This window comes from Arvicola amphibius, chromosome 9, assembly GCF_903992535.2.
Source record: "Arvicola amphibius chromosome 9, mArvAmp1.2, whole genome shotgun sequence".
Taxonomy (NCBI): Eukaryota; Metazoa; Chordata; class Mammalia; order Rodentia; family Cricetidae; genus Arvicola; species Arvicola amphibius.
In genome coordinates, this window is record NC_052055.2 from 19,147,180 (window position 1) to 19,217,979 (window position 70,800).

Here is a 70,800-nt window from a genome sequence, read left to right on the forward strand (position 1 = left end):
AAAAAAAAAAAATCACTAAGCAAATTTTGGCTAGGGATTGAGTCAGAATTTCCAACAGTTTCTGAAATGGCCCAGAACATACTTTGGCCACTGTGTTCTACATATTTATGCAAAGCAGGGTTCTCAACATTAGCAATTATAAAATAGAAATATCAACTTTGTGAGGTGGACTTCGTGCTCCTGCTTTCTTGAGGCAGAACTTGGTAGCCCAGGCTTGCCTCACACTTGCTGGGTAGCCGAGAATGACTTTGAGCTAACCTTCGTGCCCCCACCTGCCAAGCGCTGCGGCGACAGGCTGGCACTACCATACCCAACAAAACACCAGTCAGCTCTGAAGAAGGCTGAAGGTTATCCGCACATTACAGTATCGCGTTCTCAGCCGAGATTTAATACGCTGTATAAAATTAAGTAAGTGCTTCCATCTTATCCGCATGCCAGTTTGCTTTTATTTTTAATAAATGGTTAAGTTATATGTATACACAGAATTGCTGTTTAAAACTAGTCGTAAAATGAAAATTGCTCCCTAGGACTACTGGGAAGATGGCGGACAATCAGAGCTTCTTACACTGGTCTTTCAACAACCCCCCCATGCCCAAAACACAATCAAGTTATTTTTCAACACACACACACACACACACACACAAAAAAAAAATTTGTGGCTTCTCAGTAAATTTTATTCATGTATTTATTAATATGCTTATAAACCCGGGGTCATGTAAAATTTTCTCAGGCCTAAAGGGGAAATAAGTGGAAAATCTTAGAAATCCCCAGTGTAAACAATGCTCTTCAAAGCTTAGGAAGCTAGGAACGGAATCGTGGGTTTATGACATAACCCCACACACCTCCCAACTAACTCCAGGCTCTGAGCCAAAAAGGAGGCCTTCAGTCAGGCATCCAATGTGAAATTATCCACCAACCTGAGAAACTCCGTGGTGACTCTGCTGGCCAAGAGCGAAGGTAAGAAACGCCACCACCTGTAATGGTAGTCTGTGGTAGCAGGGACCCAATGGGCTTTGCGGTTCCCCAAGTCAGCAATGGGCAGCAAGGTGCAGCAAGACAGTCTTAGTCAGGGCTCTTTGGCTGCTGACTGTGTCAGACTGCTAAAACGTAGCTCGGTGTATGCAGAAGAAAGACTCCAGATCCAAAGGCCCAGACCCCAACCGGAGTCACACCGTGGACCTGAGACTCAGTTTCCACTTACCGTAATTCCCTTATCCCAGCTCCGCAACCTCTTGGCTGAAGGGGAGGGAGGCTGTAGGCCCGTGTTCGTTCGCTAAGTGTTCTCTAAGCCTTCCCCAAGGACTCTTTATTGAATGAAAAAGGAGGAAAAGAAAACCCCACACCTGGCAGGGATTACTAGACTACGACCCGACTAACTGCGGACCACGAGAGATGGGGCTCGGGCAATCCAGGGGAGTCTTCCGGGGAAGTTTGAATCCCAGGGAGTGGAGGAGGCCAGGAAACTAAACCGTGCCTATCCTCGGAGTACCCGAATTGGCCACTGAGCTAAACACACCCCAGAAAATGACAGACTCCCCACGCTGCCCCCCGACTCACTGAAGAAGGGCTGTCACTCTGGGAAGAGTCCTCCCCGCCGCAGTTATCCCGCGCAGGGGTGCAGCTTGGAAAGTGGAGCGGGTTATAGTTGACACACCGCCACCTAACTTGCTATTTGACCCGTGGTGGCCCGGCAGCCGCCTGCAGGAGTGGCCGAGGCCCCTGCGGTCCTCGAGCCTGGGCGGGTCCCCACCGCTCTCCGCCCGGCTCCGGGCCCCTCGCACCGCACGGCTCACAGCACCCAGCAAAACTGTACAGCCTCCCAACCCGGGGCTGTCCTCGTCCCCAGCGATTAAAACTATTGCCAGCCCAAGGGCAGGGTAAGGATCAACAGGGCCAGGGCCGCCTAGGGCGTGCCAGCCAAGGAAAGACAGTCTCCGCGCTGCGGCCGCTTCGCGTAACTTTCAAACCTGGACAATACAATTCATTTCTGGCAAAGGTATTTTAGGTCTGAAACGATCAAAATTACTGTGCCCCGTGTGAGGATCGAACTCACGACCTTCAGATTATGAGACTGACGCGCTACCTACTGCGCTAACGAGGCACCTAGTGACTGCTTCCGGCCTGATTATGAAGACTCTGATGGAAAAGCGCAGCGCGCATGCTCAGAGGTTTGCGTTTCCTTTAGTTCTGTTCCCATTCCAGAATTTCAAAGGTCCCTGCCCTTTTAGGACCTGTAGACCTTCGCTCGCCTCGTCTTTATTGTCGCCCGCCCGTCCCTCAGTCGATCAACAAACACAGTGGGTTGCTAGCTAACGTTGTCCTGGTAAGAGGGAGCATGGAAGAGAGAGGCCGTTATGAGCTCAGTTTTGTGCAGAGTTTACACACTCGTCATTTTATAAAACATTTATTAGGCACTTACTGTGTTCCTGGCCTCATTCCGGCTGCTGGGTTCTCAGGGACACTCTTAGCCTGGAGCAACCGAGCGGAAGGAGCCAGCGGTAATAATTCGCAAGCCTGCGCGTGCAAGTGCACACTATTCTGCGCCCCACTCCTACCCCCACCCCCCAACCTCCCAGTGCAGCTTCCACGTGTCTTTCTCCCGAGATCGCCAGGAGCTCTGGGTGACCCAGCTCCGGAAAAGCCCCAGCCCTGGCACCTGTCACTCTCCAAACCCCCCTCCACCTCTACCCTACCTAACCCCTCCCCCGGCTCTTTCCAGACGCTCTTTTAAATTCTCAATGAAAAGAAACTTCACGTTAATGAGAAACGGTTGGGCTTCTTGTTCACACTGCCATTATCACCAACACACAACTACTAAAGGAAAAAGAAAATCAGCCAGACGAAGGCCGGAGATTTGCAAATTTCGCCATTATTCTGTTGGTGTTTGGTTGGTGAGTGGGCTGGCTGCCTGAGTGTGTGTGGTTATTTGAGACAGGGTTTTCTATATCCCAGGTTGGCCCGGAACAGGCTAAGTGGCTGTGGATGGCCTTGAATTTCTGGGTTTCTGCCTCCACCTTTCAAGTACTGGGAGATGTGCCATGTGCCTGGCTAAAATTTAAATGGGAGTAGGAAGTGATCCTTCGTCCTGGACGAGCTGAATAAGTTCAGAGAATGACGGGACAGGACTAAGGTGGAGGGATGGATCCCAGCCCCAGTGAGTGGCAGAGGCCTTCATGGGACCTCTGAGGAGTTTGAGGATGTTCACTGCCAGTTCTGTTATGGGCACCCAGATTAGGAGAATGCAGGCCCGGATGTGAGGGGACACCTGACTATAAAGAGGTGCTGGCTTTCCATGGGACTGCAGGTACTAGAACTTGTGGGAAGTGGAATCTCACCAATGTATGGGGGAGCCCCCATGTAGCGTGGGGCGGGGAGGTGGATGGTCAGGTACTCACTACACCTAAGGGAGTGAACCAGGAACAGCACGGAAGAGAGTTAGTTGTCCAGACTTAACCCCGAATGCCCCAGGCCTAGGAAACCTCACGCCCACAGATCATTGTGGGAAGCCCTCACACTAGCCCAACCTTGAGAATCCCCTTAGGATTCTGCTCAGGTTAGGTCTCTGTTTGTAAACCTTGCTGGCTGTGGACTCCAGATCCCAGGCAAGAGGAAATGTGCATTGCATGCCAGCAAAGTGACCTGCTCACGGGCCTGGTAGTCCGGGGACAAAAAAAAACATCGCTGGTTCTGTGATCTGTGGAATAGCAGAGAACTGGAAGCAGCCCGAGTGTCCTCCAAAGGGTCAAGACATCAGCGGGCAACAGGAACAAGTATTCGTCAGTCTAGGCTGTGAGGGACAGCCATGGAAGATGGCAAACACAGAGCTGAGTATGCGCCACCTCCTTTGTAAAAGAAGAAAAGAAAAGAAAAGAGGAGGAAAAAAGGAGGGGGAGTGGCTATTTACATGAGTTAATGTTTGCTCACTAAATTTCAAAACCAAACCCTAAAATACTAAACTCAGTGATGGATCACGGAGGGGTGAAAATGCATAATTCAGAGCAGTTTGAATGAGAACGGCCCCCATATTTTGAATGTTTGGTCCCCATTAAACTGTTTAGGAAAAACTGGGTGTGGGATTGTTGGAGGAGGTGTCCATACACGGCCCAATCTTGAAATCTACATCTTGCGGGTAAGATGTAAGCTCTCAGCTCCAGCAACCATGCCTGCCTCTACCATGCTCCCTACCATGATGGTCATGGATTAGTCTTCTGAAACTGTGACCCCCACCGTCCACACCTGGCTGGATCTGAGAAGCATTTCTCACCAGGCAATCACAGCCACCACAGTCTCCTAAGAACCAGAGAAGGCAACAGAAACCAGTGAACAGAACACCCACCCAACAAAGATGGGACCTGATATGAGTACCGAGAATTACAATAATCTGAAACCCAGATGCCCAGATGCCCAGATGCCAGTGTAAAGACACAATCGGTAACAGCCAGGACAATATGTCTCCACTAGAGTCCAACAACACCACCACAGCAGGCCCTGAGAAATGCAAAATAGCAGAAGCACAAGACAAGGACTTTATTAATATATTAGAGGTCCTTAAAGAAAAATAGTCTTCTGTCTGCATGATTGCCTGCAGGCCAGAAGAGGGAACCAGATCTCATTATATGATGGCTGTGAGCCACAATATGGTTGTTGGAAATTGGACTCCAGACCTTTAGAAAAACAGCCAATGCTCTTACCACTGAGCCATCTCTCCAGTCCTTAAAAAGGCCCTTAAAGAGGAACTTCATACATCTGTTACGAAAAAAAGAAACAAGCAGTGAAATAAAATGAACAAAACAGCTCAGGACTGAGAGGGAGGAAACAAAGAGAACCCACACTAAGGGGAAAGTAGAGATGAAGAATTGAAGAACACAGACCGGAAGGCCCGAGGCAAGCCTCACCAACAGACTGCAAGATGGGGGAGAAAGAATATCAGTTACTGGCTGAGTGGGGGTGGCACACACCTTTAATGCCAGCACTCAGAGGGCAGAGGCAGGCAGATCTCTGTGAGTTCCAGGCCAGCCTGGTCTACAAGAGCTAGTTCCAGGAAAGCTAGGGCTACACAGAGAAACCCTGCCTCGAAAAACAAAAACAAAGAATAACAGTCATTGAAGACAAGATAGAAGAAATGGATACCTTGGTCGAAGAAATTGTTAAATTAAAAAAAAAATCCAGACATAAAGCATCCAGGAAATATGGGACACCATGAAAATATAAAATCTGTGAATAATAAAAATAGAGGAAGGAGAAGAAACCCAGGTTAAAGGCACAAAAAATATTTTCAGCAAAATTACAGAAGATTTTTGTAACTTAAAAAAGGAGGTGCCTATCAAGGTAAAGGAAGCATACAAAACAGCAAATAGACTGAACCAGAAAAGAAATTCCCCATGGCACATAATAATCAAAGCACTAAAGATGCAGAACAAAGAAAGAATATTTAAAGTTGCAAGGGAAAAAGACCAAATAACATGTAAAGAAAGACCTATCAGAATAACACCTGACTTTTTAATGGAGACTCTGAAAGCCAGAAGGGCCCAGACAAATGTTCTACAAACTCAAAGAGACCGCAGATGCCAGCCCAGACTACTATACCCAGAGAAGCATGCAATAACAACAGGTGGAGAAAGAAAACATCCCATGACAAAACCAAATATAGGCAGTGTCTATTTATAAATCCAATCCTGCAGAAGGCACTAGAAGGAAAACTTCAACCTGAAGAGGTCAACCACACCCAAGAAAACATAAGGAATAAATAATATCAGGCCAGCAAATCAAAAGAAGAAGCGGGGGGAAACCACACCACAGCAGCAAAATAATGGGAATCATCATCATAATAAACACTGCTTATTGACAACTCTCAACATCAGTGGTATCAATTCAATAAAATGACACAAACTCCCAGAATAGAATCCATCCTTTTGTTGCTTCCGAGAAACACACCTTAACATCCAGGATAGACATCAGGGTAAAACAATGCAGAAAGACATTCCAAGCAAATGGACCTAAGAAGCAAGCTGCTGTAAGCCTGACAAAGCAGACTGCAAACCAAAACTAATCAGAACAGGTAGGGAAGGATGCAGATTCATCCAAGGAAAGTTCACCAAGGGGATGTTGTAAATCTTAACATATATAACATAGCCGAATAAAAGGACATCCAAGTTCATAAAAGAAACCCTGTGTACCCCACTCTCACCTATATCCAGGTCATCCAGACAAAAACTCAACATGGAAATTCTGGAGCTCACTGACACCATAAACCAATGGCCCTAACAGATATTTACAGAGCATTTCACCCAAACACGAAAGAATGTGCCTTCTTCTCAGCAGCTTATGGAACTTTCTCCAAAATTGGCCAAATTCTTGGACACAAACAAGTCTCAACAAATATAGGAAGATTGAAATAACACTCCGAGCACCACAGAATAAAGATGTATATCAACAACAGCAGAAAGCTTACAAACTCATGGAAACTGAGAAACTCACTACCGAATGAAAAATGGGTCAAGACAGAAATAAAGAAATTAAAAACTTTCTAGAATTGAATGAAAATAAAAACACAATATACCCAAACTTATGGGGCACAATGAAGGTGGCTCTAGGGGCACGTTCATAGCACGAAGTGCCTACATAAAAAAAAATTAGAGAAATTAACAGCACACCTGAAATCTCTGAAGCAAAACGAAATCAAACCCCAAAGGAGTAGACGTCAAACCATAATCAAACTCAGTGCTGAAATAAAGACCTAAAAACAAGCAAAAACAACACAAAGAATCAGTGAAACAAAGTCAGCTCTTTGAGAAAATAAATAATATTAACAGATCCTTAGTCAAATTAGCTAAAAGATGGAGTGAGAAGATCAAAATTAACAAAATTAGAGATGAAAAGAGGCACATAAAAAACAGCTACCAGGGAAATCCAGAGACTCATAATTACAAACTTAAAAAAAAAAAAAAACCTGTGCTCCACCATATTGGAAAATCTAGAAGACTGATTCATTTTACAAGGCCACATTTACCCTAATATGCAAACCACACAAAGACCAAGCAAAGAAAGAATTGCAGATCAGTTTCCCTAATAAACAGAGATGAAAACTATTCAATAAAATGCTTGCAAACTGAATCCAAGAGCACATCAAAAAATCATCCACCATGCTCAAATGGGTTTCATCCCAGAGATGCAGGGATGGTTCAACATATATAAATCGATAAATGTAATCTGCCATGTAAACAGACTGAAAGACAGAAACCACATGATCATCTCATTAGATGCAGAAAAGACTTTTAACAAAATCCAACACCCCTTCATAATAAGTCCTGGAGAGAGTATGAGCACAAGGGACATACATAAACGTAATATAGGCGATTCACATCAAGGCCATAGCCAACATTAACTTAAATGGAGAGAAACTCAAAAGGATTTCCTCCAAAATTGGGAACAAGACAAGGCTGCCGACTCCCTCCATAGCTATTCAATACAATTCTTGAAGTCTTAGCAATAAGGAGATCAAGGGAACACAATTGGAAAGGAGGAAATATCTTTATTTGTCAATGATGTGATAGTATACATAAGTGACCCTAAAAAATCCAGTGGATAACCTCTGCAGCTGATAAGCACTTCAGCAAAGTAGCTGGATACAAAATCAACTCACAAAAATACGTACAATGACAAATGGACTGAGAAAGGAACCAGGGAAACAACACCTTCACAATATCCTCAAAAAATATAAAATATATTGGAGCCGGGCGGTGGTGGCACACGCCTTTAATCCCAGCACTCGGGAGGCAGAGGCAGGCGGATCTCTGAGTTCGAGGCCAGCCTTGTCTACAAGAGCTAGTTCCAGGACAGGCTCTAGAAACTACAGGGAAACCCTGTCTCGAAAAAAAAAAAAAAAAAAAAAAAAAAAAAAAAACTGCTGGAGGTACATCATCAGTACATCATCACTGGCCTCAAATTGTACTACAGAGCTATAGTAATAAAAACTACATGGTATTGGGACAAAACCCATAAATGTTTTCGGGGCTGGAATTGTGCTGCTGTCCTCTGGGATACATAAAGGTCTCTGGGTCTCCTACAACTGGGGTTTGCAACCTGCCAGGCTGGCCTTGGGTAGATGCCCAGGAACCTCATCTTATTGTTATGGTGATAACAAAACTGAGGGAAAGGGCGGGCATGCAAGTATGTATGCATGCAAGTATGTATGCATGTAAGTATGTATGCATGCAAGTATGTATGCATGTATGCAAGTAGAAGGAGCAGAGGCATGGATACAAGGCGTGAAAAAGCTCAGATATGCCCTGTGGGAAACAGCCAGCAGTTCCTCTGCCAGGTGTCCTGGGCTTCAGAAGGTCACAGTCCTCCCAGTCTGGGTTCAACTTGATGAATGAACAGCCAGGCAGGAGGCAGCAAGCTATTACTGGCGGTGTCTAACAGTCATCACCCCGACAGCAGAAGAGGCAGCCTCACCCCTGCTGTTGGCCAGATGTCCCCAAGGAGCTCCACAGGCTCCATGGGACGAGACTAGCCATTACTAATGTTATATTGACGTTGACTTGTGTCCTGCCAACACCTCAGGGCTTCACCGCCCATGGGAGGAGCCGTATCCTCACATACCTTCAGGTCTGACCTGTATGGCTCATCTCACCTCACCCTCACCCCACAGCCAGACATCCTCCCTTGTCCCCACTGGCCACTCCTGAGGCTTCTGCCCTGGAGCTAGGTGGAGTTCCTCTGTGCTGTGCGCTCATAATTCCTGAGTCATTCACCATAGTTCAGGGCCGTGTTTGCTTTGTTTTCAAGACCCATATTTGGTTTCATGGTTTCTTTTCTTTCCTTCTATATATTCTCTCTCTCTCTCTCTCTCTCTCTCTCTCTCTCTCTCTCTCTCTCTCTCTCTCTCTCTCTCTCTCTCTCTCTCTCTCTCTCTCTCTCTCTCTCTGTGTGTGTGTGTGTGTGTGTGTGTGTGTGTGTGTGTACACAGTTGGGGAGTCATAGCTCTCTTTCCACCTTGAGAATCCAGGGGATGAACTAAGATCCAGCTTTTACCATCTGGCTGATCCATCTTGCTGCCTGACTTCATGGTTTCTTTTGTTTGTTTGATTGGTTTTGTTGATTTGTTTTCCTCAAGACAGGGTTTCTCTGTGTAGCCCTGGCTGTCCTGGAACTTGCTTTGTAGACCAGGCTGACCTTGAACCACCTCAATCCGCCTGCCTCTGCCTCCAGAGTGCTGGGATTAAAGGCGTGCGCCATCACTGCCCCGCACTTCACGGTTTCTAAACTGCTGCCTTTGCTGGCGGTGGGGCGTATTGTGCCTCTGCGGGGACTGGGAGCCCTTGAGCACTTGAGGGTTGATTGCAAGAGAAGTTTCTCTGCTTCAGAGATGGATCTTCCCTTGAAGAGAAGATAGGTTCACTTCTGCGCCTCCAGTTTGACGCGACTGAAGATACACAGGGTTGCACACTGGGACTCTTTTTTCCAAATGGACTTTCCCACTATTTAACTATCTAGTCTCCATGTACAGATGGGCAGAACATCAAGAACCCCTAGCCAGAGAAGAAAGGGTTACAAGCTCACCCAACAGGACCCTCCCACTCCACACCTACTGCCAGGTGGGACAGGTGGCTGTGGGTGTGGGCTGTGGGTGCAGCAGCCCTGGGGCCTAAAGCTGAGCCTGCTCCTTCCAAATTCAGACCCAGAACAGGGCAGCAGTCCTGTTCCAGTTCCAACCCGTATAGCAGCAGTTGCAGGGGGCAGTGTCTCCTGTCACTACGGGCAGTGCTGGCGCACAGAGCCATGGGGCCCCCGGTTCACAGAGCTAATGGGGGTGTGGCTTTGACATGCCAGCTCACAGGGTTGGGCTGCCCAAGCACCGTTCCTTTCCATTTCTATCAGTGGAATGGGCTCCCAGACCTTCCCTCAAACACGGTGCTGTGCCTGAGTTGCACAACTCTCTTGACAGAGTTGCCTCATCTGCCTTAGCGGCCTTCCATTAACTTACTCAACAGTCAGAAAGGCTAATTATGAAGTGCCTCTTATTAGAAGGTCAGGGGCCCAGTAGGCATTCATTCTTGCTCAGCTTTCCCAGGACCATAGCACGTCAGCCTCTCCACGTCTACAGCAGGCGTTCGTGGAGTGGCTGAGATAACGCTTACAACCCTGTAAGTCCTACTCGGTGTCTAGATCTTCATCTCTGCTCAGCACACACAGGTAAACACACCACACAACACATGAAACATCAAAGAGCACGTTTAAGAAGCAAAATAAACAACCCATGAGAGGCCAAGAGAAAGTCCCCAGAAGAATGACAAAGGCCTCTAGCTCGATAGCATCTATGGGGTTTCTTTCCTTCTGTTTTGCACAAGGGAATCCATGTTTGTATTTTGGTATTGTATCTGCAAATTGTGTGACCGTGGTCACCAGCAACACGTGAATTTATTCCTTAAAATGTACACACTGGAGCAGGGGAGATGACTCACCGGGTAAAATGCTCCCTGTGCAAGCATGAGGAGCTGAGTTCAGACCCCCAGAAGTCACATAAAGTCAAGCGTGGTGGCATGCATCTATAGCCCCTGCCCTGGGAATGGAGAGGTGAGCAGATCCCAGGGGCCCCATGGCCAACCAGGATGGCTGAATCCGAGAATCCAAGCTCAAAGAGACCTTGAAGAAAAGATGGAGAAGAAATTGAGGAAAATATCCTGCCATTAACTTCGGGCCTCCACACACTACTCAGCAGGTGTGCACACACACACACACACACACGTTTATGCATGAGCAATGTGGAACAACCAAAGTCTCATTCATTGCTAATGGGCATACAGATTAGTTCAGACTTTACAGCAGTTTCTTACAAAGCTATAAGAACATCTACCAGGACACTTAGAAGTATTGTCCTAGACAATTACCTGATTTATATAAAATTTTGTTTACATTAAATTCTGCATATCATTATTTATAGCGGTTTTATTCATAAACACTTCACGTGATAAATAACCCAATGTCCTTTTTCTGGGAAGTGGATAAACAAACTTTAGTATAATTCAACAATTAAATACTATACAAGAATAAAAATTAGCTGGCTACCGATGCCCAGGATGGGTGAATCACAGTGCATAGCTAATCAAAAGAAGATAGAAGCCAGATTCAAAAGTCTAACCCTGTGTGCCTCTATTAATGAGACATTCAAGAAGAAGCAAAATGTTTTGGGGACAGATACCTGAGGGAGGAGAATCTAAGATGTTGGAAGGACACAGAGGTTTTAGCGGTGATGGGAGTGTTGTTTGGGTACGGTGGTGGCTACACAGCCCTGGGTCTTAGAGCTCAGAGTAGCACATTCAGAAGGATGAATTTTAGTGCATGTTAGTAATAACAATTTTTTTAAAAAGCTCCTTGGTGTTTACTAAGGAAACTAGGAACTTCTGTGGCCTTTGTCTATGTCAGAAACCTCAAGGAACTGATCTGGAGTCAAAGGTGGGAAACAAAAGACCCACTGAGTCACAGTGGGGAATTCTGGGACTGGCTCTGTGATTTTTGTCAGGTGCTAAAGATGGGCCCAGTGAGACCAAACTAGAAGGTGGCCTCCCTGAAAATCAAATAGAGAAGGTTCTGTGGATAAGTGGGGCTTGGAGCACCTGGCAGTACCCCCGCCCCACACTTCTCTTCCCCACCCACTGCCTTGGCCTCCAACAGATGCGGCTTGGAGAACACCTCACCCTGCCCTGCCTTTGCTGGTCTGATTTTACGCAGACGGAATTGATTGGTGTTGACAGGGAATGATCTGCCTGTCTAATTAATATGCCAACTAATTTTCAATTTAATTGCTCATCTCGGGTCACCGGGTAACAAGACTCTCTCACTGCTCCAGGTCCTGATGGGAAGTGGCAGGGGCGGTGCAGTTCTCCCAGGGCCCAGTCACAGCCTTTAGATCTTCCCAACCAGTAAACAAGCAAACCCTGGACCCCATGAGACCCTATCCACACCAGCCACCTTCTCAGTCGGGGCCTCTGAACTATCTACTGTTTGGAAAGACACTGACTCAATAGCTGCTTTGTGCTGATCCCTAGCTAGGGTAGACACTTGGGGGACAAGAAGCCAAGACATGCCTTGCTTGCCCCTACTGCCACCACAGATTTCTCGGTCTCCCAGAGAGGATTCTCGCTTGCATTGGTAATTACAAAACAGGTATGGTTAAGACTGTACCTATAATCTCAGCACGCAGCTGATACAGAAGGGTCACTGTGGGGTTAAACCAGCGTGGACTACATTCTGAGTTCAAAGCCATCCTGGACTAGAGAGTGAGGCCCTGTCTCAAACACATGTACAAAGTCTAGCAATTACTGAATCTGGTTGCAGGGAGGGACAAGAGCTTCAGAGAGAAATGCAGTCCAGACTCTACTAGGGGGTGCTTGAGGAATTTAATTAATCTCCCCATGCCTCAGTCTCTCAGCTTTTTCTCTAAAAGACATCTCTGCTATTGTCCTGTTGGCCCAGTTGTCGTGTAGATTATCTCATATTCTGGGCATCTGTCTTGATGTCTCCAATTGAATTCTCTGGTCCCCTATAAGCTATACTGGGAAATTAGTTCCCTGCTCAATTAGAAAGAGCTCTGTGATCAACTAGTAATGTCTGCCAAGGGTAAGGGATTGGGGGCGGGTAGCAATATTCATGTTTGCTGACTCTTTTAAAAGATTTCACTGGACGATCAGAAGCTGGGGACAAGAGAAGTCCCACTCAACAATGCTTCTCATCATTTTTTTTAAAGAGCTGCTTTGTGGGAAAACGGGAAAAATGGTGCCTATAGGTCACAAAGATCTACCTCTCTCAAGGGAGACATTCAACCATTTATCAAGCTAACATAGAGTTGAGCCCAGGGGAGAGGACACTCACCTATTTCTTTCTGCCCTTCTCAACCTCTGGGATGGAGAATTTGCGGAGCTTGAAGAGTAGAAAGGGAAGCAGAAAGAATGAGACCTGCAGAGGAAGAACCGGAGCCTTAGGATCCTAGTGCCCAGGCTTTGTCACCTCATAGCTGCATGATGTAGGGCCAACTACTCAGTCTTTCTGGTCTCTAGTTTCCTCTTCCATGTTTTGAGGGCCAGCCATTCATCTTGCCCTCAGTGTAAGAGAGTCAGATTTCCTAAGTATCCCATGATTGCCAAGTATGGGAGAGATCACAGGGGTCGTTTTAGACAGTCTCGAGTTGAAGGGGTGCACATACTACCCCTAGGCATGAACAGCAAACCCCATGGGGTACACCCTCTATCCTGGGTATGTCTTACTTGAAGGGGGCTGGACTTAGGTAACGCAGGAAATGAGAGGACGGTGGGAGAGGACATGAGAGGAACCCAAGAGTCAGAAAGAGGGAGAAGGCTATGGGAAAGAGAAACAAGTCCACTTCCATGAGGAGAAGGGAGAGGGCAGAAAGCCAAGGAGGGATTAGTGGGTTTGTCCTCAGGGGACAGAGACGGAGGGAAGAGAAGCTGAAACAAAGGGAGGCGTGTCTGAACTGTGAATTGGACTCTTTTCGTTGTCTGTCCTAAGAGGAAAGAAATTCCTTTTAAAATTGCTTTTCTTGTCTCTGGATTGGACTTTGATTTAAATATGTGGCTGTCCTGCTGGACCAAGCCACCTGGGCCACTTCTCTACAGTCCTAGAAGCCTAGGTCTGTCTTCCTCCAGAGAGAAGCAATGCCCCAGGGGCACCGGCTCTTCCCTAGGTTCTGACTCCGCAGCGCGCGCGCGTGCACACGATTGGAGTTTCCTGGCACAGGTCCTTAGCGGGTATTGCCGGAGCCTGGCACTGTCCTCCAGTGTCACCACTCCCACAGTTATATTTTCCTGTCACCACCTGCCACTTCGTCACCACAGGGTTGCACTTAGTGGACTCCCAGGCAGACCAGGTGCCGGGGTAAACCCAGGCATGAGAGACCCTCCGTCACTGATAGATGACAGGCTGGCCGGTAAAACACTTCGGACCCCTCAGCCTCTAGGTAGGAAAGCTGAGATGTGAACTTATCTTAATTAACACACAGAGAACGGAGCCCTAGGTGTATTCTATCATGTCCAGGAACCCCAGATGGCCACAACAGTGGCCTACAAGTTAACCTGTTCAAGACAAGTGCCCTTCCCTTCTGTTTAATTCCCCGTCCCTCTCAACATTGGGTCTCTGGAGTTCCCTTCCAAGCAAGACACCTGTGCCCAAGTCCTCCTCTTAGCGCATTTCCTATAGAACCCAATCCGAGAAAGGCAGGCTTCCAGCTGTTCCTTCGATCCCTCCGCTGGCCTAGATCTGGTCCTGAGAGAAAGCACAGGTTACTTCTGCAGGGGTCACAGAGTTCATGCACAAAAGATGCCCTGCCTCCACCCGCTAGATGGATCCCACGGTTCCCAGACCAGGAAATAATAGCTTGAGCAGCAGCAACCATACTTCCCAAAGGTCAGCTTGAGCCCTGGACTTGGAAGCTCTGAAGACTGAGAAAACAGGATAAGACTGAGAAAAACTAGATAAAGAGACATCGAGGAGGGAACGAACACACGTGGGAAGGAGGGGTTTTTGCTGGCCTTACATGAACCCATCAGAGTTTGAGCCGAGAAGCCCACAGGGAACCAGAGCACAGTGGTCCTCGCTCCTGTCTATCCCTTGGGCTGGTGGCGCTGGGGGTAGGGGGTGAGGGAAGAACAGCTCCTCACTGTAACAAAGGCCCGAGGGACTCCAGGCTCTCAGTGTTGTGCAACTGAGTGGGAAAGCCTGCTCAGCCTGCGGCTGAAGCAGAGGAAATATCCCGTGGTTGACTGTGCCAAGGAGCCACTGATCCAGCCCCTAGCCTGCGGGCAGGGCGGTGACCCTCGGAGATAAGCCAATCCCTGGGCTGCAGGTGAGGATCCTTGAGAAGCCTTGTTGGGGCAGTGGGAATCAGTTCTCCAAATAGGCGAGAGGTGAGGAAGGGATTCCGCAGGCCAGTATGGGAAGGAAGCCCGGAGCGTCCTAGAAATACCTAGAGCCCCGTCCCTCCCTGGTACTGTCTGCTTTCTCCCTACATCTGGAAGAGCTCCAGGGCTGGCCTCCCCCCACGACTGAGGGGCACAGCAGCATGAGCCGGTCAAGGCATGTGGGTAAGATCCGGAAACGTCTGGAAGACGTCAAGAACCAGTGGATCCGGCCAGCCAGAGCTGACTTCAGCGACAACGAGAGTGCCCGGCTGGCCACAGACGCCCTCTTGGATGGGGGTCCTGAGGCTTATTGGCACACTCTCAACCAGGAAGGAGAGGTAGACTTCCTGTCCTCGGCGGAGGCCCAGTACATCCAGGCCCAGGCCAAAGAGCCCCCCAGTGGCCCAGATCCAGCAGGAGGGGCTGAGGCGGGTTCCAGAGGACTCGACTCCTGCTCTGTACAGTCAGGCACCTACTTCCCGGTGGCTTCAGAAGGCAGCGAACCCGCTCTGCTGCACAACTGGACCTTGGCTGAGAAGCCCTACCTGAAGGAAAAGTCCAGCGCCACCGTGTACTTCCAAACGGACAAGCACAACAACATCAGAGATTTGGTCCGCCGCTGCATCTCCCGGGCCAGCCAGGTACCCACGCCGAGCTGGTGTCTGCTTGGCCATGGGCGGGGAACAGGGCTGGTAGAACAGGGCCAGTGGCTGTGTCCTGTTCTCACGGGTTTGCCCTGGAGCCCAGACCCCTGATCCCTGTTACAGCCTGAATCCTAGGCCATTGACGCCCATCCCTGGCACTACAATCTCTTGTGTGGGAAGAATAAGCTTCTTTGCCTGCTCTTCAGCTCTGGTCCCACCGCCTGTCTCTCAACCCTGAGTCAGTCCAGTCCGCTGCAAATTTTGCTGTCTCTGGCCTCTGCTTTCAGGTCTCTGTACACTCTACCTGGCCCCTCGCCCTCCCTGCTTTTCACTTGGTTCATGCTACTCTTGGCTCCGTGCTTCCAAATGAAGGGTGGAGGTACTTCATTAAGGGTATACCCTTGTCCTTTTGTCCCCCCCACTCCCCACCTCACCCCCATTCCCCCACCCCGGCCTCTGTTTAGACCTGGCTTCCCACAAGTGACACGCGGCCCTTGTTTTTGTTTGTTTGTTTGTTTTGCTTTGCTTTGTTTATTCAAGACAGGGTTTCTCTGTGGCCCTGTGGCCCCTGTACCAGGCAGTGCTAAGGAAAAAAAAAGAAAGAAGGAGAGAGAGAGAGAGAGAGAGAGAGAGAGAGAGAGAGAGAGAGAGAGAGAGAGAGAGAGAAAGAAAAGAATGAAAGAAAAGAAAAGGTGTGTGGAGAGGGTCATAGAAACTTTCTCTTTTGCCAGAGGGCCATTGTTTTAATAAGACTATGAGGTAGACTCAGAAGATTCCTTCAGAACAAGGACCCAGCTGATAGGACCTCAGGCATCAGTAGCAGATGGGGCAGGCGGTACCAGGGCCCCTGGGCACTCACGCCCCCAGTGGTCGCCCCTGTCGGCTGGGGGCTGGGTAGAGGGGCTCACTTTCTGGTATCTCTTCTTTCCCACAGGGTTATGGGTGCCCATCCCCCTCCTTCCTGAAACTGCAGGGCAGAAAATCTGTCATCCAGGGTTGGGGGTGTGGCTCTGTGGTAGAGTGCTTGTTTAGCATATACGAGGTCCTGAGTTCAATAGATCCCCAGTGTCACTGGTGGGGGAGAAAGTAATCATATTGTTTTGTTGTTCTGTTTTGTTTTTCAAGGTTTCTCAGTGTATCCTTGGCTGTCCTGAGACTTGTTCTGTAGACCAGACTGGCCTCGAACTCAGAGAGATCTGCCTGCTCTCTCTCTCTCTCTCTCTCTCTCTCTCTCTCCCTCTCTCTCTCCCGCTCTCCCCCTCTCTCCTTCTCTCTCTCTCTTCCTCCCTCTCTCCCTTCCTACCCTTGCTCCCACTGTATTAGTCTCTGTCTCATACGGCATACACTGATATTTGTGCTCACTTGTGGCTGTTGTCCTGGGCTACGGCCAGGATCCCCTCCCAGGCTCAACACTGTGAAATCTTAAAGTTCTGGGGAGAGTCACCAAGGCTGAGAGCCTGGAAGGTTGTGAAGGAACAGAGTTCTGGAAAATTAAATGTCAGTGGGTGGAGTCACTGTGTGGCAGAGCTGCTTGGAGACTGTATTTCATGACATGGTGGCACCAGCAGTTGACAGATGGGTGTTGGGAGCCTGGGAAGCCTAGGGCTGCCCTCTGACACCCCAGGCAAGTGCCTTGACCACTTGGGGCTCAGCTGCCATGCTGAACTGAGATCCCTTTGGCCTGTCACTGAGTGTGCTGCCTCTGGTCTCTTGGGCGACTGCTGGTGCTCTCCTAAGGGAGGGATTTGTGTACAGGGAATCCTCGACCTCAGCATGCTTCAGGGCCAGTGCAACACCCTGGAAAGAAGCCACAGCTCGCTGGGAAACCCAGCTTTCTGTCTGAGTCTCACTACTGCCTTCCTTCTCCCCACCTGGCAGAATCTCTCTGCCTTCTGAGACCCAAGCCCCACTAATGTTCTTTGTATGACACAGTGCGCTATGGATCTTAGGAAACTTGATTATCATCCAAAAGTGTGGACTTCCAGGTCCACTTAACTGGTCGAGAGGCCTGGATCCTCCGGAGTGAGTGACGGTGACTTCTTTGGCTGGGTTTCCCTAAATGTCCCTGTTGGCCTGCGGCTCCCTAGGCTTCACTCACATTTATTGCCTTCCTGTGGCTGATTTTGTGATATCCTTCACATGCGCAAAGCTCCTGTGAGCACACGAGCACACATTCCAACACACACACACACACACACACACACACACGAAGGCTCAGGGGTAGCCTGTTCCCACAGAGATAATGGCAAAGATGGCTAGATCTCTCTCTCTCTCTCCCTCTCTCTCTCTCTCACACACACACACACACACACAGGGGGGGGGAGAAGGAGGAGGAGGAGGAGGAGGAGGAGGAGGAGGAGAAGAAGAAGAAGAAGAAGAAGAAGAAGAAGAAGAAGAAGAAGAAGAAGAAGAAGAAGAAGAAGAAGAAGAAGAAGAAGAAGAAGAAGAAGAAGAAGAAGAAGAAGAAGAAGAAGAAGAAGAAGAAGAAGAAGAAGAAGAAGGTGGTGGCGGCTCAGGGGTGGCCTGTTCCCACAGAGATGATGGCAGAGATGGCTAGATCTCTCTCTCTCTCTCTCTCTCTCTCTCTCTCTCTCTCTCTCTCTCTCTCTCTCTCTCTCTCTCACACACACACACACACACACACACACACACACAGGGGGGGGGAGGAGAAGGAGGAGGAGGAGGAGGAGGAGGAGGAGGAGGAGGAGAAAGAAGGTGGTGGCTCAGGGGTGGCCTGTTCCTACAGAGGTGATGGCAAACATGGATAGATGATGGACAGGCTATCATAGAAGCGGAAAAAGAACAGGGAAGAAAACTGGGCTTGGGCTCTGCCATCTCCTGTAACTGCAGCCCTGAGAGGAAAGGGAGGCAGGCTGAGGCACATCCCACTCTAGAGCATTCCCCATCCTGAGAAGCAGGACCCGCCCTCCTTCCTTCCCTTCCTGCTGAATTCCTTCACTCTCCTCAGCCCGGTGCAGCAAAGCAAAGCTGAGATCTCCTCGCCTGGGGAAGTCCCTGTCAGCTGCCTCGCGCTGTGGGAGAGGACTGGAGTAAGCCATGGGTCAAGAGGCAGGTGGGGCTCAGCGTCTGGGAGACAGTGACTAAGGCAGGGTGCTGAGAAGAGGTGGCCTCTGAGCGTCAAAGGCTGAGTAACAGTTTTCCAGGCAGAGAGAAGTCAGGTGCAAAGGTCAGGAGGGTCGGGGGGGGGGGGTGTCCTGGAGGTGGGGAGATGCCACCATCCACCCTGTGGGACCTCAAGGAGTTGGGAAGGGACAAGGATGGGGGCTGCAAGGCCAGCAACTGTGTTGTGCCTTTTTGGGCAGAAGAGTAAGAATAGCAATTCCCAGGCTGGGTCGCAAGTCCCTGAGGGTCCCTGGGGACTTTGCAGTGGTTCTGTGATGCTCTGCCCTTTCTAGGTACTTACCTGTGTGAAAAGACAAGATTAATTTTTTTTTCCTTGCTGTAGAATGTCATGTAGCTTCTGATGGTCCTGTTTCTACCCTGCAAGCGCCAGGATGACAGGCGGGTACCACCACACCCAGTTTACACACTGCTAGGCATTGAACACGGGTCTTCGTATATATGCTAAGCAATCACTCTATCAATGGAGCTACACCTTAATCCCACCCCTGAAAGATTATTTTCCATGCTTCCACTGACAGGGCTGTGCAGCAGGCTGAGGCAGGGGATTGGAGAAACTACAGGGTTCTGGGGAGGCATTCATAGATTAGCAAAAATGTAGAGCATCAGGGCTGGGGTCTGCTTAGCGCGTGTGAGGTCCTTGCGTTGGTCCCCAGCAATTGCACACAAACATACAGTACATGAGGAGCAAGGTCATGCTGTCCTCCAAAGCTCTTGAAAACAGCTATTTCCTGAAACCTGTTGTTTATTTTATCGTGGGTTTGATGGTTGATTCTTTAAAATGGCAGGGGAAAATCCGGGTTAAGTTTTCTTATCTCAGTAAGTGTGATACACACAGACAAAAGTTCTTGACGATCATAGATAGTTGGTAACAGTGCAAGAAGATGCTCTGTGTAAGTTCAGGGCCAGTAGGTAAACTGAGGCAGAGGTAAATAGGGTTGTGTTCCCAACAGGAAAACAGAACTGGAATGTTTCTTTTAATTCTAGAATATTCCCTCCTTACTCCTCTGTCCCTTAAGTTGTCACTGATGTACACAGACAGACGGCTGGACAGGAGAATCAGAGTCCTGGTGGGTGTGGACCAGGATGAGGACACGGGTTTCTAGGATGGGGTGTGGGTAACTCTGATCACATTCCAACCCTGTGGCTGTGAAAAGCTGTCTGCACCCCTGGCTCCTTCCTGGGAAGCTCGGGGATTGGTCAAGTTGAGGAAGTCACATGAGACAAACCTGTGGCTAATAGTAGACGCTCAGCGAACCTTTGCTGTTGTTAATGATCTGCCAAAGGCATGCTCACCAAAAAAGCCTAGGAAAGTCAGAGCACAGAGTGGTGCTGAGAGTCCCCAGTGCCTATCTGCAACCAGCTCTGACCCCACCATCATCACCTCCCACCCCCGCCCTTCCACAGGTGAAGGATTTCCAGGCTGAGGACCTCCCAGAGCCAGGAATTGGGGTCCACACTGGTTGCAGCAGGCACTGCCCCGTCTGACTTGTATACATACATAACATGTCTTCAATGATGCAGGTTTCTGGAGCCAACCTGCAAGGCTTTGCTTGCAACACATCCTCCTCCTTTGGCACGGGGCTGCACAAGGGGGCTTCCTTCTCTTTTCTGCTAACCTCATAGAGCCATAATGATCCATGTGGTGTTGCTAACCAGAATATAGCCACCTGTTCCTGTTCCTTCGGTTTATGCCATAGATGAGCAGGCATGAATTTTTTTTTTTTTTTTTTTTTTTTTTTTTTTTTTTTTTTTTTTGGTTTTTCGAGACAGGGTTTCCCTGTAGTTTCTAGAGCCTGTCCTGGAACTAGCTCTTGTGGACCAGGTTGGCCTCGAACTCAGAGATCCGCCTGCCTCTGCCTCCCGAGTGCTGGGATTAAAGGCAGCAGGCATGAATTTTAACCCTCTTCTCTAACCTGGATTAAGAAGAGCATCCTTGCATGAGGCTTTTCTAGCGTTGCCTATACCTCCTTGCCAACTATACATATGAAATAAGAACAATACTTTAACCTTATGTTAAAACACCTATCTTTCTCTTTGTTTTTGCTGTTATCTTCATTACTGGGCTTCTTAGACCCACCTTGCATGGTGACTACTTTTCTTGATTGAGCTATGTTCTGTGGGTAAGGAACTGAGGTCCACAAAGGTTGGGTGGCTTGCTCAGGCTGTACAGAAACTGACGACATGATCTCTCCGTGCTGTGGGAAGGTTTTGTTGTAGATGTAAGAAGAAGAAGAAGAGCCAGACGCATCCAGAAGAATCCAGGGAGAAAGTAGACTGAACGATGCCAGTAGACTGACCATGGAGAGAGGAGAGTGAATAGAGCGAGCACAGTGAGACTAGCAAGGCAGGGGCTGCACACAGGGAGAGGAGCTGAGTCTAAGAAGGTTGAGAAGCTTGGAGGAGAGAAGGGCCAGGAGACCAGTGAGGGCCCTTTTAAATGTCTAACAAGTACGTGTGCTCGAGTAGAGGCTGGGGGAGCCTGGGGGCGAGCGTGGACCTTGATATGAGATTGGTGCCAGAGGTAAATGTTAATTGGAGAGCCGTGTGTCCCTGTTGCTGGAGCTAAGGGAAATGGCTCTTTTTGATAGGTGGGAACTGGCTTCGCAGCGTCCCGAGGAACGCTGGCTTTTAACAGACTGTCAGGAATCCTCCTATAGCCCAGCTCAAGCTCAGTTCTGGATATTTGGACTACCTTTTGGAGTTTGGGGAAATTAGAGTTTCCTTTGGACCTGACAGACTAATGCTGATAGTTTCCAGCAGGTCCTCTCGGTGTGTGGACCCTCTATTACTTTCCAGGGCTACCGGAACATCTTGCTGCAGATTTGGTGGCTTGGAACCATGGGAATTTATTTTCTCACAGTTCTGGAAGCAGAAAGGTGGGTGGCACCTGCTGGGTCAGGCTTTCTCCAGACTCCAGGGAGCATCCTTGCTCACAGTACCCAGTCTCCGGAGGCGCCAGACCTCTTGACTACCCAACTCGAATCTTGGCCTTTGTCCTCACACAGCCTCTTCCTCTTCTGCTTGCATCTTTTCTCTGCTGTCTTTTATGTGGGCACAGGGTCTATGCAGCCCAGGCTGTCCCAGGCCCTGTGACCTTCCTGCCTCAGCTAAAAGCCCAGTCTTGCACCTCACATCCTCTGTTACCCCTTGACATTGAATCCAGGGCTCCCTGAGCAATCTAGGAAGAGCTCTCCTTGATATTTCTCACTTAACTCCATCTGCAAAGACTTTTTTGCAAATAAGGTCTCAGTGTGTGTGTGTGTGTGTGTGTGCACACCCATATATTTTTGGGTGGGAAGAACCATAGTTCAATCCACCACACCATCTTCGGTGACACCTCCCCACCCCAGCCACCGTGTAGGGAGTTTAAGAATAGTTACTCAAGCCAGTTACTGGCCTCAAATTAATCCTGCTGGAAGCCCAACAGGAAGCAAATAAGATAAGCCCAGATGTTGTGCAGTCCTATCTGAGGAAGCATCCACAGCACAAATCAGGATGCTTTGTTTTATAAACGAGTCCCTTCTGTCCCTTTCTCACCAGCACTGTCTTAGAGGGACGCCTCTGCCACCCTCAGAAGGGTGTGCTCTCTTCTGTCTGTGCCTTTGAAAGGCAGTATTTCTCTCACGGCACACAAAGAAGACCATTTGGGCTCCTCTACGTTTAGCTTATAGACTTCCGGTTGTGTGACACCAGCCGCAGTTCTAATGGATTATGGGCCTCATTGCTCAAGAGCAAGCTCTCTGTTGCCCCCTCCCTGGCAGAGATACTCACATCGGCTAAGTAGTCATCTCCACACAGGGCCCAGTCACCTCCTTGGCTCACTAATGAGATGACGTGTTCTCTTTCTCTGCTACCTCCCAGTTGTGGATGCTTTCAAAACAAACAACAGAAAACCCATCGTCACAGGGCATACTGACACAGGCTTGTAATCCCAGCCCTTGGAGGCTGACGTGGAAAGACTGCAGGTCAGGGCTTGCCTTGGCTGTACAGTGGGGCTCAAAGCAAGATGAAATAAAGAACACACACTCGCACACACCCATACGATATATATGCGGATTGTGGGTAAGACGGTGGAACAACATTGTTATGTCTGTTAGTTACTTGTCTCAACGCTCTGACAAAATACCTAATAGAAACAAGTCCTAAACGTTCTATGACTTCCCCAAGCTCACCCCAACTTGGCGTGTGAGCCTGTGGGGGACAATTCCCTGGCAAACAGCAACACCTAATGTTGAAGAAGCAGCTCTCCATACCCCTGCTGTCATGACTACCAGTTTGGCTTAATCTGTCTGTGACGTTCACCTGACCGTCATAGTGGAAGATGAGGATTAGGTTACTTTGCTTTTCTCTCTTTTTTTTTCTTTGTTCATCGCTAACACATTTGTTGAGTACTTATTATTCAGCCGGCCTAACTTCAGACCACACAGGTGACACTGTGTCTTGCAGGGTTTTTGTTGTTGTTGTTGTTTTGGTTTTTTGTTTGTTTGTTTGTTTTGAGACAGGGTTTCTCTGTAGCTTTGGAGCCTGTCCTGGACCTAGCTCTTGTAGACTAGGCTGGCCTGGAACTCACAGAGATCTGCCTGCCTCTGCCTCCCAAGTGCTGGTATTAAAGGCATGCGCCACCACCACCACCTGACCTCGTGTCTTGCAGTTTTAACACAATCATCAGGATTATCTTTTTAAATGGCTTCCTAATAATGGAATTGCCACTACACTGCAACTTAGGTATTAGGAAGGGAATGAAGAAGTCCAGCAAAGGAGAAGATCTGTTGATATCCTTTGTGGAAAGGTCAGAGGTAGCTTGGCACAGAGGTATACCTCTGTAACCCAAACCTCAGGGGGCCTGAGACATGAGGACGGATTTGGCTTCAGGTATAGCTGGAAGCAGGTGTTTGGGTGCTATGGAGGATCCATGCCCACTGCCTGGGCTTGCTTTCTCCCAGCTGGCTTCATTTTCATGCATGTTTCCCACAGGAGGCTGTACACTGGATACCAGAGTCTGTAGTGTACCAGCTACGAGTTGTAAGTAAGCAGGGGAGGAAACAAACAAATAAATTCCTCCTTTTCTCAAGGGCTCCAACAAAAGATCTAGACCAGCGTTCATTAAAACAGTGGATAGCATGACCATCTCTGGACAGCCCTCTGTGATCAGGAAGGGATGTGGTCCTCTCATTGCTCTGGCCTTGGCCTCAGGTTCTTCCCATGGCCAGTGATTACCAGTAGCTCCGTTCAAATTGCATTGGTAGAGAGTAGAGAGGAAAGGTGATCCCTTCATGTCTAATTGGGGTGCTGTTGACAGTAGGAGGGGTGGGCAGGAACTTTTCCATCATGTCTTTTGTGGGATGTTTCAGCAAAGTTCTAAAGAGACTGATGATGCAAAGGCTTCTGGGAGATCCTTCATCCCATTGGGGCAGCTCTCTCTGATCTAGTTTAAATATGGTTCTTCCACACGGAATTTTGTTGTATAAGTGAGGACTCTGGGGGAGGGGAGCACTTAGGGGACAGTGAGATCGCTCAGCAGGTAAAGGGGGTTGCTGCCAAGTCAAGGAATTGGGAACCACGTAATAGATGAAGAGAATCAACTCAACAAGTTGTTTACATACACACAGTGGCACACTTGCGTACACACATAGCAAGAGAGAGAGAAAGAGAGGGAGAGAGGGAGAGAGGGAGAGAGGGAAAGAGGGAGAGAGGGAGGAAAGGAGAAACAGAAATAAAGGAAATCATAAAGAGATTAAGAATATTTGCAAAGTAGAGGTCATATGTGCCGTCTACCTCCAAATGGTTGAGACTACCCGATGTTCTTCTTTCTCTCCTCTAAGCCTGTTAAATTGTTGGTCTGTTTTTCTTTCACCTCCCTCCTCCCCCTCCCCAGCTTTTCCCCTCAGCACTTCTCGCTCCGACATAAGCACAGAGACGTGTGCCTAGGTTGGTATGGTGGGGCCAAGATGGGGCAGGACATCCACTTAGACTGTCCTTCCCCTCCCTCTGATCCTGCCAGTCAGACCCTCCCCTATTCCATCCTCCCCCTCCGGCTCCCTGAGACGCACCGGGATTTAGGAGGTTTGACTGAGCCCTGAGAGTGCTGGCCTGACTTCTCTGGTAACAGAGTCCTCTCTCCCTGGCCTAGGTCCTGGCCATCCTGATGGATGTGTTCACAGACGTGGAGATCTTCTGTGACATCCTAGAGGCAGCCAACAAGCGAGGGGTATTTGTCTGTGTGCTGCTGGACCAGGGAGGGGTGCGGCTCTTCCAGGAGATGTGTGACAAAGTCCAGATCTCTGATACTCATCTCAAGGTAGGGACCCAGTGACAGTTGTAATGGATGCCCTGTGTCCATCAGATAGGAAGGTGCCAGCTCATGCCCCATCTCCATATCTCAAGAAGGCTTATTTCTTGCTCAAATTTCTATATAGGCCAACCAGTCTTCTTTGGTCTTATATTCTTATATTATATATTATATAATATATATTATAATTATATAATATTACATATTATGTATTTGGTCATACATAAGGTATATGGGGTTGAGAAAGAGGACTGGAGAATTCTGAAGGATATTACTAGGCCCTGACCTGGATGAGGTGTTCATCATTTCTATCTATAATCCTTTGACCTGGAAGGAATGGATGTATAGGGCTTGAGGTGTTTCAGGGCACCATGACTACCCAGTAAAGAGGCTACATTTTTCTCTCTTCCTCTCAGCTTCAGAAACAAAGTTTATATGCCTCTCATAGCACAGGGCAACCCCGAGGACCAGGAGGATGTGTCTTGAACTCTCTGGACCCACCAGAAAGTTGATGCTCTTAGTTTGACTAGATCCTCCCCTAGATACACACATACATACTTCCCTCTCCTGCCAGGAGAAACACGGAGATAAGAATTTAATTAGCCATGCAAATATGAGAGCATTGAATCGAAGTCAAAAGGAAAACCAGCCACAACTTTCATGAATAGGTCTGGCTGAACGGCTGAAGGATGATCCTCTGGGTTCCTTTTATATCCCCCTCTCAACTCAGACACATCAGCCTCCAAAATACCGCCCCCACCATACACACACTGCCTGGGAGGCAACTTAGTTCAGGGATTCCTCCTGATTCCACTGTCTACAACCAGGGTTTGCCTGACCTTCCCTGGGTCTCTACTCCTTAACAAAAGGCCATTATAATAGATTGAGAGTTCATGCAGGCCTTTATGGACCACACCTGCAGAACCGTGGCTATGTCCTCTTGCCACTAAGATGCTGGGAGGAGCTTCTAGAGGCACTGGAGTGCCCTTCCTGGAGATTGGAGGCCATGGACAGGCATTGGTGGGGTCCTGGCAGTATTCCACAACCCTTGGCCATAAACCTAAAGGAAATCCCCACGCATTCGCTGCTTTGACATTTATAAAGTCTTCCATGGGGTCCAGCTGAGGCATGGACACTAGATGCTGCCAGGGAGACAAGATACAAACAGAGTTAAGATTGCGGTCGTGAACATGCCTTTTCTCCAAATGGTCCAGGGTCCATGGTGGCCTTCACAGCACTGCCTCCTCTTGCTATACTGGGCCAGCTCTCTGGCCAGCTTAGTAAGAAACTCATGCCACTAAAGCCACCTATGGACTTGTTCCTTGATAATTCAAACCTTTCGTGGTCCATGAAGGCCTAGACTAAGGCTTCTTGGTCATCAAACCCTCGTCTCTCTTTTATTTGCTTTCTTATTTTTTTGTTGGAATTCTACCGTTTTTCCCCCATTACCATCTATTGCCAGAGCAATGTGGAGGGGACTTAGAAAACTAGGCCAACAAAAAATGTAAATAATACAGAATCTCTCCAAGCTTAGATAAAATCTTGGTGAACATCCTTCCAATTTCCTATGCAAATTGTCTCGGCGTGTTTGGGTTGCTATAGCAGACTGTCGTAGACTGGGTGGCCTAGAAACAACTGAGATTTATTTCTCACCATTCTGGAGGCAGAGAAATCTAAGATCAAGATGTCTACAAATTCACTGTTTGGTGAGACTCTCTGCCTTGTTTGTAAATGCCTGTCTCGCTGTGTCTTCTTCATATGGCATACAGAATGGGGAACTCTCCAGTCTGTTGCACCGGGCACTAATCCCTTCATAAGGCTCCACCTTTGGAGCCAATTACCTCCCAAAGGCCGTGGAACCACTGCATTGGAGATTAGGTTTCAACATAAAATGGGGGTACATGTTCTGTCATAGCCCACATGTTTATCAATAAACACACAGCTAATAAATGTCACCTTTGCTTTGCTTCCCACAGAACATTTCCATCCGGAGTGTGGAAGGGGAGGTGTATTGTGCCAAGTCAGGCAGGAAATTTGCCGGCCAAATCCAAGAGAAATTCATCATCTCAGACTGGAGATTTGTCTTATCCGGATCATACAGGTGAGTAATGGTTTCAGCGGCTATCACGGCTTCCCGGCAGTGGAGGGCTCAGTGGGACCAGCTGAACCCCAACTGCTCCCAGGGTATATATCTTCTCCCTGTCCCGGAGTTCGTCAAATAAATGGAGCGAGAAGCAAGAAATGGGGCCCCTTCCTGGTCCTGAAACCAGACAACAGAATTCTCTTTTTACCTCTCAAGTCTCTTAGGAATTGTTATAAAGCCGTGGATTTGTTGTGTGTTGTACGACATAATCCGTTTTGCTTTTATTTTTATTTTATGTTGTATGTGCGAGTGCACACGCATGTGTATTGTGGGGGGGACTATTTATAGAGGTCAGAGGTTGCTTTGTCTTCTTCCTGGCTCTCCCCCTGGTCTTCGGAGACAGGGTTTCTCACCACGGTTACAATGGCCTGGCCAGTCAGGGAGTTCCAGGGAGCTTCCCGACTTTGCCTTCCCTGGGACCAGACCTGGCTTTTCCACATGGGTGCTAGGGACCCTAAATGAGGCCCTCATTGCTTTCGCAGTAGGCTGCTCGCTAACTGAACCATCTCCCTATCCTCTAACCTTTTATGATTTCAGGGCAACCAATGTACTGAGATTTATTGATTCACACACAGTTCACCTCCTTAAATGTGCCGTGTGGTTCTCCTTAGCTTATTTACAGTGTTGCTTAACCATTGTCACCACAGACAATTACTGTCACAAGATGCCCATTCCTATTGGCAGTCGCTGCCTTGTTCCTTCAGCATTGTAAGTAGCTGGTTCACTAGGCAACCACAGATCTACTTCCTGTCTCAGCGACTTTGTCTCACCTAGACTTTTTGTTTTAAAAAAATATGGCTTCCTGTGACAGGTTTCTTTCACTCAGCATAGTGGTTTTTTTGTTTGTTTGTTTTTGTTTGTTTTTTAGACAGAGTTTCTCTGTAGCTTTGGCACCTGTCCTGGAACTAGCTCTTATAGACTGGGATGGCCTCTAACTCACAGAGATCTGCCTGCTCCTGCCTCCTGAGTGCTGGGATTAAAGGCATGCGCCACCACCGTCGGGCTCAAAGTGTACTTTTTTATGGCATTGATATCACTAATATTTGCATGGCATCTCAATCTACTCGTGTAGTTATAACAAAAATGCCATAGGCTGGGTAGCATATGAATACTATAAGTTTAGTCCTGAAAGCTGGGAAGTCCAGGGTAAAACTGGTAACTAATCTAGTGCCCAACAAAGCCCTATTTTCTGGCTCTCAGACATTGTCTTTTTATAAGTAGTCCTTGATACTTGTCATCTAGACAAGACCCCAAAAGACCAGAAACTGATTCTTTACTGAGAAGACCTTGGATTACCACCCCAAAGATCTGTTTTCCTTCTCATCTTCAGCAGCCGATTGCAGAGCATTCGTCACTCACAGTTAATCTTGCCCGTCTGTCAGTGGGTCTGCCCCTCCGCTCAAGTGGTCCACCTTGTCTCTGAGATTCTGCCTCTTCTCACCAGGATCTCTCTATAGAGTGGGAGGGAAGGCTCCCAGATATCAAGGCCACTGAGACTTTTATTCAGCGTGGGCCTGGTATTTAGTACTTAGATTGAAGGTTAACTCAAAAACAACATATTAGCAGGGTGTGGGTGCTGAGCTACAGGTAGATTCCTTCCTACACAGCGAAGTATAAATGTGCTTTTGTAGTACATACTAGGAAATGCCCATAGCAATTTTACTAAGAAAAGCTGTTCACACACCACACACACACACACACACACACACACACACCCCACACACAGCAAAAAGGATAAGAGAGCTCTCTGGAGTCTTTTTGTAAAGGCTCACCTCTGTTGGTTACTGAGCAACAGTAGTTTTGTTTGTTTCTTTTCTTTGTTTGTTTGTTTTGCTTTGGTAAAGGCACGCCTCTATTGGGTACTGAGCAAGCTCTTTGTAGTCATATGCTGTAAGGACATGCCGCCATTGGTTACTTTCCTTGTCTGTATGCGTAACAGCTGGTAGGTAGGTTCACCAACTCTCTTGCTGCTGCGACCCAACATGAAGAAGCTTAAGTGAGCGGAGATTTATTCTGGCTCATAGTCAAGGGAAGCCACAGCTGCAGGGCCTTGAGGCACCTGGTCACCGTACATGCACAGTCCAGAAGCAGGGAGTTATGAATGCTGACAGCTGGCCTTCTCCTTTTTCTGTAGCCCAGGAACAAAATGGCACCACCACAGCTAAGGTGGACCGTCCCACCTCCATTAACCTTGTTCAGCTAACACCTCCCAGGCTTGACCACGGTCTTGTCTCTTGTGGGATTCACCGTCCTATCAAGCTGACATTAGCCTCCATGGGATCTGGAAAGAGATAGATGCTCACGTTAAATGCAGGGCAGGGATGTAATCCCTTAATGGCTGAGCCCTCCCCCCAGCAACCGCCTTTCTAGCTTGGCCCCAATTTCTAAAGGCTCCACAACCTCCCAAAATAATGCCACCATCTGGGGACCAGAATTCCAACAGAGGAGCCCCTGGAAGGCATTTCAGATTCAAACCATGACAGGCACTTAATCTCATGAGTGCTCCACTCTCGAGAGCTAATCACTGTCTGACACCCACCCCCCAGTCTCATTAAGGGTTGGGGTTTTTAACTTGTGAATTCGGGAGAGACATCAACACCGAATTCTAACACAAACCTCCCTTTTCCCAGATGCTTTGTATTAGCCAGAGTTCTTACAGTGAACTATCTGGGGCTACTGTGAAACCAGTCAGGGGCCACGTTGTGTTATTAAGGGGCCACACTGTTAGACACTGTTATTAAGGCTACATCTCTTACAAGAATAAGTTTCTGTTTCCTAAGCCTAATGTATCCTGCAAACCATCCATGACGTATGGCCACCCCTTGCTAAAAACTCCTGCACCTGTGAGATATGATTGCCCTTTTGCCTAAAGAAAATGTGTCTACCCAGAAACCTTCCTGAGGCCCCTTCCATGTGATGTGGTCTTGCTCTTAGCTACTCCACGGGCAATAGCCTGGAGTCCTGTATTCCCCCATACCCACCCCCCAGCACTATTCTGTCCCGGTGCTAACAGCCAATTATCCTTGGCAGCTGTTCTCTATCAACGCTAACCCTTCCCCTTGAAAGGGACTTCAAAACCCAAGCCCGGCTTGGGGAGAGGAGGCAGCTGACTGGCCAGTTCTAAATGCAGCTTGCTGGGCTGGAGAGATGGCTTAGTGGTTAAGAGCATTGCCTGCTCTTCCAAGGGTCCTAAGTTCAATTCCTGGCTCACATGGTGGCTCACAACCAGCTGTAATGAGGTCTGGTGCCCTCTTCTGGCCTGCAGACATACACACAAACAGAAATACAGCTTGCTTTCATCAGACAATCATGGAATTGGTTTGGCTTTGTTTTTTGTTTTTTCCAGGTCTAACCCAAATAACTTTATGCAGAGAAAAGTTGTATTTGGTTCACAGTTTGGATAGATTAGCCTGGCCTCTGGTGAAGGTGGTACAGGATCAAAGGGTGTGAGGGGAAGCCAACGCTCATGTCAGAAACCTGGGCGATAACCAGAGGAAAGGCAGAGTCACGCTGTTTTTTGATCACTATTTTATTTGTGTAGAAGGTCCTTCTGCTTGTGTGCATGTCTGTATGCACACATCTTTTCTATAAAATGTCACCACGACTAGCAAAAGAGGTGGGAAAAAACTAAGAACTTTTTTCTCACCCCAGTTCTAGCCAGAACTGTAAGTAAATTCACCTCCCTTCGGTAATTCCTGTCTGCTGGTTTTCTTTCGCTATGACTGCAGATTCCAGACTCTGCTAGCTGGTTTGGGAGAACCGGCCAGGAATGTGTATTCCTTGCTGGCCCGTCAACCCTGTTGGAGTCCTCGGGAATTCCAGCGGCTGCTGGGATCCTGGAATGTTCCCCTTCTCAGTGCAGTGCTGGCTGTGTATATGCGCCTCGTTGATAAACTGGTTAAGGGAAAGGCTCTTCTTTTTCTGACTTGCTCTTCATTTGGAAAAATTCTTTGGTTTTGTGGTTTGTAAACTCCCACGGTCTGTCCTTTCTCTGTGCAGTCAGCACTCATTTGTAAAGAGGTTCCAGAGGACCCAGGGACACTTGGAATGTTTATCGCATAGGGGCCACTTCTGTTTCATTTGAAAACTGTGGAGTCAAGATTGCACACCTGGACCTTTGCAGCCATTTGGGTCTACGTGTGATCTGTCTGTTGTTGTGGAATAAAGATTCCGCATCTGGGGCTTAAGTAGCAGTGTGGACAATCTCCCTTGGATTGTAGGGTATTCATTTGAACTATTTTCCATTTTTATTCTATAAACTTTGTATTCGTACCTGGCTGGGGCCAGATCTGAGCAGACAGTGAGTTCTGGGTTAACAGATATCCACCAACAAAAGCTTGACCTGCTCTTCAGATTCCTGAGAGTTGCTTAATAACCTAAGGATACTTTCTTTTTTTATTAATTATTTTTTTCATTTATTTTACATCCCAACCACAGTTTCCTCTCCCTCCTCTCTTCCCATTCCATCCCCTGCCTCCCTTCTGCTTCCCCATCCACTCCTCCTCTGATCAGAAAGGGAAAGGGCCTCCCATGGGTGTCAACAAAGCCTGTCATATCAAGTTGAGGTAGGACTAAGTTCCTCCCTTTGTATTAAGGATGAGGGAAGTGACCCAGTATGAGGAATAGGTTCCTGAAAGCCAGCCAAAGCATTAGGGACAGTCCCTGTTCTCACTGTTAGGAGTCCCACAAGCAGACCAAGCTACGTAACTGTCACACACACGAAAGAGGGCCTAGGTCTGTCCCACGCAGGCTCCCCAGCTGTTGGTCCAGAGTCTCTGAGCTCCTATGAGTCTGGGTTAGTTGTTTCTGTGGGTTCCCTTGGGGGACCCTTTCTTTTTACATTTCTTCTTTTGAGCTCATCCTTGGCATGCTGAATTTATGTGATTTTATGTGTTGGTTTGATATGCTTTTCTCAATGATAATTGAGAAAGGCAAAGTTCTGGTGCCTTGGAAGCAGTCCTGTTAGGAGGCAGAATTGGAAATGCTCTCTGCCCGCTCCGGGTGACTCCAGATGGCTGGAGCTGTGGCAGAGCCGTCGGATGTCTGACCCCAGATGGGGTAGCCTCATGAGGAATCTCATGGGGCGAGCCTGTCTCAGTCCTGGATGGAAGGGACTTCCATATCTTGTTGCTCACAAGGGCCTGGTCACCCTGCGCTTTCAGCTACTCTACACCCTTGGGTGTGAAGATTTCGGGAGACACCTAAAAGGGGCATTTAGCATGTTGATGGCACTCTGGGAAGAAGTCCCCACAAGCAGCATAACTTATTGACCCAAAACATTTTCCTACCACTGACTTCTTCAGCCGTCCTGAGACCCTAACCAAATGGAGCTCAAGACAGTGAAACTTAATCTAATGCCATATTTGCTGAAAATATTAAACAGCCTCCTCCAGATGCTGTGTTTCTTTAGTCTTAATCTTACTAAAGTTGCTATTCTTTTTTATTTATTTTATTTTTTTCTAAACAATCTTTTTTATTTAACATACCAATCCCAGTTCCCCCTCCCTCCCCTCTTCCTACTCCTACTACCCTACCCCTCATCCACTCCTCAGAGAGGGTAAGGCTTCCCACAGGGAGTCAACAAATCCTGTCACATCACGTTGAGGCAGGACCAAGGCCTTCCCCCTGTATCTAGGCTAGGCAAGATATCCCTTCATAGGGAATGGGTTCCAAAAAGCCAGTTCAGGCACCAGGGACAAATTCTGGACCCATTGCCAGTGGCCCCTCAAACTGCCCAAGTCACACTTAAAGTTGCTATTCTTGGTATATCCTATTTAAAATGTTTTTGTATCTATGTGTAGGCATTTTTGCATAATTTTTAGACTGTAGTTAGGATGTTAAATAATTTTACAAGCTACTCCCTCAGAATGTCTGTCTTCCTGTTTCTGTTTCTTCTGCCATCTCTTCTAAACGCCAGTTATTCAGGGCCTCTTAGATCTACCACAAGCTTGAGACAGGATCTAGGAGCATTTGTCCTTAGGAAATGTGGGCGACGAGATCAAAAATAAAACCAAACAAAAATAGATGCTGTTGCTAAAGAGGCTGAGAGACTCTTAACCAAAGGAGATCAGACTAGGCCTGTGCCGTCCTGTGCCGTCCTGGGCCGTGCTGGGCCACCGCCTTCAGTGTCAAGGGAAACAAAGTCTCCACTGATCTTTAGCTTCTCAAAATGTGGACCGTTTCATCCTCTAATCCCCAAACTGGCACCGTGTTCCTTCTGAGCTAAGTAGGCTTAATCTCCCGTGTCACATCTTCCCTCAGAGGAATGAGCACTTGCGCTTGCTGGCTCATGTTCCTGCTCCGTGCACTCCCCTCTCAGCTGCTTCCTCAGCTACGGGAAACAGAAAAAAGCTCCATTAGGTTGTTGGGAAGATCAAGCAAATGACAAGCTTGGGTACTTAACTGCCTGACAGGGGCTGCACAAAAAGGTTTGTTGAAGACGTTGGTATTAGGGCAGCCATGATGGCTCAGCAGGTAAAGACACGTTTCACATAAGCATGATGACCTCAGTTCTGATCCTGGAACTCTGGGAGTTGTCCCCTGACCTCCATACAGTGCGTGGCATGCAGAGGCACATACACGCATCTCAGCACACACGCGCACACACGCATGTGCGCATACACACACAGACACACACACACATCTCAGCACACACACAGACACACACACACATCTCAGCACACACACAGAGACACACACATACATCTCAGCACACACACACACAGACACAAACATCTCAGCACACACACACACGCATGTGCGCATACACACAAACTGCGCACTGTCGAGCACCCCCTTCCTTAATAAATAATCCTCCCGCGCACGTGGTCGCGTCCTGGGTCTCCCTTCCTCCGGCTCCGCGATACACCCCACCCCGCGAGAAAAGAAGAACAACACAAACACACATACATCTCAGCACACACGCACACAGACACACACATACATCTCAGCACACATACACATACATCTCAGCACACACAAACACGCATGTGCACACACAAATGCGCATGCCCACACACACATACACACACACACACACACACTTTTTTACTTAAATGACACTGTTAGATACAGTGGCTCATGCATGCTGTAATCCCAGCATCCAGAGTGCTGAGGTAGGAGAATTGCTGTGAGTTCTGGGCAGCGTGGGCTACAGAGTGAGACCCTGTCTCAAAACAAAAACAAACTGGCATGTGCATTCTCATGTTCTGCGCTGGCCTTAGCTCCAGGCAGGGTCTGTTGCAAAGTGAGCTTGTCTCCTCAGCCCAGCACACCTAGGTCTCCCATACGGAGTGATCTGACCTCTCTAATGGGCTCTGATGAATAAGAAAAAGGCTGCGATTATTATGAGCACACTAACTGAATGACTTGTAGAGCATTATTCCAGGAGCCAAGGCCCTTTCTTGTGCCACATCGCTTCTGTAGGGCTTACTGGAAGAAAGTGCCAGAGAGCACGGCCAGGTTCCCCAGGACAGCATGCAGCAGGGCCAGGCAACACCAGGCATACGTCCACTGGACCTAATGCTAGGAGCTCTTTCCTAGTGCTGGTCTGGGGAAGGGCAGAGTCAGGCTGTTTACTCTGAACCTGTTTGGGCTGTAGAGCAGAGGGTGGGTGAGAAGAAGGGCAAATGTGGAGGTCCACGGGAGTCTCTGGGAACCAGGCTTACTGCTCTGCATTGGTTGGAGCTGTGGGCTTGATGGTGTGAGCAGGGTCAGATGAGAATCCAGGTAAGGTTGCTTTGGTTTGGGGCACTCGGGACTGAACCCAGGGTGTCGTGTGCGCTAACCAAACGCTCTACTGCTGAGCTATATTTGCTGAGCTATATCTGCAACGCTCTTTCTATTTTTTATTTATTTATATATATTTTTTATGTTTTTGGTTTTTAAAGACAGGGTTTCTCTGTAGCTTTGGAGCCTGTCCTAGAACTAGCTCTTGTAGATCAGACTGGCCTCAGATGTACAGAGATTCACCTGCCTTTGCCTCTCAAGTGCGGGAATTAAAGGCATGCGCCACCACCGCCAGGCTTTACTTTTTATTTTGATACGAGGTCAAAATTAACTGCCCAGTCTGATCTTGAATGGTCTTCCTTCCTTCCTCAGCCTCCCAAGGAGCTGAGATGATAGGCACGTGAAACCAGGTAGGGTTTTAACCAACGCTGAAAACCGTGAACCGCTTCTGATTTAGAGAATGGCTTTGGACAGCGTTTGGGATTTTCTCCTCAAGGTGAACTTTCGCCATTTATTGCCCAACAGCCATTCTCCTGGGTATATAGCAAGAGAAACTTGTTCCCATGTACGTGGGAGACACACATGGGAAGGCTGAGGTAGTACTGTGGATGACAGGGGCAACCCAGTGCCTACCTAAGCAGTGAACCAGCCACGGGGACAGTATGGAACAGTCAAAAAGGCCCAGCAAGACGCAGCAGTGTGGACACATCCTAGCAATGTAATTTTAAAAGGAAAAGCCTAAAAGATTGCATATATGTTTAAAAAAAAAAACAACGAAAACTAAAATATTTACTTTTAAGAATAAATAGACGTATACAGCGTTATTCTAACTATGGACTAGGAAAGCAGGGTTTGGTGGTGTGGTTTGAATCTAAAATGTCCCCCACAGGCTGTTGTTTTGGACATTGATTCCCTACGGTATTGGTGCTGTTTGGGAGGGTTGTGGAAGCCGTAGGGGGTGGGGCCTAGGTGGTAGAACTGGGCTAACTGGGGTTCCCCTTTGAAGGCTCTGGCCTGGCTCTGGTCCCCCCCCCCCCCCCGTCTCTGGCTCCTAGTCCACCATCATATGAGCATCTCTGCCACGAGTTCCAGCCTCTGTGAGCACTGCCGTGCCTTCCCTGTGACAAACTAACATCCTTGACACCGTGAGCAAAACCAAAGCTTTGTCCCTGGAGCTGTTTCTGACTGTTTTGGTCACAGCGATGAAACAGAAACTAACACAGATGCTGTACACGGGACACATTCCACTGACCTTTTCCTAGCTCAGGACCCTATGACGAGGCTCCTGGGAGGGCCATGCCACTAAGTGTGGGTTATGAGCCAGAGCTTAGGCTGGCGAGACAGCTCAGTGGGTAAAGCCTAATGACCCAAGTTCTGTCCCCAAAAACCAACCAGTAGAAAGAGAGAACCAGCTCCTGAAAGTTGTCCTGTGACCGTCACATGTGTACTGTGGCAGGTCCCCGCCTGCACTCATACGTGTATCATACATGCATGCACAATAATAATAAATAAACAAGATTGTAAAGGCAGTGAGTGTTCATTCCCACAGTGCTAATAACATTATGTAAAACAGGAGAAGAAATAGATGCATGGGGCTGGAGAGATGGCTCAGTGGTTAAGAGCATTGCCTGCTCGCTCTTCCAAAGGTCCTGAGTTCAATTCCCAGCAACCACGTGGTGACTCACAACCATCTGTAATGAGGTCTGGTGCACTCTTCTGGCCTTCAGGCATACACACAGACAGAACATTGTATACATAATAAATAAATAAATATTTTAAAAAAAGAAATAGATGCATGAATTAAATGGGCCCTTAATAGGCCAGGAAGGAGAGTGGACTACCAGACAAAGATTAGGAAGCTTTGCCTTCAGGGCCGAGACTCAGCAAACAGTAAAGGTCATTCCTTCCCCTGGGCTTAGTGAGAGAAGTGTACAAGCCCAGTGAACACGGAACAGAGTGTGCGGGACACACGGGGGATGGAGGGGCAAGATGGGCCTAAGACAGTGGTTCTCAGCCTCTGGGTTGTGACCCTTTTGGGAGTTGAACCATTTTTTTCACAGGGTCACGTATCAGGCATCCTATATATCAGATATTTACATTATGATTCATAACAGCAGCAAAATTATAGTTACAAAGTAGCAATGGAAATAATTTAATGGGAGGGGGGGCGGGTGTCACCGCAGCATGAGGAACTGTATTAAAGGGTCGCTGCATTAGGAAGGTTGAGGACCACTGGCCGAAGAAGTTCCTAGGATGTCCCTGGGCTTGTTTTATGGAACGAGGTACACACCTATGTGTCTTGATCTTGTCTGATTCCAAACAACACTGCAAGATTGGTTTCTCAGTCTCAGCCAAGCCTGATTGATCACCTCCTCCCCTGCCTCCTGGATGGCCTGCCTGGGCTCACCCTCAGAAGCTCACATCTCCAGATGTGGGTGTTTCTGGGTGGGAGGAGAGGTTTAAGCAAAGCCTCCCGATTGTTCCAAAGATTATCCTGGCTTGTGTGAGCCTGTTCACAGTACAGGGAAACGCAGCTGGGGTCTGTAAGGCAGGCAAGCAGAGGGCTGGGAGCAGAGGCCCTTCCTTGGAAGCCTGTCTCTCCTCAGCTCTGGTACTGCCACACCTTGGGGACTCTGGCTTTTTCTGGCTATCCCCTGCACTGTTCCCTACCCTAGGGAGGGCCCCTTTGAGAAAGTAGCCTTCTGTTGGCAGGCATCTCTCCTGCCCTCAGCTTCTCAGAAAATTGAAAAGGTTTTCCATCCAAGGTCAAAAAGCATGTGCTAAAGTAAGAGAATCATAAAAATAAGGCATGAATACTTCGAGTATTTTGCTTCCACTTCAAACCCCTAAAGTGGCAGCCAAGACCTGTCTGCCAAGGTGTCTGTCCCTGGATGTCCGGGGGGGTAGGGGGGGAATTTCTTTCATAAACCGCAGCTGTAGTTACTCAGGTTCCTATGGGCTCACCCTGCCTTCTACTGTGCACTGTTCCGGAGCGAAATGGACTAAGTCTTCATTCAAGAGCATTCATTGTTTGTTTTTGTTTGGCGAGGTCTTGTGTAGCCCAGCTAGCCTGGAACGGCATCCTCCTTCCTCAACTTCCTGAATGTGCTGAGATAAAAGGCCACTGCCACCTCTCTGGGTCTGAGGGGCAGTTAGATTCTCCTGGGAACACATCAGGGCCATCCAGCACTCCGTGCCCCCTTTTGCCTGTTTGGGGAGCTATTTTCCTAGCTGATGTCTGTTTGCAAGAGGCAGGTGCCCCATCTTATAGGTAGAAACACTGAAGGCCCCCAATACTGGCTCTACCAGGTGACTCCTCCGAGCAGAATGGAGGTAGAGAGGACTCAGATCACGCTCAGCCATTTTCTTTCTTTCTTTTTTTTTTTTTTTAATTAATTTTATTGAGCTCTACATTTTTCTCTGCTCCCCTTCCCTCCTTCTCCCCTCCCCTTCAACCCTCTCCCATGGTCCCCATGCTCCCAGTTTACTCAGGAGATCTTGTCTTTTTCTACTTCCCATGTAGATTAGATCCGTGTATGTCTCTCTTAGGCTCCTCACTGTTGTCTAGGTTCTCTGGGATTGTGATTTCTAGGCTGGTTTTCTTTGCTTTATGTTTAAAAAACACTTATGAGTGAGTACACGTGATATTTGTCTTTCTGGGTCTGGGTTACCTCACTCTATGATGTTTTCTAGCTCCATCCATCCATTTGCTTGCAAATTTCAAGATGTTGTATAGTACTCCATTGTGTAAATGTACCACATTTTCCTTATCCATTCTTTGGTTAAGGGGCATTTGGGTTGTTTCCAGGTTCTGGCTATGACAAACAATGCTGCTATGAACATAGTTGAGCACATGTCCTTGTGGCACAATTGAGCATCCTTTGGATACATACCCAAAAGTGGTATTACTGAGTCTTGAGGAAGTTGTTTCCTGATTTTCTGAGAAATCGCCACACTGACATCCAAAGGGGCTGTACCAGCTTGCACTCCCACCAGCAATGCAGAAGTTTTCCCTTTTCCCCACAACCTCTCCAGCATAAGTTGTCATCAGTGTTTTTTGATCTTGGCCATTCTTACAGGTGTAAGATGGAATCTCAGAGTTGTTTTGATTTGCATTTCTCATTCAGCCATTTTCTAACCCTTGAGGAGTAGTGCTGTGTGTGTGTGTGTGTGTGTGTGTGTGCACGCGCGCGCGCGCGCATGCACGCAGTAGGTAGATGGAAATAGCTCGTTGGGTAGATGTGTTGGGGGCATTAGGAACCTTGAAGCCAAAAATTGACTCTGACACCTCAGTGACTCATTTGCAAGCATGTCCTGGTCTCTGGGCCTCAGTGCTGCCATTTGCAAGAAAAAGGGAGACAAAGCTATGCAGGGTTTATATTACCAATTTTCAGGACTTCTGCTCCAATGAAATGTGCCTGCTTGAGCAGTGGCCGCGGTGAGCGGCTCCCGCAAATTCAACACTGATGCCGTGGTTCTGTCTCCTCACCCCCTCCAGTTTCTCTTGGCTCTGTGGACACGTGCACAGGAGCATCCTCTCCAAGTTCACCGGCCAGGCTGTGGAGCTGTTTGATGAAGAGTTCCGACGCCTCTATGCCTCCTCCAAGCCTGTGATGGGCCTGAAGTCCCCGAGGCTAGTGGCCCCGCTCCAGCCCAGCAAGGGTCCGGGAGCCTCCAATGGTCGCCTCAGTGGAAGCAGCGGCTCTACCAGTGACCGCACCTCTTCCAACCCCTTCAGTAGCCTGTCCGCCGGCAGCAATCCCCTCAACCATAGTCTGTCCATATCCTCAGGGCCGGCCAGCCCCCTGGCCCCCATCCCACCTGTGGCTCCAAAGCTTCAACCCTATCACAGTCCCCGGAGAGCCCTGGCTCCACAGGCCTTCTTGGTCCCCATGAGGCCCCATGAAGGAGCACCTGTTCCCTACAGCACCTTCATGGCCTATAGGCCCACACGGTTGCAGCTGCAGCAGCTCGGCCTGGTACCCAGGGCTACTCACCCCTGGGGGCCTTTTCTACAGGCCTTGCCTCATTTTTGAAGGGTCCTTTCCCCTCACTGCCTTCCTCAGGGGTGAGAATTCGGCACTGCTGAATTTTTTGATGCAAAGGCTGTGCCTTAGCGACCAATAGGATTGAGCCTGATCCCCTATGAGCTAAAAGCACTGGTTGGGGGGAGGAGGGGAATTATTGCCTACCTCTAAATATTCCCAGGCCTGAGACCATCCACTTGACAAACTGTATCAGTTCCTTGGTTTCCTCAGTAGGCCTAGGTAGCCAGCCCCATTCTAGAAGATTCCAGGGAGGCAGTCGAGAGCCCTCAATGACAAAATGTGACTGAGAACCCCTGTCTTCCAGAGGTCATCCTGGACTTTGAATATTGATGTCAACATAAAGCAAACATGGGTAGATGTTGGGAGCAGTGAGACCCCAGATCCTGAATTTCTTGTAATCCCCTGATCTGAGTACCTACAGCTGCTCTGAGCACGAGACCTTCAGGAGTTCCTGATGGCAGGAGAGTGGTTTCTGGTGGGTTTGGCTGAGGTGTGGCTATCTCTATATAATCTGCCCTTGAACACAAAAAAGGGGGCATTCAAGGATGACCCGTGTCTCTGTCTGTGCGTGTCTGTGTATTTTAATCTCCAGCCCCTTGCCCAAAGCTCAGTAACTGGGTAAAACCCGTACCGAACGCAGACTCGGGGGCGCGGTCACGGCGGTACCAATTGCCACGCACCACGCCCCAGTGTCTGCGTTCGGTGCGCTTTTACCCAGTTCACGAGATTCGGGCAAAGGGCAGGAGGTTAAAATACACAAACACATACAGACAGAGAGACAGCGCCCAAATTCCCTAAGTGGGGCCCCTTCAGTGGTTGCAAAGCAGCCTGCTTCCCTGAGTTCCGCTCCACTTCATGCACTAGTTTGGACCCAGAACGAATGCAGCTGGGGCTAGAAGGCAGCTGGAGCAGAGCTTTGCTAGGTGGCTGTGGTGGAAGGCACATTGCCTCAGCCCAGTTGGTGCCTAGCCTGGCGGATGCCACAGCAGTGTCAGAAGTATCAGCAAAGGCAAAAACAAGTGCTGGAGCTGAGACAAGCTGGGGCGCAGACCCCACTGGGCTGCCCGAGAAGGCAGCGGCAGGGCAAGGAGAAGGCAGTGGCAGTTCTAGGCTATGCACGCCGAAGAGTCTGCGGCAGAGCGAATTTAAATCAAGAGACTGCCCTATTGTAGGAGCAGGTGGACTTATGGCTAGTACAACAAATGTCTTGTTCATTATTCCATTTGTGCGACATCAGTTAATATTGCTAATGCCTCTTATGTGGTGAAACAACTCAATGGTTACTTGAATAGCCCTTGAAATGTTACAATTGGCACACCAGATTGTACTGTTTAGCCAAAGGGATGGTTGAATACCATAGCTCAAATGGGAGGTTGGGTCCAGTGGTGACTGGGGACCCTACTGCTGGCAATCTTAACGCCTGTTGCCATGGGCATTCATCTTTGAATCCTGTGTAAGATCAGACAACCCATGAGAATGCAGCATATGGTCACTTGGCAGAAGCAGGATCAGCTGGGCTGCTAGGGAAGCCAAAGAGGTGCACGAGCGAGAAGGTGTCTTCCATGCACTCAGCTGACAAGAATGAATGTGCCACGGGGGTATGGCAGCTGGGGTGTGTTATTTAGGGGACTGCTGAAGGAGCAGTGGTTTCTGACTGCTCCTGGGGTCATGGCAAAGCCACTCCTAAAAGTCCCGAGTCCGATATGGTCACACTATAAAAAATTTAGGGGGGAGATGTTGGGAACAGTGAGACCCAGATCCTGAATTGCTTGTAATCCCCTGATCTGAGTGCCTACAGCTGCTCTGAGCACGAGACCTTTAGGAGTTCCTGATGGTAGATGTTTGATCAAAGGGGCCACTCCCCAAAGACCCAGAGAGGGAAGATGAACAAGCATGAGAACATTCTGGATGTTTCTGGTAGGAAATGCCCCTCCCTGTTAAATGTCTTAAAACTGGAGTTCCCCGAACCTGATGGATTAGTAATGAGACCCCAGAAAGTGTCTGTGATAATGAGAGGCCCTATGAAGCTACAGCCAGCAGGGATGGGACAACCTGATTCCACAAGGCTTTTTAACAGACTGATTCTTGCGTGAGAGAACCCTGGCCGGGAAGGCCTGGAAGCCTGGGCAGGCTGCGGGACATGAGTTGTCATGGTTACGTATGGCTTCCGGCAAGGCCCAGGGCAGCCTTGGATAACTTCTCAAAGGTTCAGCTGGCCCAGGGCAAGCGCCTGCCTCCAGCTCTGGGGTCTCTGCTTGTTCTGTTGATACCCTGAGAAATAAATGTGGAATCCTCACAGGACCACCATTGGTTTCTTCCTAAAGAATGTGACCGATACACCACTATTGGGATATCTGGGAGGAGGGAGGAGATGCGTTTACAAAATAAGCCCCAGACTAGTCCAGCCAAAAGAAGGCAGGTAGATGCCTGGGACCTGGAACACACCATAACCCATCACAACAAAACCCTGGGCTTTACTGACGAAGGCTTAGCAGCCCTCGGCATAGCGCCCCTCTTTCCTCCTGTCCCCTATTTCTGACAGCTATAGCACACTCACTTCCAACCATCCATCCCTCTCCCCTTATTTACCCAACACTCCTGGCAAAGGAGGGCCACTCTGGTTTCTGTTCGTTTCTTTAAAATTCTGTTCCCTCCCTTTACTTTGTTCTCTCTTAGTTCCAACAATTGAAAAAAAAAAAAAAAAGACAAAGAAAAAAGGCCCTCGTGTTTGAATTCTGATTTTTTTTTTCAAGACAGGTTTCTCTATGTAACAGTCCTTGCTGTCCTGGAACTCACTTTGTAGATCAAGCTGACCTCAAACTCACAGAGATCTTCCTGCCTCTGTCTACCAAGTGCTGGGATTAAAGGCATGTGCCACCACTGCCTGGCAGATTCTGATTTTTTTTTTAGTTATGAATTGTGTGTGTGTGTGTGTGTGTGTGTGTGCGCGCGCGCGCTGCAGTGCGTGTGTGGCCAGAGTACCTGTGTGGTGGTCAGGTCTCTTTTTCCACCATGTGGGGACCCAGGGATCAAAGACAGGCCTTCAGGGTTGGTGGCAAGTTCCCTTACTCTCTGAACCATCTTGCCAGGCAGCCCCGAGGCTGCTGTTACCTTGCTGACACTGGGGTGAATGTGGAATTACCAGGCCTGGGCTGAGCACTAAATTGAATTTCACAGTTGGCTAAGAAAGTTAAAAACAGAGAAAGCTCATGGGGTAATAAAAACTCCTGGAGCCTTCGTTCTAAGGCCTGCCGATTTATGCTGGAAAGAACTCCTGCCTGGAGAAGGAAGAACCATCCAGCTCCTGGCCACTCCTAGCTAGAAGTTTCCCTGTGCTCTGCCACTACGTCAGCCTATTCAAAACATACAACTTCTACTCTGTTGAGCCTTCATTGTTTGGTGACAACCTGCTGACTGGGAGGTAGGGCCAGCCTGCTCAGCTGCGTGTAAGGCTCACCTCCAGGCAGAGCCTGAGGTTTCAACCAAAAGGACTTGGCAGGTTGAAGCCCTCCTCTGCCAGCTATGCTTCTGCAGCAACCACAGAGCCCCCCCCCCCCCATTCGCACCACCTGCCTTGCAATGGAGAGATAACATCAAGGAACAAGCCTGTGTCATTTAAGTGACTGGGAAGTGCGAAGTTTCTTTTACATCACTGTCCAGTTTAACCTGACCAATAAGACCTCTGAGATCCCTGGCTTGATATAGAGACATCCACTGGGAGCGTCTTGAGCTCCCTTCTAGAGACCTGACTCCCAGCACTGACCAACCAAAGTTTTCAGCGCCTGGCAGCGGATGGTGGAAAATCAGATCCAGAATACTACATCTAAATTTCAAGTCTTGCCAAAAGTGGGTTACCACCAGAGCTGCAGCTCTTGGGCACAAGGAGCAGGGGGAGGAGCTGAATCCCCAGCTGAATTCTATTCAGAGAACTTGGGGTCTGAGTCGGCAGTGGGCTAACAGCTGGGGAAACAGCAACACTAGTGTGCCACCTCCCACCAGCACACTTGACAGGGAAGCAGAGACAAAGGCAGTCATTCAGGAAGTCGGTCTTGCCCCTCTGACCATGTGGTCAGTCATATTTTATAAATATTTTATAGCTATTCTTTGACAATTTCAAACATGTAAACAATGCAACTTGATCATACATGCTCCAGCCACCAGCTCCCAGGAACCACTGAGTTTGTATGGTGCTGCCTGCTGGCTGAAATGCTGACTATTCTTGCTGGCTTGATCTTAGACAGGTCTTGTGCAAGTAATCATAGCTGCAGTGAGCCTGTGGGTGAGATTGGTCCTGCTGTGTCCAGAAGACAGCATTTCACAGAACTTCTCCCTATCCTCTGGCTCTGCTTCATCTCCCATGACATTCCCTGAGCCTTGCAGTGTGTGTGTGTGTGTGCGTGTGCGTGTGCGTGTGCGCGCGTGTGTGTGTGTGTGTGTTGATGTAAATGTCCCATTTAAGGACGAGCAGTCAACTAATTTATTCTCAGCACTCTGAAGAGTTACGAGTCTCTGCCTTTACTGGTGACCACTGCAAAGAGGCAGAGAGAGGTTTCCCTGGCCAAGACTAAGAGCAGCCCAGATTTGTGAATACAAACACCAACAGTCAGAATGCCGTTAGACAACACGACAACAGCAAACAAGAGTAGGCTCCCCCTAAGGCCTATGGTCTCTCCAGTCATGGTCTTGACAAAGTTTACGGTACCAGGTATGAATTCTGTCCTATGGAGCAGCCTTTAAGTCCTGATGGCTCAAAAGCTGTTGGTTATCCCATAACCTTTGTGCCGGTTTTGTACCAGTGGGCTCATCTCTCCCGGCAGGCTGATAGATTAGGGTTGGGGTTGTCCATAGGTGTAACGTTAATGTCTTTCCTCCCCCAACCCTCACCTCCTGCAATCTTCACAACACCTTGCAGCTCAATGATAGCTAGCCAGCAGGAAGGAAGTCTTCAGGTCAGCTTAAGCTTGATTCCTCTGTATCGTAAAGCCAAAGTGTGTTGTGTCATAAGCAATAAGGGCTTACCATCCAGTTCTGGTAGGCAACCAAGAGCAACGGCGACAAACCTACACTTTTGGGGGAGGCTCTGGGGCCTCTCTGGACAACAACTTCTAAGGAGGCGTCCTACTCCTGGCACTGAGATTTTCTCAGACATGTTTCTGAACCTTGTGCAGAGCCCTTCTCGTGACCACTCTCGCGCTCTTGCTCTCTCCGAATGTCTGGACACAGGCACCTCTTGGAACCCTGAGTGGAGCCAGTGTTTGCTGGTACAAATCCTGTCTGTACTCCTCTAGAAGCTGAGGTAACTCAACATGCAGGTCACTGACAGTGTGCACATGCTAAGGCATTACTAATATGCACTAATATGCTATATCTAGCTTCCATACTATAATATGAAATACCAATATGGTTTTATAGCATGGAATATGAAGGCACACATACCCACCCGTTCCCTACCGCTTTCATGCTGTATTTAGTTCCACTTGGAGTTATAATCCCCTCTGGGTCTCCCTCACTAGGGCCTGCCTGATGGAACACTCCTTAACTGACGGTCTCTACTGCAGAGTGAAGTTCAACAATAGTACCTGGACATCCTTGGGCACAGCTCTCTGCCCTGAGGGCCCAGGACTAGTAGGAAGGACCTACCCATGAAGATCACCAGAAATCCCAGAAGAAAATGAAAGGAGCGGCAGGATTTTTGTGTTGTAGAGGGTCCCATGGAAGGCAGTGCGTCCCCCATGAGAAGGCCCTCACTGACTGGGCACGTTGGCTGCTGATGACCACATGCTTCTAGAATCTCTCTCCTTGACAGTGTCTGTTGCAATCATTGGTCGTCATACAACGCTGACCTTGTATTGCTCCATCTACACTGTAAGAGCCCAGAGAGCAAGAGTGTCTTTGCAGGCCCTGACAGGCCAGCAGCAATGCTCTATCTAGTCCACAGATATATCAAGCTTCCTCAGTCGAGTGCTGGTGGGAAGATTTCCTCACTGGGGCAGGAAGAAGGAGCTCCTACCGTGGTGTGACTTCACAGCTTGCCCTGCTGGCCTGTCGCCGAAGTGCCAAAGCAGCTTCTTCAAACGCTTCGTTTGCTGGACTGGATCCAAGAAGCTGTCGGACACAGAGGAATTGTCAGTCAGTTTCTCAGCTTCCTCCTCGAGAGTGTCTGTGTGTCAGAAAAACTGTTATTCGGAATGTAAACACTGCAGACACATGCAGAAGAGCGGAGATGCAAGCCCTCTTCGCCGACATTCAATGTGTCCTAAGGTAGATTGTGCTCCTCACAGCCCCCGGCCATCCTCCCTCTGCAGAGCTGGGGAAGATGGCTGGGCAATGTTGGATAGTGTACCAGACAGAAGTCCTGCGTGGACGGCTATAGCACAGTAATTCCATGTGTGCACAGGGCTGAGGGCGGCCCCTTCACGTCTTCCCCCAAGATGGAAGAGAGAGTCTCTGCCTAGTGGCCTCGGCTTGGGAACAGATTTCTAGATGTTCCCACTAAAACAGGTCCTTGTGAAGATTCCCAGGCTCCCTGCAATCCAGTCTCCTGACTGCTCTGCTGTCCAGACCTCTCCGTTGAGCATAGAGAAAGAAGCAAGGCAACCACTGAAAGCAAGGGAAGTGATACACGCCAAGTCAAAAGGGCACGTGAGGAGCCCATGGGGATGACAACAATGTCCTCTCGCGGGACTAGACACCTAGAGCCACTGTGACGTAAATACCACTGACTGGGCTACCTCGACAGCAAGCGATTTATTTTCTTCCAGTTCTGAAGTCTGAGATCAAGTGCCACCCCAATGGGACCCCCAGTGGCCTCGCTCCTTTGTGGAAGGTGCCTGTCCTTCTGTAAACGCCTGTGGTGGTGGAGCTTGGTCCTCAACTTGGATGGAAAGACAGCAAGGAGACTGGTAAAGGCCTCTGGGGATGTCTGTGAGGGCTTCATGGGTGGTTCCGTGAGGGCTGTGATCAACCAGTGACCGAATCCACCAAAGAATCTGGACTTTGAGAAGAGTACTGAGAGGTGATGGGAGTCAGTCTTGTTGGACAAAGGAGGCACACTGGGAATGGGGGGGTGAGGGCGGTACCCCCAGTAGTCCCAGGAACTTGAATACTTGGTCCCCACTTGGTGGCACTGTTTGGGAGGCTTAGGAAGTGTGGCCTTGTTGGAGGAAGTATGGCACCAGGAGTGGGCTTTGAGAGCTCAAAGGCCTGCGCCATTCCCGGCATGCGCTCTGCTTCCTGCTTGCAGTCTAAGATGTGAGCCCCCGGCTCTGTTTCAGGTGCCACAGCTGCCCTCCTTTCCCTCCACCATCATGGCTCCTCTCCCTCTGGAACCATAAACCCAAGCGAACTCTTTGTCCTCTGAGTTGCCTAGGCCATGGTGTTTTCCCACAGGCTTAGAAAATATGTCTTTAAAAGAATACCTTGCCTGAGTCTCAGCCTCTCTCTCTCTCTCTCTCTCTCTCTCTCTCTCTCTCTCCCTCTCCCTCTCCCTCTCCCTCTCCCTCTCCCTCTCCCTCTCCCCCTCCACCTCCCCCTCCGTCTCCCTCTCCCTCTCTCTCTCTCTCTCTCTCTCTCCCATAAGGTGAGCAATTCTGCTCTGTCTCCACCATGGTGTTCTGCCTCACAGAAACAACAGAACTAGCTTACTACAGGCTGCAACCTCTGAAACCCAAAATACATTCTTACTCCCTTAAGGCTTTTTTTAAAAGGCTTTTTGTCATTCATAGCTACAAAAAAAAGAGAGAGAGAGAAAAAACGCACAAGATTACTTCAACATGCCTGTCCCTAAATGCCCTCCTAAGTATACTAGTCAAATTGGAAAGAGTGGGAGGAGTGGGAGGAGTTGGGTACGAGGACGATAAGGGATGGGCTTAAAAAGGTTTATTTTATGTGTTGACATGATTAGGTCGTGGGATACACAGATGTTGGTAAGACATTATTCTGGATGTTTCTCGTTGGGATTAACTCCTAGACTTAGAAAAGTAGATCCCCCCCCCCCTCAGTGTGGGTAGGCCTCATCTCGTCCGCTGAAGCCAAAAGCAACAAAAAGATCACCCTTGAGCAGCCGAGAGAGAACTCTGGTGGCCTTCAACCTAAGCACGACTCTTTCTTTTTAACCTGACCTACAACCGTTCCTTGGTCTTGAGCCTGTGGCGTCCATCCAGAAGCTACACCGTTAGCTCTCACTAGCAGAAGGATCCTGAAGGTCTTGGCACTCGCCAGTCTCCATGATCACATGACTTGGTGTTTTATTAGCTATTCGTTCTTTCTGTCTCTGTCACTCTCTTCCCCTCTCCTCCTCTCCCCCGCTCTTGCCTATTGGTTCAGTTTCTCTGGAGAATCTTGACTAATCTTAATTAGATTAACTGGCAGATTTTTATACTGTGGATCTAAAGGTCCTACCTCTAAGCAATCGTGTTCTGAGGCTCTAGGGGTTAGGGCCTTACAGCAGGAATGTGGGGGCACACCACTTAGACCCTAACACGCAGGTCTCTTATGGAGGTTCAGATGCCTGAGGAGGCCTGGCTTATCTACCCCAAGGCAAGGATGTGGAGTAAGGGAAACATCCCTCCATTGTTGGTGAGAGAGCAAAACAAACACTATGGAAATCAATATGATGGTTCCTCAGAAAACTGGGAATTGATTTACCTCAAGAGCCAGCAATCCCACTCTTGGGCATACACCCAAAGGATGCTCCATCCTACCACAAAGACACTTGCTCCACTGTGTTCATAGCAGCATTATTCATAATAACCAGAACCTGGAAATAGCCTAGATGTCCCTCAACAAAATAATAAATAAAGAAAAGGTGGTACATTTACACAGTGGAGTGTTACTCTGCTGTTAAAAACAATGACATCATGAAATTTGAAAGCAAATGGATGAAACTAGAAAAAATTATCCTGAGTGAGGTAACCCAGACCCAGAAAGACAAACATGGTGTGCACTCACTTATAGCTGGACATTAGCTGTTAAGTAATTGATAACCATGCTTGCTGGGAAACAATCCTCCTGTACACTGTGAAGATTTTTCACTCAAATTGGTTTGGTTAAACGCTGATTGGCCAGTAGCCAGGCAGGAAGTATAGACAGGGCAACCAAACTAAGGATGATGGGAAAGAGAAGGGCAGAGTCAGGAATCACCAGCCAGATGCAGAGGGAGCAGGAGATGAACGTGCCATGCTGGCAAAGGAACAGCCGCATGACAGAGTGTGGAATCCATAAGGAATAGGGCTAACTTAAACTGTAAGAGCTAGTCAGTAATATGCCTGAGCTATAACTGAGCATTCTTAATTAATATAAGCCTCTGTAGGGTAATTTGAGAAGTGACTGCCAAGCATTAGGGAACAGGCGGTCAGGACAGGGAATGACCAATTATGCATGCTATAATCCACAGACTCAAACACAGACAAAGAGGGCGCTAGGAGGGACACATGGATCTGCTTGGGAAGGGGACATGGAATAGATTTTGTGAGTGGACTGGGACAGGTGGGGATGAGACCAGGAGGGATCAGGTTGGAGGGGAATGGAGTGAGAGAGTACGAGGGGAGGCAACTGGAATGGGAGGGCATTGAGGAGGAGATGTGGTATGGAAATCCAGGCAGTAGGAACTCCCAGGATGCTATGGGGGTTACCTAGCCAGGATTTCTACTATTGGAGGATTTGGAGCCTGAGCCATGCTCAGTGACCAGGCAAGGCTTCCAGGGGAGAGACTGGGACACCAACCGAGCCACAAAACCTGACCTACAATCTGTCCCATATGCAAGAGGTGCTAGGGAAGTAGAGACACAGAACATGGGAGCGGCCAAGCAATAACTGGTCAGATTTGAGGTTCACACCATGAGCCCATGCCGGACACTGCCTGGAGGACTGGATAGCCTAGAGATCTTTGATAGAAAAATATCAGCAAAATGACTCCTAATGATATTCAAATTTATTTGTAGATCAGTGCCTAGCCCAACCGTCAGCAATCCCAGGACTAGAGAAGCTATGGCAGAAGATCAAATTCATGCAAGGCTGCCCCTGATCTGGTGAGTGGGCAGCCCCACACCAGCAGAGGTTCCTGAGGTTTTGCGAGTTTGCTTGCTTTCCTTCTGACCGCTAAGGACCTGGAAAGCGGCTGGACGTAAATCAAAATACTTTTATGGATTAAATTTTTGGAGAAGGCTCCTGTTTAAAACCATCTCTCTGTAAACACTAGCCTGTATTCATCTGCTGGAGGCATGCTGACCCACGGTTTCCCCAAAGCAAAGTGCATCTTTTACAAAATGTAAATTTTGTAATTTTACAAAATGTGTGTCATACTTCACAAATGCTGGAAATGTCTTTGACACTCGTGGCCTGACTCTGCAGGGACTGGCTTCTGACTTTCAATCCCACCATACCTCATGTGGCCTTTTCCAGGGCCTGACTCTCTAGGAAGGCAGCAGCGGGGAAGCTGGGCTCCACCATAAAGGGCAAACGAAAGAGTGTTTTATTTACGCTTATGCTCTGCCTAGGAGTAATTCCACAGTGCAGTGTTAATTCTAGTTCCCACAGGCACTGGGAAAAGCACAGGGCACTGTAACATTAGGACATGGGTCTGGCAAATGTAGGGTTTGGGAACACTTTGAGATTCTTAGAAAGAAAACAAGGGTTGTATGTAGGATCACAGGGGAGAATGTTCCCAGTAGAGGGAACTGGATGGGCAGAGAGCTAGGAATGGGGGGAGGGGGTCTTAGAGAGAGCCCAGGAATGCGAACAAGAGCCCCAGAGCTAGTACCAAGGGGAGCAAAGAGAGCTGGGGTCCAAGTGGGCCAGGAGGCCACTATGTAGGACTTCATGGCCTTCCTGACAACTTTGATCATGACTTTGGTGAGATCTAGCTTCTGTTTGAAGCTTGTAGATGAATAGGAAGGTAAAAGAAGACATTTCCCAGCTCAAACAACCAGTGTCAAGGAGGTCAGGCCCTCAGAGTTGGAATAGGACGCTCCCAGACACCAAATCTCAGCACCAAGGAGACTTACTACCCAGGAAAGAGCAAACAGGGGGTCGGAGGAGCCTACAAAGGCAGACGGCAGGCAGTAGCAGCGGCAGCAGCAACAGCAGCAGCAAACAGGGGTTTTTGTTTTTTGCAGGAGTGGGTTTTCAAGGAGAAAATGGGGAGTCTGTGTTAGGAAGGGTGAGTTGGTAAATCCTGATTGGACAAATTAGCCAGATAGTGAATTTTGTTTATTTGCTTTTTTTAAGATTATTTTTGTGTGTGCGCATTGGTGTCTGTACGTGTGCCTGGGTGCGAGTGTCAGATCCCCTGGAACCGTAGTTACAAACAATTGTGAGCTGGCACATGGGTGCTGGGAATTGAATCCTGGTCTTCTGGAAGAGCAGCCAGTACTCTTAGCTACTGAACCATCTCTCCAGCCCCAAATAGTGAATTTTGATTGTTGGACTTTGATATTTTGTCTCAAGAATGAGTCAGTGGCCAAATAAGGGAATGGACCATGGGGACTGGCTTTAGGAACGTAATCTAACGGTTTTCAGTAAGGGGCAAAGGGTAAAAGGCAAAGCCTGTCAGCACCATGTTTGCCATGCTGGGGTCTGCTAGCATCCTTCCACCAGAGGCCGGTGACAGTTAATACTCATTGTCAGTGTGGCAGAATTTGGAATCACCGAGGCTACAAATCCCTGGGTATGTCCGAGGGGGCTGGCTTTCCAAGAGAAGTTTAACTGACGAGGGGGAACTGGTGGTAACTGTGTTCTGCACCATCACGGGGGGGTGGATGGAGACAGGGAGCTGAGCACACACATCTGTCTCTCTGCTTCCTGACTGTAGAGTCAATGTGAGCAGCTGCCTCCCACTCCAGCCCCCAGACCTCTACTGCCATAGTGGACTGTGTTCTCCAACTCGGAGTCCAAACAAACTTTTCCCACTTTCAAGGCTTCTGGTCAGGTGTTTGGTTACCACATGTAACCAATTCAATGTCCCGCCCTAGCTGGAGAGGAGTCACGCACACAGCAGCCACACACTCCCTTCAAGGGATTCACGCATTGGCAAGAGGGTGGAGGTGTGTGAACAGACAGCGGCGGGGCCTCTGTGGCTGCAGCATCATCATATGACTCGGTACTTTCCCCACCCATGCTGGAAATGATCGGGGTAACTCAGGTGATGAAACCCAGGTACCCTGGCCTCCTCATGCCTCACCTACCCTCAGTGACAGCTGAGGCTTTGAGCTGGATGAGTCTGGTTCTCACATCAACACCCCACTGCCAGGAAGGTGAGGTGGGAGTGAGCTGAGCACAAGATGTCCCGGAAACCACCAGGCCACTGGGTGTAGGCAGGAGGTCTGGGTGGGAAACCCGAGGACAGAAGGCTTGAAGTACAGGTAACGCTGACAGGGACCAAGGTGGGGTTGGTGCCTAGGGCTGGGGGAGAACGGGAAGCATTTCCAGGAAACCCAGGCATACAGGGCAAAAGGATTTGGCTACAGAAAGAGAAATAGCTGAGTACGGGGATTGTTTCAGTCCTGTACCAGACCTAAGGCACATTAGCTTTTATGCAAACTCAAAGTATCAGCAATCTGTAAACGTGAAGTTTTAGGAAAATGCCTGGTATTCTTCTCTTGGGACAGAAGTGTGAACTAGGAAGTCTCTTGCTTTACAAATTGTTGGTTCTATCACAGAAAACAGTCATGAAAATAACGAACAGTAAGGGACTGGCAAGGGAGGCCAAAAAAGAGGGGATCCTAGCATTATTTGGGGATCAGGAAGACTTCTAGGAAACCAAACCTGTGAATTGGCTACCTGCGGAAGATGGAGAGGGGAATTGAGGACAAGACAAACCGAGGGAGAGCTCCAAGTGGCCACACCTACACTCGAAGGGGCCATGGCAAACCATGGCAGTTTGTGTCCCAGACAGTGATCCACTGCTAGACCTCAAACTCCAGCCCGTGTCTCCCCAGAATCATACAATGAGTGACGCACAATAAGAGCTCAATACGTGATGGCGGAATGGGTGCTCCATTCTTAACAGTCTTTAGAACTGCAGTGCCTGTTAATCTTATGGTCTTTTGTTTCCCCATCGAGAAACTAAACTTGAACCTGCGGGTCACGCTGACCAATCCATCGAGAGTCCCTTGTCTGTCTGGGAAAGGAAGAAGGAAGGTGCAGCCAATCAGAAGGATGGGAGGGAAGCCTGGGGCCTGCACCTGGGGGCTGGAATCATTGCTCCACTGAAGTCTGCATAAAAGACAGCACGGAGCGAGGGTTACCTTATCACAGCCGCTAGAAAAGAGCAACTCCACCCTGGATAATCCCTTGCGTGAGAAAATGACCCTTTGTAAATGCAAGCAATTTTAGGGACCGTGGGACGTGTGACTGAAGGGTATGACAGAGATACAAGCTGCTCACACATCCTAACAATCTGGACTTCCTAAACCCAGGGTTCTCCTCCTGGAGAACAAGCCAGTTATGTGACTTACAGTAATGCACATTCACACTGTGACAGGAAGCATTCCTGTGTGCCCACAGCCTCCTTTGGACCTGGAGGCAAAAGTAGCTGACACAAATATGCCCAGCTCATCCTGCCTGAGTGATGGGATCCGGTCTGACTCAAGAGTATCCTGTCTTCTGCCAGCATCCAGGAAGCCAGCAAGGAGGATAAAAGCCTGAGCCTTCACAGCTCTTGACACACCCTGTTTACTCTTCCATTTCAGTGTTCTGGGTCATTTCTAATGGATGCACCCAAGCTACAGATTCTTTCAGTATAGTAACAGACCAAGACACCTAAAGAGCCTCTTGCTAGGACCCGAGTATGAAATCCCCGGAGTCACTTCCATCTTGGACCCCAGATGGAAGGCTCTACAAGGAAGCAATAGAAACTTTAGGGGGCGGGTCCTGGCTGGAGGAAGCAGGCTCCTGTGGGCACATCCTTGAGGGCTGTGTTGTTCCTGGCCCTCCTCTGTCTCCCTCTGCTTCCTGGCCACTGTGACTGAGCCCTGTCCTCATTGTGCTGGACAGAAACCTTTGAAGCCATCGGTCACACTCAACCTTCTCTTAAAGCCTGATGTCAGCAGCAAGAAAAGCTAGCCCAACCCCGTATCACTTTCCCAAGAGCTGCCTACTAAGTTGGCAGAGACCAAGACAATACTTGAGGGTATTAAAAACACGAAAATAAATAATGAAACTGAAAACACTTGCAATCACCTGGGAGAGAGGTTTTTATAAACAATATAAAATCGTCTTTATTTCAGCTTTCCATGATTACACAGACCTCCCTAAAGTAAACAAGGACAGTACGGAGCAAGATGTTTGGGTCCTGTCGTGCTTTTCTAAGCCGTGATCTGTAGCTCCACGTGGCACTGATTTTCCAAGGGGCAGAAACGGTCTTTGATCTTTCGAAACCACTTGTCTTCAAATTCTTTGGAGGATGAAATCACCAAGGCAGCCAGGGCTGCGGGGCCAACACACTTCACCTCTGAATGAACTTCGTCTTTTAGTTTTTCTGGGACAATATCTTCCCCCATAGCCTGGAATAAGAGAGGAGGGGGTGAGAGTAGCCCAGTTAAAGGGGCAGCAGACACAGACGGGAGACTATTTACCAGCTGTAAAGCCCTGCACACAAAACCCCCAGGGAGGCCCTCTGCCACACTGAGAAGGCCTGTTCCAAAGCTGCCGTCACAGGTGCCAACTGTTGTTCCCACTCTCACCCTCCCCGGTAATCAAACCCCTGCATCCTCTGGTGGCAGCTGGGCTCCTGGGAGCATTGAGTCAACCCTTTCACGCCAGACTGCTCTGTGGCAGTGCACCTGTGGGCTTCTCCCTCCTGGCCAGAGGCTGAGGCTGAAAAGGTAGGGGCAGAGCTGAGGGTATGGTGTGAATCTGGACCTGTCTCCTCCGTGTTCTCCCAACGAAGTCAAAGGCAGCAAAGAATCAAGCAACAAGACACTATGTACACCTCTCACTGACCTGGAGACCAAGCTTCCACAGCCAAGGCTCTCTAGGGCCTTAGCACACTACTGCTCCCTCCTGGTCACAATTGAACTGCAGGGACACACACTCAAACCCTGGATTCCGACCTAGTTTCTCTTTGATGAATGCACTCTCTAAGCGACCCTTTGGCGATGAAGTCCTGACAACCGCCACACTGTCCTGGCATGAGCGTTTACACAGCCTCCAGCAGGGGCGCTCACTGGACTGGGAACTGGAGACACTACCATAAGGCTCTGCCAACCTTGAGATCGCATGTGGCCATGAAAACCACAAGTGCAGCGAAAGAATGGCTCTTCGTAAACTACATGTTTGTGTGTGTGCACATGTGTGTGCATGTGTGTGGTGTATGCCTGCGTGTGCATGTGTGTGTGAGCATATGCACCCTTGCTTGTGCATGCCAAATCCAAGTAAAGAATTCTGCTGCCACCCTCGGCCTTCACTCCCTGGAAGCAGCCTCTCACTGAACCCCCTTCTCTGTTCCCCAATGCTAGACTTAATGCATTTGTAACCATGCTTGGTTTACGTGGGGATTCGAACTCAGGCCCTCCTGCTTGTGTTATAGCTCTTCTCTGCCAAGTCACCTAGCCCCAAATAACACATTTTGGATGTAATTGCCAATGAGATACTGTGTTTATTTATTACATTTATTTACTAATTCTGAGGGTTTTTATTACTTCAATGCCTCTGAAATCATGAGCTGATATGTCACATTGTAAATGGCATAATCTTTCTCTTCCAGTGGCTTACCATAATGATGTCTCTCACAAGTGACATCTCTTGGATTTGATGAAAGTCAGTTTTTATTTATTTAGAGACAGGGTCTCTCTATGTCGTCCTGGCTGGCCTCAAACTCACTCTGTAGACCAGACTAGTCCTGAACTCACAGAGATCCACCTGTCTCTGCCTCCCATATGCTGGGATTAAAGGAATGTAAAACCAGGCCTAGTCTTAAAACCAATATTGTTAGCCAGGCGTGGAGGCACACACCTTTAATCCCAGCACTTGGGGGGCAGAGACAAGTGAATCTCTGTGAGTTTGAGACCAGCCTGGTCTACAGTGAGTTCCAGGACAGTCAGGTCTACACAGAGAAACTCTATGTCTCAAAAAACCAAAAGCAAGAGGAGAGGAAAAAAAAGTCCAGCTTGAGTTCCTGTCCTGACGTCCTTTGGTGATGGACAGCGATATGGAAGTGTAAACCAAATAAACCCTGTCCTCCCCAAGATGCTTTGGTCATGGTGCTTCCTCACAGCCAGTCACCCTAAGACACCCACTCTCTAAATCTTATTTTAATAACTATTTTCAAAGAGAACACAGGCGATCGCATCCACTTAGCCTTCAATGACAGCACTTTCATTAAATTTGAACTTAGGGTTACAGTTACCATCTGCTACGGGAAGTGTATTGATTTCCTATCAATAGAAGCAAATTATAAAAGCCTCCATTTAGATTTGTGTGTGTTCACGTGGGTGCACACGTGTACACATGTACATGTGAAGAAGAGACGTCGACCTTGAGTGTCAGTCATCGGGCACCTCTGTCTGGGTTTTTAGACCACGTCTCTCACTTGGCCTAGAAGCCATATCGGGGCATTCTAGTTGGCAAGCTCCAAGGGTCCACCTGCCTCTGCCTCCCAGTAGGGCACCACCACACCCAAGTATTGTTTCTAATGTATATTCTGGGAATGAGATAGGAAGAATGAAAAGAGGAAGGGAAGGAGAGAAGGAAGAAAAGCCAGGCACGCGGACATGCATCTCTAGATCTAGATCTGACTGCTCCGGAGGCTGAGGCAGGAAGATCCCTGACCCCACAGTGTAGCCTGGACAGCACAGGTTGTCAGGTGACTTCACACAGCAACAAGAAGAGGAATAACACCTGGCAATGACAACAAAAAAACACGGTGTTTCTTAAAGGAACGATGTCAGATGCACACAGATGGGTCGCTCTCATGGGAGAAGCACTGATGTTGAGCTGAGGGCCAAGTGGACAGGTGTCCATAGCTACTTCTAACTAGCAGACAAGTGTCCATAGCTACTTCTAACTAGCAGACAAGTGTCCATAGCTACTTCTAACTAGCAGACAAGTGTCCATAGCTACTCTAACTAGCAGACAAGTGTCCATTGCTACTCTAACTAGCAGACAAGTGTCCATAGCTACTTCTAACTAGCAGACAAGTGTCCATAGCTACTTCTAACTAGCAGACAAGTGTCCATAGCTACTCTAACTAGCAGACAAGTGTCCATAGCTACTCTAACTAGCAGACAAGTGTCCATAGCTACTCTAACTAGCGGACAAGTGTCCATAGCTACTCTAACTAGCGGACAAGTGTCCATAGCTACTCTATAACTAGCGGACAAGTGTCCATAGCTACTCTATAACTAGCGGACAAGTGTCCATAGCTACTCTAACTAGCGGACAAGTGTCCATAGCTACTCTAACTAGCGGACAAGTGTCCATAGCTACTCTATAACTAGCGGACAAGTGTCCATAGCTACTTTTAACTAGCGGACAAGTGTCCATAGCTACTCTAACCAGCGGACAAGTGTCCATTGCTACTCTAACTAGCGGACAGGTGTCCATTGCTACTCTAACTAGTGGACAGGTGTCCATTGCCACTCTAACTAGCGGACAGGTGTTAGTTAACAGGAGTTAGTTAATAAGAAGCCTGAGCTAATAGACCAAACCGTGTTGAAATTAATATAGTTTCTGTGTGATTATCTGGGTCTGGGCAGCTGGGAAACAAGTGAGCAGTCTCCATTTACACTAATGAATGCTGGCAAGAACAAGAAAAGAGATACACAGCAGGGGAATGATAAAGGGCCACTTGGATGTCTCGGGCAACCCAAAGGCACAAAATGAAGGGAGAGAGAAGTCCTCCAGGAGGAGATGAGGTCTGGTCCTGCTCTGGTGTGGGAACAGCACAAGTCAGCACAAGGCTCTGCTCTGCATAGACCTGGGATACGCACCTCCTCCATCAACAGCAAAGCATCTGCAGGGAAGTTGAGCTTCTTCACTCTCTCTGCAATTTCCTGCTGAGTCCTCAGGTTCCTCTCCAAAGCAAATGACATTTGCTGAGATTGGGTGAGCTGAAGCAAGAGCCTGAAAAACCAGAAAGTCTCGGTGTGAGAGGCTCTGCCACAGGGCAGCAGGGAACACAAACTCCAACAGAGTCAGGCACTCAGCATCCCCGAGTCCCTAGACTTCAACTCTGAATAAGCTGCCTCCCTTTACATCTTATTCTAAAACAAAGGACTAGAACTCAAGGGGCTGGGGCAAATCTCAAGTCTGGGAAAGCAGAGTCTCCAGTGAGTCTTTGTCTCAAAAACAATAAGGAAAGCTGACAGGCAGGCAGGCAGCTGAAAACTGACTGAGAAAAGCTTTCTGTCCTGGGTCTGTTCCCAGATGCTGGCATCTCTGACTCCACAGAAACTGAACCCCAAGGACTACTTAGCTTCGCTGGCACACCTGAATACCAAAACAGGGCCCAACCTCTGACAACCACTTCACAACGGCCTTACTACGGATGTCCAGTGATCCTAACCTGGTCTCTTCAGAGCTCAACTCCCCATTCTCATGAGGAGCTCAGGCTGACGTCCCACAGGCACCAGGTTTCAGTACATCAAGCTGAAGTCACTCTTCCTTGGGCCCTGATCTACCCTGCCTACCCTTCTGTATGCTCCATCCCAACAAACAGCACCCAAGCCACCTCTGCACCACGGCACTCTTCGGAGTCTCCTCCTCCTCCTCACCCCCACGCTTCCCATATAGTCGCTGGCCGCCAAGTCCCTTCTGTTCTGTAATGACACTGTGTTCCACTGCTATTACCGCTGCACTAGTCCAGGTCAGATCCCATCACTGATGACCACTGCCTCTCCACTGCTGTCCAAAGTCCCAAATGGCTGTTTCCAGCCACCCTCACCCCCACAAATCACAGCTCTGATCACACCCCAATTTCAAGAACAGGACTAAATCTTGATGACACCTAAGCCAGGGTGGCAGCACATGGTTATGGCCTTTGCATTGGAAAGACTGAAGACGAAGGCATCCAAGTTCCAGGACGACCTTGGCTACACAGTGAGCAATGCCTCAAAATCAAGGAGCCAAAGGGTAAAGTCTTAAGGTAATAAAAGACCAAACACAATGAAAATGCTTAATAGCTAGCTTTCACCAACAGCTACCGCTCACCAACAGCTGCCGTTCACCAACAGCTGCCGCTCACCAACAGCTGCCGCTCACCAACAGCTGCCGCTCACCAACAGCTGCCGTTCACCAACAGCTGCCGCTCACCAACAGCTGCCGTTCACCAACAGCTGCCGTTCACCAACAGCTCACCAGTGTCTGCTTCTACGTCTGTGCTCACCAGCGCCTGATTCTTCACTGACAAATCACGGAGCTGGTCAAAGGCGTTCCTTCTTCCCTTTCTCTCAAATCCATATATTGTAAGGATCCAAAGTAGTTGGTGTCCCCAGAAGCTAGCACGGGAAGGCTCTGTGGCATGAACTAAGCACTAAGCACTGTGTGCTCATTATTAACACTGAGTGCAAGAGCAGACTTTCTTCAGATTTTTGCCAGACACAAACAAGAAAGCCCTTCTTTAGAAATGGCTTTCCCTCTTGAATGTGTGCATTTTAATTGTCCATCACAGACTTCGTTTCCAGTCTTAACACTCTATCTCAAGTAACAAGAGCTGCATGTTATTGCTTTTTGTTTCTTTCAGGACAGGGCACTGACCACTGGGCAGTGTTCTACCTCCTGCCTCTACCATCCCCCGACACTCCTGGGGTGGCATTGCCTGTTTTCCCTGTGCTGACTCCCACAGAAGTTCCCCCCCTTCTCACATCACATGGCACTGGGGTTTCCAATCTACAAGTGCAGGGGAAGTGACCGCTGCCTGAGTTCTTCAGAGGCCCAACCCGTCCTCCCTCACACCCCCAACTATGAGACTTTGTCTTGTTCAGTTGAGTCAGGGTCTCACTACATAGTTCAGGCTGGCTTTGAACTCATGATCCTCCTGGCTCAGGCTCCCAAGTGCTGGAATTCCAAGTCTATACCAATAGTATTATGAAATGTTTTAACATTTATTTGTGTGCTATTGTGGCTCAGTATTCATTTCCCCAACGGTTGAGCTTTCTTGTAATAACAGAACATTAGAAACTTCTTAATCACTGTAAACAGAGCAGTTATTACCATGGATGCCCAAGTATCTTTGGGGCATGTTAGTTCAGAGTGCTTCAGATATATGCCACAGATAGGTCATGTGGTAGCTTTATTTTTGGCTTTGGTTTTGGGGTAGATTTGTTTGTTTGTTTGTTTGAGACAGAGTCTTTCTACATAGCCCTAGATGTTCTGAAACTCTCGATATAGACCAGGCTGACCTCAAACTCACAGAGATCTACCTGTTTTCTGCCTCCCGAATGCTGTGATTAAAGGCAAGCACACCAGACTCCTGCTTGGTTTTGTTATTTTATTTTTGGAACCGCACACTCATTTCTAAGTGGCTGCACTGGTCTAAATTCTCGCCAGCCTTGTATGGGATTCCTCGTTCCCTACACACCAAGGATGCCAACCTTAAAAATTAACTTAAATAAACAAGTCTTTCCTCCCTTCAAACAAAACCCAGCCTTCCTCCAATCGCATCCCGTGTGCTGACGTGCTCTTTCTTGCTTACCTGGTGCGAATCAGAGAGGCGCATGCTTTCACCCGAGCCTCCACCCATGCTGCCTCTCTCCGCTGTGCCAGACAGTTCTGCGTATTCTTTGGAGCCTTTTCAGCCTTCTGGATAATACAGCCACTTGCTTCCATGGAAAATACTGCACTCTCAGGCAAGGTTGCTGGGAAACACAAAAGACGGCCTGTTCCAGAGTGCACAGTGGAGGAACCGATGGCTTTGTCACTTGAGGGGACACTTGTCTGTCCCCAAGATGATGTACACAGGTCTGGCCCTGGACTCAGGTACGCCTCTGCCAATCTCCACCAGCCCTGAGGGTCCAGAGGATGCAGGGAAATCAGTTTTTGTAGGCACAGAATCGTCTTCTCCAAGCTCTGCGAACTGGAAAAAACAGCCAAGTGGAGATAGAGCACCGTGGTGAGATGGTCCGTGTTGGTTGCTTTATTTTCCTGAGGAGAAGAAAAGGAAAAAAAACTCTTAACTACAAAATATTTTCATATAAAAACAAAAGCACCTAAAAGCCCAAGTTGTGTATACTATAAACCAGAAGCATTCTTAAGTGCTAAATGGGTAAAGTGACCTTAACACTTCCACAGACTTTGTGTTTCAAACCATAATCTAGGGCCAGCAAGAGGGCTCAGCAGATGGAGGCATCTGCAGCCAAATCTAACGAAATGAGCTTGATCCCTCAAACATACATGGTGGACTAAGCAAACAGACTCCACATGAAAGCTGTGGCTGGCTGGCAACGCGCACATGTGCACATGTAAACACACAAATATGAAACCATAAGCCTAGAAAATCATTCAGCAAATGGTCCCCAGAAACTCCTAGATACCTGTCCTAGGGTTTCTATTGCTGTGAAGAGACACCATGACCATGGAAACTCTTATAAAGGAAAACTTCCATTGGTGTTGGCTTGTAGTTCAGAGGTTTAGTCCATTATCGTCATAGTGGGTGACAGAGCGGCATGCAGGCAGACAGGTGCTGGAGAAGAAGCTGGAAGTTCTACATCTTGATCCGTAAACAGCAGAAGCAACTCTGTGTCATACTGAGCGTAGCTTAAGCATAGGAGACCTCAAAGCCCACTCCCACAGTGACATACTTCCTCCAACAGGGCCACACCCCTAACAGTGCCACTCCCTGTGGGGGCCATTTTCTTTCAAACCATCACAACACCCCAGTGCCATAATGCAGCAACATACGTGTAAGTGGCCTGACAATGTTCAACACCAAAAATATAAATGCCACGGATTGTTCAACTCTCACCATAGTCCTGCTCTGGTTATCTGGGGTCAGGCTGACGAGGGGTGAACCTGTGATGCTCAGTCACAGCACTCGGGGAGCATCTAAGGGCAGTTCTAGACCGCACTACTTCAGTGGGGCAGACCTCATGAGCTGGCTTCCTATATGGAGAAACGGGAAAAGAGAGCCTGCTAGCAATCTGTCCCACATTGCCTTGGCTGCCAGAAGAGGCTGTCACCTCAGTGACCCTCCATCATGTCACACTGCCTCACAGAGCCCTGTGACCACGGAGAGTGGACTCTGAAACCATGCGCTAAGCACATCTCTTCTGCTGAGTCCTGTCTGTTACAGGGATGAGGTCTGACGTGGATTTTCTTACTAGGTACTGGTCTAATGGTTTCATTTTAACATTTCAGGGTTTTTAAACCCCAAGGTAATTTCCTTTAGGATTTGAAGGAATCCCATCTGCATCTTTGACTTAGCTTGGGACTTCTTACTTAGGACAACTCTGAAGTTCTCAGCTTGTTACTGAACCCAAATGCCTTCCCTGCTGTCCCTGGCCACAGGAGGTTGCTCTGCTTCCTTCTGGCTTCCTTTCGAAGTCTCCTCAAGAGCCATCATCTCTCACCTAACCTGCCATACGGCAAATGCCCTGTGCGTTAGAGAAAAGGGTCCATGTTTTTCCAAGTTAGTCTGCAGAGAGCAGATGGCGGAGTGAAACTACCTTCAACCTGAGGTGAGATCTAAGGGAAGGCCAGCCTGTCCAGGTCACATTCCTGCACAGAACCAAACCGAGTGTCAGAGGCCAAACTATCCAGTCTGCAGCCCACAGGAACCACTACAGCAGGAAGTGGAAGCCGGCTGAATTCTAGGAGCACTCCTATGCCGAGAGGGAAGCCACGAAACAGACCTACCTAACTTATTTGGTGACACTAGCCTGCCTTTCTTTAACTACTTCTATTGCTTACGGTTTTCCCTTCCTTGAAAGGCCACTAAGAGCCCTGGGTTCAATTCTGAATTACGGTATACGTCTATCACAGATGTTACCTAACTGCTGAACAATGAATTCCAAAGTCAGGCTATGCCCTTCTGAGCTGGCTTAGTGTGTGAAGGGCCTGCTGCCAAGCCTGCATTCAACCCTGGAAATCCCACGGTGGAAAGATAGACTAACTCCACCAGCTGTCAACCCTGGAAATCCCACGATAGAAGGACAGACTAACTCCACCAGTTGTCTTCCGACCTCCGCATATGCTAAGGCATATGTGTCCCCACCACTCCTAAGAGAATAAACAACATGTAAAAACAGTATTCTAATTATGCCTCTTATTTTATTTCTAGTAAGAACATGTCTGGATGATATCCAGCAAGTGCTCCTCTCCTTCAGCTCCTGTCTATAATGTACTCTATTACTCAAGCTACGTTGCCACTGGGAAGGCAGGTGTATGTTAGTGTGAAGTAGGTACCACACACAGCCGTGATCCCACCTCTTCCCTGCTTTTTTTAAACAGGGTATATATGTATATATGTAGCCTAGACTGACTGGCCTTGAAATTGTGATGCTCCTGGCACAGCCTTCTGAGTGCTGCAATTACAGGCACACATCAGTATTCTGGGCTCTAAACTCTGATTCAGATAGCATGGTTAATAAAGTCTACTGGTGTGGTAATTTGAATATAATTGGCCCCCATAATCCCAAAGGGAGTGGTACTATTAGGAAGTGTGGCCTTGCTGGAGGAAGTGTGTCATGCAGAGGCGGGCTTTGAAGTCTCTTCTGCTCGAGCTTTGCTCAGTATGACCCTCAGACCACCTCCTGTTGCCTGTAAGATGGAGGACTCTCAGCTACTTCTCCAGCACCATGTCCGCCTGCATGCTGCCATGCTCCCAGCCATGATGATAATGGACTGAACCTCTGAACTGAAAACAAGCCACCCAATGAAATGTTTTCTTTTACAAGAGGAAAACATTTGCCATGGTCATGGTGTCTCTTCAGAGCAATAGAAACCCTAAGACAACTGGTATGCTAAACTAATAAATAAGGGATTGATGGCATAGTAGGTATGTCCCTATTTGGATGTTAAATTCCATCTGAATGTGTTTCAGGGATTAGAACTTGAACAATGGAACTAGAGACGATTCAGAGGTTAAGAGCTCTTGTTGCTCTTGCAGAGGACCCAGGTTTGGTTCCCAGCACCCACACTGAGTAGCTGTACTCCAGCTCCAGGGGGATCCAGTGTCTCTAGGCTCCTCAGGACCTGCACCCCATGTCCATACCCACACTTGAACTCCAACACATATATACACATAATTAAAATTTAAAATATATCTTTGAAAAAAATCTAAAAAACAACTCACACATAATCCTACCACTCTGAGTATATATTCCTCATAAAAATAAAACTTTCTAAAAAGAAGATTTCTAAGCAATAATTCTCATCTTAGCACAGGATGAATATTCCAAGCACATCTATCACTGAAGCTCTGAGCTTCAGGTCAATAACGACACTGCTGATAGTTTCTTTCTGTAATCCCAGCCCTCGATTCTGCCTTTAGCAGGAAGTTTGTTTTTCAGGGAGTTTGTTTTCCTGTCCCTGGCACAGGAAATTGTGAGAACAAGCGATGGAGCCACTCACCAAGTTTGCAGCAATCTCCAGTGCTTCCTGGTGTCTCCCCAGGTGAGCCAGACACCGAGCCTGGCCTTCCTGGACATCCCTTTTCATGGCAAAATTGGTAGATGGCAACTGTTCAGAGATGCTGGAGTATTCCCGCAGTGCTTTCTGGCAATTATTAGAAGAAAGAAGGGAAGGCATAAAGAGGGTAGGGAAAGAATCTAGTGCAGAGATGGCCGTTCCCTCTGCAGAAAGTATTATAATTGACCCCTCCAGTGACCTACGGGAGACCTAACTGTTTCAACCAGGACTATTAATGTTTTTCTAAAAGGCACAGACAGAATGGCTGTGGGACATAATGTCTACAACTATGGTAAGTATCACAATATTAGAGCTAGTACATTCTAGAGGCAAACAGAATAGGTGTTGAGTCCTGGATTTACTGGGACATGTGTGTGTGTATGTGTGTGTGTGTGTGTATTATGAACGTGAACTCACAGGGATCCACCTGCCTCTGCCTCTACCTCCCAAGCATTGTGATTGAAGGCATATGCCAGAAGGCCCAGCTATTTACCTTATTAATATTTGCACAAATATGAAATGGGACATATATGTGAAGCACTCTGGAATCCAATTGTTCATTCGTCCCTTTTCCTGCACATTCTGGGTATTTTGTCCCTGTGACATATTAAGAGAGTCACACGAGTCCATATAAAGCCTGGGGAAGCAGACCTATAGGAACTCCCAAAATATTTGGTTGGAATTATAAAAAAAAAAAAAAAAAAAAAAAAAAAAAAAAAAAAAAAAAAAAAAAAAACAGAACATAGTATGGACCCCATAGAAAAGACCAAGACTTAGGCTTCTAAGGTCATCTAGAGGTATCACGGAAGACTAACTCCATCTCCACGGAGCACACCCCGACCGTGGCGCACGCTGTTCGCTACATGTGCCATTCAATAGAACACGCACCCATCGCAAGCACGGTAGTCTGACACGTGTTGACTCCCACCTCGTATTCCCGTCGTCGGTAGGCCAGGTCCCCTCTAAATTTCTTGAGAGTGAGAACTTCGGAACCATCTCTGCTTTCCATGTCTCCATTAAACCACTAGAAATCAAGAAGATGGCGATTACGAGGAAGAGCAAAGCTAGGCTTTTCCACTTCGCGACCAAAAGCAACTCCCATAATACAACTATTTAACTGCCAAGGACAGATTGCTTCAGGATGAGACTCAAGAGAAGACAGTGGACACAGAGTGGCTGTATTCTATTTGGGTTTTGAACAGGGTATCATTATCTGCACCCCAAGTGCTGAGATTTACAGACATGACCACACAGACCAAATGACAGGCAGTTGTATGTGTAGTACATGTGTGGGTACAGGTGTGTATATGCTGTGCCCGGGTGGTGGAAGGGCCAGAAATCAATGTGATTTGTCTTTCTCCATCAGTCTCTCTCTTATTATTTCAAGACAGGGTCTCTCACTGAACCTGGAGACTGCCATTTGGCTGGACTGGCTGCCAGCAAGCCCTAGGATGCTCCTGTCTCCACTTTCCAGGGCCGGTTGCCATACTCAGTTTTTCACACGGGTGCTTGGGTCTGCAGGCTTCGTTATCAAACGCTACCCACTACCCACTGAGACCCCCCAACACAGCCACCAGTGACAATCTTAATGATAGCCTGACTTTTTAAAAACATTTTTTAATTTATTATATATGTGAGGTCAGATCCATGCCATGGTGCACATGTGGAGGTCAGGACACTCTTTGCTGAAGTCGGTTCTCTCCTTCTACCGTGTGGGTTCTGGTGACAGAAGTTGGGAGAAAAGAAAAAAGAAAGAAAAGAAAAAAAAGCACACACATTTTCAACCACATCCTGTATGGTGGCAAGGACTTTTAAAGTGTTATCTGGGGCTGGAGAGATGGCTCAGCCGTTAAAGACTAGGCTCACAACCAAAAATATAAAGTGTTATCTGTTTTCTTTTAGAGTAAGGAAATGAAAAGGGACTGGCAATCCTGTGCACAAGCCACACGAGACCATGGTTATGGCGGCGGTGCTGTGGTGAAAAACGCCACACTGGCACACAGAGAATCCAAGCAAAGGCAAGGAGGGTCTGGGCACCCCAGACAGACTCAGGAGAATCTCAAGACAGGCCTCTAAGAACGCTTCCCTCTTCTGGTTTAAACCCCCTGCATACAAAGTGAGACTGAGATTTAACACCCAGAGAAAGAACACACACACACACACACACACACACACACACACACACACACACACACAAGTTGAAAAGCATTCTGTATGCCCAGAGAAGCGTCTCCTACTCCATTTTACAACAAAACGCGCTGAGGCTGAAGAAAGTATGTCTCTAAATTCTGTTGGCTCAAATGTAGTTAGCACGTTCTGATGGCTTGGCTGTATTTCTAAAACACTTCACTAAGTACCAAGACTCATCACAAGCTTGCTAAATTAGTTTCTCTCCTTCTCCCGAGTCATCGCGGTAGGGAAAACTTGGTTCTGTTCTTCAAACCGTGTCAGTCAAGACTAGATATCTGAGCCGCAGTTAGCTTAGGCACTCAGAAGCTATCTAGTCCCATACTAGCCAGTCCCAACTTCTTAACAATAATATATAAACCTCCATCCAATTTTCATTATCCTACTAGGAAACGATGGAACAAAACCGGCTTTAAATTATTTTATTTTTCCAGGCAGCCAGCTGGCCTGCAAGAAGGCGCAGTTTAATCACCTGGGCGGGGCTGGGGGCAGTGAGCTGGTGTGTAGCACTAGCCGGGGCCGGCCAGCGGGACGTAATGGCCATGGGAGGGGGAGAAAGGGGGGTAAAGTAGGGAGGCGCCGAAACCACGAGGCAGGGAGAGTGAGGCGGCCGTGCTTACAAGCCCCGGCTCCAGGGCGGCTAGACAGTGACGGTGGCTGGCCTCGCCGCAGACAGGCTCCGGTGCGGGGCGGCAGGAGGCCAGCCGTCTCACCTGCGGCTCGCAGAGCTTGGCGCCGTAGGGCGCGGGCGGCTCGGGCCGCCGCTCCGGCCTCTGCTCGAACACTGAGTCCTCAAATTCGACGCCGAGCACCCAGCACCCGGCCTCCATCGCGTGTGCACGCAGTCAGGCCCGGGAAGGAGGTGACACCTAAAAACGGCTCCCAGCCCCCAGCCTCCAAAACGCAACGCTGCAGCCAGACTAGCTGGTGCCTAGAGCGGTGCGAGCGCGCAGTCCTCCCGGAAGCGGTGGGCTGTCAGCCGGAGCGTAGAATTCTGGGAGTAGTAGTCTTCAGCGGCCGCGCTTAGAGTTGTTGCTAGCCCAAACTGGAGCAGAAATTATTGCCGGACTCTCGGATTTCTTGTAGCTCACAACAAAGGCTTTGACTTCTCAGTGTCAGGAGCTGGATAGAGTACTCTTTCCCTGCGTACCTCGAAAAGTCGGGGTCCCTAGGGAGCCGGTTAACTTCTTAAGGGCCAGTTTTAAACACTGGCAGTATTCTCATTGGGTTACCCGGCCCCCCATTTTATTTTGCATTTTCTGTCTTCTTCCAATAACAACTGGGAGAAAGGCAGTAATTCCTGTTTTGTCAACGAAAATATTGGGCTTGAAGAGATCATGTAAACTAGCTGGAAAAGCCCTGTGTCTGTAGAGATCAGAACTACTCACGTGTTTATAAAAAAATTAGACATGGAAATTTAGACTCAATCAGACTAGCAGAATTTTGAGACTTTCACGAAATATCTTGAGTCTCGAAAGTAAAGGCTGTGGACAAAACACTAATGCAGAGCTAGTTATGAAGCTTTTTTGTTTTTCCTCGTTCTTGATCTTCTTCCACCATTTGTCTTGCAGGGTTCTTTCTCTTATGGGCAACCTAAGCCACTTCCTTCAGTTTCGAAATCCATCTCCTCATAACAGACAATGTGGAACCTAGCTTCGTATTCAACAGCCTCATTGGAAGACTCCACTTAGGCAGCCTCCAGGCGGTAGCTACTGATGGAGATTCATCCAGGGGAAGTCCATTTTTAACAGCTAGTGGGGGGAGGGGTGTTATTTTGTTTTCTCATTAGAAATGCAGTACTCCATATTAAGAAAAATTTGAATTTGGATACTGTAGAAAAATAAAATAAAATAAATCCATAATACTATCACCAAGGGGGAAAATGAGATCCTAAAAAGGAGAGAGATTTGCCCTAATTCTGGTATGCATCTTAGAAGGCAATACACAGTACTGAAGGCTGCAAGAGCCTCGTATGTCTGGCTTCACGATCCTTGTCTCACTAGCTGTTCAGCCCAGTATGTGAAATGGGTATTGATTAAAATAAGGCTCATAAAGCTTGTCAGGTGGCCAGAGAGTAACATGTATTCATTCAAAAATCCCCGCTTCAGGAGAGCCTAAAAGCAGAGCAAAAAAGGCAAGGGGATTTCTTCTAGTCTTTTCTTTATGAAAGCTGTTTGCTCTCAGAATTTCTTCCCTCCTGCTCTGAAGCCAGCTAGCTCTAGCCTCCTGCCCAGCAACTAACTGAGCTAGAGCTTGTGCTGAGAAGGCAGCAAGTTGTTTTAGGGCTGCATGTGGGTGATAGTTGCTGTGGTGTGGTGAATATATATTGTTCTCACTGGTTGATAAAGATGCTTCAGTGTATGGCAAGGCAGGATAGAGCCAGGAGGGAAATCCAAGCAGAGACACAGGAGAAGGGCAGAGTCTGAGAGAAGCAAGACATGTAGAAAATGAGTTAAAGCCAGAGGCCACAGGGAGATACACAGATCAACAGAAATGGGTTCATTTAAATGTTAGAGCTAACTAGTAATAAGCCTGAGCCATTGGCCAAGCATTTATAATTACTATTAAGTCTCTAAGTGGTTATTTGGGAACTGGCAGATGGGAGAGAAGCCTCGAGTTACAAATAGCTCCCAGTTTAAAGAGAGAGAAACCTGTGATTCCAGATACTTCTCTGCCCTTTGGACTCAAGATTTCTGAGCTCAGTAGTTTCCAACTTTTTGTCACAAAGAACCTTCTTGGCTACTTAACTCCCACAGCAATGGCAGATTTGTATACAAAATAAAGCTATGCTTATGGACTAATAATTGCTTCCCTTTCTTTTGAAAAACTAAACCCAAATCCTACCTAACAGCCAGACCAAGCTTCTACCCAGTTTGAGTCTACCAGCATTGCCTTGGTGTATGATAGAATTCCAGTTGAAAGTGAGAATGTAGTTGTTAGGACCCTGAGAAGCCTGACAGACAGCAAACTAGTTAGAATTAGGAATTTTCTAACAATACAGTTTGAGTCTCCTATTGCAGTTTGTTGCAAGATATTTGATTATACTATGTAAAGATATGTCACTGTGATTGGTCTAATAGAAAGCTAAATGATTGGTTAATGAAAAAGCTAAATGACCAATAAGAAGGCAGGAGGTATAGGTGCAACTTCTAGATAGAGAGAGCTCTGGGAGGAAGAAAGGCGGAGTCACCAGCCAGACACAGAGGAAGCAGGACATGTATAAGGAGAAAAGCTAGGAGCCATGTAGCAGCACTTAGATCAATAGAAATGAGTTAATTTAAGTTTTAAGAGCTGGTTAGAAACAAGTCTAAGCTAAGGCTGAGCTTTCATAATTAATAATAAGTCTCTATGTCATTATTTGGGAGCTGGCTGGTGGGACAGAGAAAAACTTGCTACAGCAGTTGAGGAGCCAGGGTCTGGGAATCTGAGTTGCAAAACACTGCCTCACATGGTGTTATTCTTCTGGCTCTTTAAGGGCAAGCCACGCCCACTCCCAGTGGTTTCCCCCCCCCCACTCCTCTCGCCGCCATCTTGAATCTCTTCCTTCCTGTCCCTTGGCGTGTGCACACGTGTCTCTCTGTCTCTCTGTCTCTCTGTCTCTGTCTCTCTCTCTCTGTCTCTCCTTTCTCTTCTCTCCCTCTCCCTCCCCCTCCCTCTCTCTCTCTCTCTGTTCTCCCCTTCTGCCTTTCCCCTCCATAACCCCCATAACACCCTGAATAAACATTTAACATGTTGTGCATGTTGTGTCTGTCCATGTCTCTGTCTTCTGTCCCCCCTCCCCCCCCACCCCGCAAGCCGCACCAGGGATCTGCCCCGGGGATCTTGGGCGACCCACAAGTCTCTGCCTTGGGACTGGCTGCTCCCAGAGTCCACTACCTGCCTATAGCTGCCGCCTGGGACTTTATAGCATTTTTAAAAGGACAACACATGGTAAGCCCAAGATGGTAAACCACTAAAGCAAGAGGGTATCAGACACTGTAAGAGTTAAATTTATGTATGTCCCAACCATAAAATTATTTTCAGTCATACTTCATAACTGTAGTCTTGCAACTGTTATGAATCATAATGTAAATATTTTTGGAGATACTGGCTTGTCAGAGGGGTTGAGGCCCACAGGTTGAGAATCACTAGGTTAGGGAGT

The 70,800-nt window shown here is 48.3% G+C and overlaps 2 protein-coding genes and 1 non-coding gene across 5 annotated transcripts in view; 1 reads left to right on the forward strand and 2 right to left on the reverse strand.

Moving 5' to 3' along the window:
- Positions 1-2,028: 2,028 nt before the first annotated feature.
- On the reverse strand, positions 2,029-2,101 carry Trnam-cau. Its single transcript has one exon. It is a non-coding gene; the product is annotated as a tRNA-Met (tRNA).
- A 12,975-nt stretch (positions 2,102-15,076) lies between these two features.
- On the forward strand, positions 15,077-39,899 carry Fam83a (family with sequence similarity 83 member A). Its single transcript, XM_038344225.1, has 4 exons — positions 15,077-15,556; positions 24,834-25,001; positions 26,969-27,093; positions 39,362-39,899. The coding sequence occupies exons 1-4, from the start codon at positions 15,077-15,079 to the stop codon at positions 39,897-39,899; spliced, it is 1,311 nt and encodes a 436-aa protein (XP_038200153.1).
- A 14,186-nt stretch (positions 39,900-54,085) lies between these two features.
- LOC119822438 (uncharacterized protein C8orf76 homolog) overlaps positions 54,086-70,800 on the reverse strand; it is a 17,581-nt gene continuing 866 nt past the window's right edge. For 2 of the 3 annotated variants that reach the window (XM_038341755.1, XM_038341756.2), the window contains exons 2-6: positions 65,401-65,496; positions 64,416-64,559; positions 60,541-60,989; positions 57,839-57,971; positions 54,086-54,412 (exon numbers count right to left, since the gene is read on the reverse strand). In XM_038341755.1, coding sequence (XP_038197683.1) covers positions 54,215-54,412; positions 57,839-57,971; positions 60,541-60,989; positions 64,416-64,559; positions 65,401-65,481 — 1,005 coding nt within the window. In that variant the 5' untranslated portion in view covers positions 65,482-65,496 and the 3' untranslated portion in view covers positions 54,086-54,214. Of the gene's footprint in view, positions 54,413-57,838; positions 57,972-60,540; positions 60,990-64,415; positions 64,560-65,400; positions 65,497-67,372; positions 67,633-70,800 lie in introns of those variants that run through there. The other variant, XM_038341754.1, reaches the window with a different exon arrangement.

Coding starts and splice junctions, on each gene's coding strand:
- Fam83a (XM_038344225.1), top strand. CDS start 15,077: ATGAGCCGGTCAAGGCATGTGGGTAAGATCCGGAAACGTCTGGAAGAC. Junction 15,557..24,833: donor GCATCTCCCGGGCCAGCCAG/GTACCCACGCCG, acceptor TCCCTGGCCTAG/GTCCTGGCCATCCTGATGGA. Junction 27,094..39,361: donor GTCTTATCCGGATCATACAG/GTGAGTAATGGT, acceptor CACCCCCTCCAG/TTTCTCTTGGCTCTGTGGAC.